At 36.3% G+C, this 72,089-nt stretch overlaps 1 protein-coding gene across 1 annotated transcript; it reads left to right on the top strand.

Annotated features, from left to right (window-relative positions):
- Positions 1 to 20,462: 20,462 nt before the first annotated feature.
- On the top strand, positions 20,463 to 56,059 carry Dll (homeotic protein distal-less). Its single transcript, XM_028303922.1, has 3 exons — positions 20,463 to 21,051; positions 41,546 to 42,031; positions 55,863 to 56,059. The coding sequence occupies exons 2-3, from the start codon at positions 41,701 to 41,703 to the stop codon at positions 56,057 to 56,059; spliced, it is 528 nt and encodes a 175-aa protein (XP_028159723.1). The 5' UTR covers positions 20,463 to 21,051; positions 41,546 to 41,700.
- The last annotated feature ends 16,030 nt before the right edge of the window (positions 56,060 to 72,089 follow it).

Genomic DNA, 72,089 nt, shown 5'->3' with positions numbered 1-72,089 from the left:
CTAATAATTTCATGTAACTATACAGGGTGTTAGGTAAATGGGTACACAATTTGTATCAGATTTGTATGAAAATTAAAATAATTAAAATGATGATATCAATTTTCTGACTTCACCATACCAGTTATATGCATAATATGTTAACATGGGCTAAGTAGTGTCGGCTCATATACCCATTTACCTTACACCCTGTATACCACCCTAATTTATGTTTAGAATGTGTTCGTTTCAACTGAATTCAGTTTTAATTTTATTTAATAATTTCAAAGATTTCGGAGTTCATTTGAAACGATCTGTAATTTTTTTATGCGCAATATTTTGTAATATCTTCATCGATTTTAATAAATGAATGTCTACCACTCATGAATATTTAAAACTCTCACTGATTCTACTGTTAATAAGTTTAAGAAGGAACTAGACATAAATTCTTCATCAAAGTGAGCAGAGTTCAAAAGTATAAATAAAAACTAAATTAATAGAGAAGCGTTCATCTTTTGTTTTAAAACGAGAAAAAGCCGACAAAGATTATCCGCGTGAAGTTCACAGAAGCGATGAAATCTTGCGAGAATCTTGATTGATGCGTCACATCCTAATTCAATTAACTTTGGAAGCTACGATAGGAAGGTGTGATTCATTTGTTTTTATGAAAACTTTCCAGGTGAGATGCAATCCACTTCCAGGATGTTGTTAAAAAAAATAATGTTTGCATGAATTTCAATTTGTTACAAAAAGGCCGTCTTAGGTATTTGACACTTCTCAATGTAATAGTCAATATCTCTCGTGTCTATCGTATAAACAATACTTTGTTATGTAAGTAGTAGAGTTTCATCAAAATTCTTTTAGTAGTTAGATTTTGCATGAAAGTCACTCTTTTTTAAAGAAAATTATCTACTTACTTCCTTCTATGAATTTCACTCTTTTTTAAAGAAAATTAGTAATTTCAAAATAGGTATAATAATAACTACCTAAGTCCGTTTGTGTTCACCAAAATAGCCCAGCGGAGGATTTCAATAACTATTCTATTAGTTATGTATTGTAACAGATTGAATTTCTACTAACTTTTGGTTTGTTATTTTTCAGAGCCATTTTATATAATTTCAAGCGCCTTTTTTCCCTACATTACTTCAAAGGCAGTGGCGCCGCTGCTTTCAACGAACATCCCTCTCGCTCTGCCACGCCCCGTCTTGCTCTAACGAATGACACTGCGGCTTTCGCTTTTGGTAAACTTCTAAAAGAAAAGAGCCATAGACAAAAATGTCGGATGGGAAACTTCTGAACGAACCATAGACAAAATGTCGGAATCAAAATTTTCTTCATGGACTTGGACGCCCGTATTCACAAACATTACTATGAGGTCTCACAGTGCGCGTGGACGCACAGAGTGACACACGAACCAATCACAGTGCTCAATTCAACGCTGTGCGTTCGATTTGCTGCTCAAATTAAGCAAGCATCGTTTGTGAATACGGGTGTTAATGTTTCCATCTTTCTTTCAGAATGGCAAACACAGCGTGGGACGTCAAGTCCACAAGGTGGACAGATGACCTAATAAAAATTATTACAGGAAGGCACTGGATGCCGGCCGTTCTACTGTCCAATATGGAAAGCATTTAAGTGTCATCATCATCATCATCTCAGCCATAGGACGTCCACTGCTGAACATAGGCCTCCCCCAATGCTTTCCATGTTGCCCGGTTGGTAGCAGCCAGTGTAGCATAAAGCATTTAGGTTTACTCGTACATTAAACAAAACGTGACGCCTAAACGAACTAAAGTCGCTGACATAGCCCGACGGATTAGTAAGCTGAAGTGGCAGTGGGCAGCACATAGTACGCAGAACTGACGGCCGATGGGGCAGCAAGGTTCTGGAATGGAGGCCACGTACCGGAAAACGCAGCGTGAGACGTCCACCTACAAGATGGACCGACGACATCGTAAAGGTAGCAGGGAAGCGCTGGATGCAGGCCGCTACCAATCGATCAACGTGGAAAGCATTGGGGGAGGCCTATGTTCAGCAGTGGACGTCCTATGGCTGAAATGATGATGATGATGATGAAACAAAACACCTGCTTACTATTGTGCTATAAAAACAAAAATTATACAGTCATTAACCAAAGTCTCTCTGAAACCCAAGATACAAGCTATACTGCTTAGTTTGGGTCTCACTGGCAAATATTTAAATAGGTCAATAACTAGTGCATAGTTTAAGTACATTTCAGTCAAGAATATGTATATCTTTTTGGAAATAAAATATTATTATTATTATTTTTCGCAATTTTGTTTATCTCAGCACGGGGCTGGTGTGTTTTAAAACCATTTACGGGCATTGCCAAGTATATGGTCTCTTAAGTCATTATTATTATGTTTGTACGCTTTGGAGCTCACGGGTCAAGAGTGGCCCGGTCCTTTATAAGGCTTGCGTGGGGATACAGATCCAACACGTAGAGGCCGTTTTAAGCGCAAAATAATCGACAAAAGTGAAAGTGGTGCACATGCTGGATCTAGTCTCTGACTATATCATGGGATGTAGCCAGAGACCATCCCCAGCCTGTGCACAGGAGCTATTGCAGTTATTGGAGAATGGACTAGGGTTATGGATGAAGGATGGATGGACTGGTTACTGGGCTATGGATGGAGACTACGGGACACCTGCCTGGTTCATAGTCTCGGACTGAAAAAATGGCAGGCGGTGACTAGCCAGCGACTAAATGGGCCCCCCCTGGCGTCATGGGTCGTATAGACCGGACTGAGGGGCAACATTGGCGTCTGCCAGCTCAGGGGTGTAGAGAGGTGTGCTGCGCTTTCTCCGAAGTTACTCGCGGCGTTATGCCCTTTAACACTTCCACCCCTGGAGCATATAGCTCTAGCGACTCCACTCTGGCCGGCCAGTTAAGGCAAGCCAGAGGTGAAAGTCCTGCAGACCCTCTCGGATTCCACTTCGGCAAGCCGAAGACGAGGGTCTTGACCGACTCTCGGGAGCACTCGGATTAACAACTGGCCCCGTGATTATTATTATTATTTAAATTAATTAAACAATAGCCGTATATTTTATTGTTTTTGTTTCTAATTGGTGTGATAGTTATATAACTTTTGCATAGCAAATGGCCGATTTAAACTGTCTTGGTGGCCCTAAACGTATTTATTAATAAAATAAAGCAAATAATTGCATTACCTAATGAGTTACGGTCCTTTCCGCGTAAAGCCACAGTTTACGATAGTCCCCGGATCGGTTCCCGGAACGGACACACCTTGGTTTTAATTTGGATTGGAATTAAGTTTGAAATTTGACTAATTTCTTTGATTTTAACCGATAGTTTAGGCTGAGTTGCACCACCTGACTTTAGCAGTAACTTTAGGTCGATACTTTACCGGCGCTTTTTGTATGGAGTTTGACAGATTTTCGACGATTGTTAATGGTTAATTAAGATGGTGCAACCCAGCCTAAGAGAATATAATAAGTAAGTAAGTATTTAATGTAAATTTTTCAATAATATCCCTTTTATACGTACCTATGTCTCATAAGCCGTGTGGTGACGGCAGAGTAGAATACATTAATTTGTCACCAACCCCTACTTTTCCCGCGGGTGTCGTAAGAGGCGACTTAGGGACTACACATCAAACAAAGAACGGGCAGCAGCGCTCTCTGAAAACATCAATATTTTAAACTGCGATCTCCATCCCGCCTGCCAAGCGTGGGGATAATGGCAAAATCCTCCACTGTTAGTGGAGGAGGCTCATAGTCCAGCAGTGGATTGTAAAGGGCTGTTGATGATTGATGATGACGTAAATGTCTCATTGGTTAAACATAGACTACAGACTAAATATAGAGTCAAGAATATACTTACGACTGCTGAACATAGGCCTCCCCCAATGATTTCCATTTTGCCCGGTTGGTAGCGGCCTGCATCCAGCGCCTTCCTGCTACCTTTAGAAAGTCATTTTGGCTTTACGTAAATTGATTAAAATGATCATAAAAGTGTGTATAGAAGTATGTTTTATTCATGTTAGTAAAATATCATTCTGTAATAGAATGACTTCTATATCAGACGGAGCCGGCAACTAAATTACATTAGCAGTCCTAAGCGCCGGCGCCGTGCACTGCCGGACAAGGAAACTGGACAGGTTTGAAAATTAAAATTATTTATTCCAATATTGTGAACTAAGTAACGATTGTAGTGGTGTAATTACTTACATAAGGTGTTACCTGGAAAATAATGAAATAGAGTAGGTTTGTGTGTAGTACCTACGCTTTTGTGGAGGTTTTGTATTTAAAATAGAAATTACGCATTGTGTAATGTGTAATTTCTATTCCATGTGAAAATTCATTTTAAAGGATTTTCAGTTTTTACCGCCAGCGACTGAAAACGTTGGAAGATTGTAGGCTTACATCTGCTGTTCCCCTGAAGACCTGCAAAATCATCACTGGGTATGTTCTTCTGTGACACTACAGGATGTCTTCATGGACCACAACACGCTGGCCAGGTAATAAGGGCAATCATTCATCAAACTATACAAAACTCGCCAAGTTGTTTTACACAGTGTTTAGATTAACGATGTCTGTGCTTTCAGTTGCGTAACTAAGAAAGGGCATGGTTTAAGTGTTATAGCTAGATTAATAAGTAAAATACTTGCCTATTTGATTTGTATGATATTTGAGTTAAATATTCATACTGTGTAAAAAAAAGATTTCAGTTTGAGATAGAGCAGTTTGGGACACGAAAAAAATAAATATCTTCGTGTTCCAATGTCTTGCCACTCAGTGTACTTACTACACGCGCTGACTCAGCACTCGCGCGCAGCTTAAAACCTTTCTCGCTCCGCTCAACCAATATGAACTTATACTTATACAAAATAGGGTTCAATTTAGAAAACCTCTAAAATTTTTAATAGGTGCCTTTGTACAAAGTAATAATTAGTGATTTTATTCATCTCCATCGCAGGTAGCTGGATTTTGTTTATTTTTGTACAATATAACTATTGTTACTGCATTTTGAACTTTAGTCCTTTGAAATAAAAGCTAGTTTGGTTTTGAGTTGTGAATTTGAGTACTAATGGATAATATTAGTATTAAGAGTGACGACAGCCACCTTTAGTATAAATGACTCTTAACTTTTTGCAGTATTAGTTAATTGATGCATCATAAGTGATTCAGTTCACTCATATTAATATACTTACATAGCTGATCTGCCGAACTTCGAACCGTCTATGTCCATCAGAAAAAAATTGGATTCTAACTGTGAAAGGATTTTTCCAAATCGATCCTGTAGTTTCGGAGCTTATTCAATAAACAATCAAATCTTTCCTATTTATAATATTAGTGGAGGTTGATGGCTATGATATTCAGTATTTATTAAGAACAAATAAGTTACTTCATCATCATCAGGTCATTCAGTCTCCACTGCAGGAGCACGCAAGAGGCAAATGGAGGATTTGGCCTACACTCCCCACGCTGGCCAGAAGTATTGGAGAAACTTTCTTTTAATGTCAAATTCAAAATATTCTTTAGTAGTATACTAGCGGCCGCCCGCGACTTCGTACGCGTGAATCCCGTTTTTCCCGCTAATTCCCGTTCCCGTGGGAATTTCGGGAATTCCTTTCTTAGTGCACCTCTACGGTACCTAAGCTACGTCCCTTCCAAATTTCAAGTGCCTACGTTTAGCCGTTTAGGCTGTGCGTTGATCTGTCAGTCAGTCAGTTTCTCCTTTTATATATTTAGATAGGTTTTATCACTTCACGGGATTTATTGCAACAATATCTATTTTAACGGTAAATAATATTTACCCTCCCGACGTTTCGGCTCGGTTGCACGAGTCATGGTCGCGGGCAGACCATGACTCGTGCAACCGAGCCGAAACGTCGGGAGGGTAAATATTATTTACCGTTAAAATAGATATTGTTGCAATAAATCCCGTGAAGTGATAAAACCTATCTAAATATATAAAAGGAGAAACTGACTGACTGACAGATCAACGCACAGCCTAAACGGCTAAACGTAGGCACTTGAAATTTGNACGTATAAAAGTGTCCTGAAAAAACCTATATATAATATTTTAAACTATTATGTTGCATTTTTTACTATAAAATTATCACTTCACGGGATTTATTGCAACAATATCTATTTTAACGGTAAATAATATTTACCCTCCCGACGTTTCGGCTCGGTTGCACGAGTCATGGTCGCGGGCAGACCATGACTCGTGCAACCGAGCCGAAACGTCGGGAGGGTAAATATTATTTACCGTTAAAATAGATATTGTTGCAATAAATCCCGTGAAGTGATAATTTTATAGTAAAAAATGCAACATAATAGTTTAAAATATTATATATAGGTTTTTTCAGGACACTTTTATACGTCCTAAAATGTAGCTTGCCCAACTTCGGGACAAGTGCTGAGAAGAAGTACTTAGCGAAAGAAACTCATGCCCGTTTTCACCATTAATCCCTAATTTTTGTGACCCTTATGGTAACACATAACAGGAATTTTGTTTTCATAGGGGTCACTTAAAAATTAGGGATTGATGGTGGAAACCATCAGTCACCTTTTTCAGCCTATTTTCTTACAGTAAATTACTACCTACCATTTACAAGATTAGTAATAAGTGCAAGCTTAGGCAGGTAAAGTCCATGCACACTAAACTTGTCATTTAAATCACTTCATTTTACAATTTTTTTTTGGTTCACAAGTAATTTATTAATCTGTAATTTGAATTTATAGAAAATGCCACTTCTTTTTTCAGCACCGGCCAATATGTTGTCCCGAAGTGGTGGTAGGGGGCAAGCTATATTTGGGACGTGTGTAAGAGCCCTAAAAGTCCCTATTCTACTAAAGATTCAATTCGAATTACCCATGGTACAAGCTTTGCTTAGTTTAGGACTAGAGGCGCAGTGTAAAACGTCCAAGGATATTTATTTTCCGTCCGAAATTGGAACGGTAAGCAAGTTTGTTTTTATTCCTTTTATTTTATTACCACAAGTATATTTGTATAAAGATTACCTTACTCAAACCCAGTAGCGAAACGGTAAATTTTTTCGACTACCCACACAAGTCGAGTGTAAAATCACATTGTTACAATAATCCTATTACGAGCGGACCAAACCCTTCTAGTTGACTGGGTCAGAATACACAAAGGGAACAGAGGGTAGAATGGCTTTGTTGGACTAATGTTATGTTACAATATGTTTGTCATAATACTTTTATGTGAATTTAAATTAGGTGATGGTAATGGATCGATTATAAAAAGGGAAGTAACTAAATTAATCTATGAAAAAGTTGGTTTATCATCTTATTCTAAAGTTATGTAAATCAAGAATCTGATCTTGATACAAAATAGATTCTTAACTTCGAACTCCTCCTATGTTTTTCTGATTAATTTCGTTGCAGGTCCAATGACAGTTTAACTTTTCCCCGGGACAAACTTGGCTTTCATTGGTTGGGTTTTTGTGGCGGTCAAGCTGTAGATCCTGGCTACACAGGAGTTGCAGCGGCGGGAACGAGAGGTCATTTCGAGAAGAAACGAGAGTCGTTTTTTGGCCGGGTCTCGTGTTTTTGGTCCAGCGTGGGGGTAAAGGCCAAATCCTCCATTTGCCTCTGGTACATTAGAGAGACAATGCCTGCAGTGAAAATTATAAATGTCCAAATAATGATGGTTGAAAAAAAAAAACAATAAATAGTTGAATGATCAAACGAACTTACCAAGTGAAGTTCGATCTAAATTATCCTGTTTTCGCCGAAGAGATTTATTTTACCATGTAGTACCCCTGTACGACAACCCAATCCGCACACAATATTCAGCGTAGTAGTAGTAAAAAACAAAAGAGCGGGCAACCCCACCCCTACCACGCTGTGGGCTCGGTGTCCGAGCGGTCTCATTATATTTAGAGAAGAGATGACATTGACGTTTACCTCCAGGGAAGAAGATATAGAAATCTTCGGGTTGGGAGGGACCTTAAATCTCTTCGGCGAAAACAGGATAATTTAGATCGAACTTCACTTGGTAAGTTCGTTTGATCATTCAATTGTTGGGTCTAATTCTCGTCACTACACTGCACAACTTAAAATAATTACGTTTTTTGTCGGTAAAAACGTCCTGGTGACGTCACTTAAGCATTTTTCTTATACTGCGTGCGGTCGTTGCGCGTGCGCACAAAGGAATGAGACCGCTCGGACACCGAGCCCACAGCGTGGTAGGGGTGGGGTTGCCCGCTCTTTTGTTTTTTACTACTACTACGCTGAATATTGTGTGCGGATTGGGTTGTCGTACAGGGGTACTACATGGTAAAATAAATCTCGGAGGCGAAAGCAGGATAATTTTAAACAGTTAGGTAAGACCATTTCTACGCAATTTGATCCTCATTTGAATCTTCAAAGCCTTGCGAATTTTTTTCCTCTTTCGCTAGAGAAAGCATTTACCTGCGCGTGCGCCGACAAAGGCTGTCATTATGACGGATGACCGTTGGAGTTTGTCAAATTTGATTTAGGAATTTGGGGAGTAACGGTTTTGACGGTAAAATGGTAGATCGTAATAAGACTGCGTTTTATAAGGAATTTTTGCGCATGTGAATTTTAGGCTATGATAGAAAGACTAACGCCCGTATTCACAAACGATACTTGCTTAAGTGCGGCAGCAAATAGAACGCAGAGCTCTGTGATTGGTTCGTGTGTCACCCTGTGCATCCACGTATACTGTGAGATCTCATAGTAACATAGAGTACGGGCGTAAGGCGCGCAACAAACTTGACATACACTGGTTGGGTTTTATTGACGGTCAAGTTGTAGATCTTGGCACACACAGGAGTTGCAGCGTTGGGAACGAGAGGTGGGAATAGACCTGGTAGGGCGCGAGTGTCGTTTAAAAACCGGGCTAAAAACTATCCTGTTTTTTCCTTAGTTAAATATTCAGTGTTTTACGCATGAAAAGGACTAATTTCGCGCTTAATTAAGAATAAATACTTCCATAGGTGAAACCTGGAGCTAAGAAATACTTGAAGGAAGATAACGTCTAGGTGACGACTACTCGATGAAACGACGACCTTTTAAAGATACTTGGCTTGGCAGTGGCTGAAAAAGCTAGAGATTGTGCTTTTGGAACTAACGTCTAGCAGTGAACTGCTACTAAAATATGATAAAAGAAAAAGTACGTTGTGGTGCTCAATCATTAAAAGGAAGGACGAAAAGTGACTCTATTTATGTAACTGTTTTACTTCCATTTCTTTTCAATCTCAAGATTTACCTACAATGTGACTGTAAATACACTCATTGAAATAATATCATTTTAGGTCTCGTACCGAGTTACCGAAACAGTTACATAGAGTCAGTTTTCGTCTTCTCTTTTAGTTGTTTTGTCGCTTTATTTCGATTTGTCGTTTAGTTATTTTTCATGGACCAAAAACACTTTGGGACTTATTAAAAAAACATCAAATGTCATGTACCTAAGCGTTATGTTTTTCTCTATCGTCTAATATTTTCTCTATAACGTAACGTTACTTAAAAGTAAATACTTAGATAAATAAGGGTCTAATCATGCTAAGAATGGGAAATCTATTTAGATAATTAATTTTAATATTTATGTTGAATGAAACTTACACACCTAAACAAAACTAATGTCTGCTTTGGGTGGTCAGTTCCAAATTCAAACACCGGAAACGCATTGAAATATCAATAATAATTTAAAGAAGATCAAGCGGACGCTGCGACGGCGCTAACATGCCATTTTACAAATTATACAAACGAAAAAAGGCGGCAAAAGCTCCGCAACCAAAAGAAGCCGCCTGCCCGAAGAAAAAACGAAATTAACACAGACTTTTAGATAATTAAAACCCACCTTGTTAGGTTCGACTTCGACGTTTTTATGATTCGACAAGATTATACTCAGCGGTTGGCAGCAATGTTTTTTACTTTTAAAATTTTTAACGCAAGGGCATACAGTCGGAAATCCAACACTAAGGAGGTTGCGTGCAAGAAAAAAAAGTTTTGGCGGCAAACGCGAAATGTGCCGTTCGTAATTATATTTCGCATTTTATTGTTTATTTGATTGTAAAGCTCGATATATGGCGATAGTTAAGAAAATATCAGCTACCAGTATTTTTGTTTAAACGAGAAAACTCATAGAACAGTTATAGGATCGTTAAGTTTGAACATTAACGTTGAATTAGACAGGTTTATTTCCATCATTTAAGTGGAATAAAAATTGTTATTATGAAAAGAGTTTTTAATAACCTTGGCGGACTTCTTGGCGGGAACGTAAAGAGTCATGATCTTTGTGTTTAGGTGTAAAGTAATGTGAAATAATTATGGATTACATTACTAAGTACGAGTAGGTAAGTATTTTATGCTACCGAACTAAGTTTTACTTTTTGAATTAGAACATTTTAATCTAATTGACACTGGCCATTTGCAAACTTCACTACACCTCAATGAAAAAAAAAACTAAACAGATTTTATTATATTTGCATTCTAATTTTAAAATTCAAACCCATTCGAACTTGCCAATTTTGACATTGCACAGATTAAGTCAACAAAGACACCTTGGAGACCGTCAAAAGTAGCCAAGAAAACGCCACATCATTTTCGGTTAATGCATCACAGAATATCGTCGTGTCATCACTTAGCCGTAGACGATGTCAAAATAACGCTAGCGCTGATTTACAGTTCGAGGATGACTAAGTGGTTTTTTTGTCTCTGTCTTGAGGAGTTAGTTGATAGAGATAGCTAAATCTGCTACTGAGGTTTATTAGGGTAGTTATAGCCTGACCAGGAACATAAAAACCCTGGCATAGTGGCGCGTCAATTGCATTTGATAGTGCAACACTGAGTACAGTCGTACCTGTGTTAAATTAATAGGCTAACTTTATGTATCAGGATTCAGGCTTACGGGTTAATTTGATATTTTCATAAATTAACGAAAAACTGTTATTATAGGTAACCTGGTTTAAATAAATTAAATGAAACCATCAATCGAGCTAGACGGATTTACTTTATTATTCATCAATAATCAAATTCAGAACTTGAATATTCAACTGCAATGTCTGCTCATGAACGCTTCAAACTCGGTACTTCTTTCCCAATTCCATAAAATTCAACACTTTGAAAGTGACAAAAACTTTAAAATAGGTAGTTGAAACAAACTACAGCTAATTTTCTTAGTGGACTGTACTATACGATAAACATGTCAGTCAATTTGACAACCTTTGTTGGAAACATTATTCAATGAAAATATTGTCCGAACCCTTGGTATTTCTCTTCGACAAATACTTTAACACATTGTGAACCACTTTTCTTTCACGACTATAAAAATATTTTAGGAATTTCATTCACAAAATCAATTGCGCACATTTAAAATAAAGTTTGTTTACACTTTGACAGCAATAGACTGACGTGCAAGATGACATGTCAATGAAGTTTTCAGTTACTGTTGCCATTAAAAGAAATTAGTACCATTAGTTTTCCGCAACATGGCGAGGGTTTTTATGTTCCTGGTCAGGCTATAACACAATTTTACATTTCAATCCTTTGAAAACTTTCAGCTTACAACTTCATTGTTATAAAATAGACGGTTATTTGACAAATAACCGTCTTTTTTCATTATTAAAGTATCGTTTAAAATCGGAGGACTTCTCTTTCAAAATAGCTTTTTCGTGCCCAAATTAAGAATACTACTTACACAATTATTTTGGATTCTATTTATTCACAGTCGTCTCTCTTTTTATTTCAAACAATTATCTTCACCAAAGTTGACTGGAAGAGATAGTCTTAGCTAGATCGTCTAAATTTTTATCATCATCATCATTTCAGCTATAGGACGTCCACTGCTGAACATAGGCCTCCCCCAATGACTTCCACATCACCCGGTAGGTAGCGGCCTGCATCCAGCGCCTTCTTGCTACCTTTATGAGGTCGTAGGATCACCTTGTTGCCCCATCGGCCGTCAGTTTTGCGTATTATGTGCCCTGCCCATTGCCATTTCAGCCTGCTAATCCGTCGGGCTATGTCAGCGACGTTTACGGTTCTCCTCATTTCTGATTCGATCTCGTAAATAAATCTATTAATTAATGTAATTCTTGTGATTGTAAGTTTTGTGTTGTCTGTTATAAAAATGTGTGTCTATTTAACAATACATATTTCTGAAACAATGACTTCTGAACATATAGTAGGTAGGTACGTGATTTTTCATCTCAATAAAGATTTTTTCACGGAACTTGGCCTCTTTTTGGCAGTCACACAAACTTTTACTTAAAACGGTTGCAATTGCAACGATGCTCTTGTTGGACTGCTTCCCACAATTTGTATGATGTGTGTCATCAAATTGCATGATTGCTCACTATTTGTATGAATTTGTATGGGATGTAATCGCGCTATTAACTGTTTATGCGCATGCAAATATCTGTAACCTCGGCCTTGTGTGTTTTGTATGAACATGATTATTGTTGTTTTTGTAATAGAAAATTAATAGCAAAAAGAAATTCAACATTGTTATTATTGGTATAACAGTCAATGTGAAAGTATTGTTTATCGAAGTTAAAAATATTACATAATTTAAATGATTTATCAAAATGATGAGTAAAATATCGAAAAAAAAAATCTAATACTCAGTACGATGCTCGTTCTCTTCAATTCTAGTATTAAATTGATTTGAAATGATTTTATCGTCATAATATGGATGGTAAATTAAGATCAGCGGCTGGAGTACAATGGTTATATTGGAGTTTGTGGCGTTTTTCGGAGGAGGCTTATGAATTTAGGTCTAAATGACAATCTTGGGCTCAAATCGTCAAATGCTCTTAAGGAGCATTAATTTACTCATTATCTTCTTGCCCTGCCAGCGCTTCGAGACAAATATTTGGCAAGTGCTGAAAAGAAGCGCCGCAATAAATTCAATCACCAATGTCTGTCGGGAATAACTGGGATAGGTTAGAAAAGACAAAGTAGGTAAGTTTCATGATTTATTTAAAAAATAGGAATCTCTACATTATAATCGTGAAGTAATACAATAAAATCAAACCATTTACATAAATTAAACTTAATTGCAATCAACTCTACAATTATTTGCCATATTAACACGCCATAAAAACTATTTAAGCCATAAAATTTAACCATCACATCTTCAAACAAATCCGACATTTAATTAATAAAAAATGGGACAAAGGCAGACTCATAAACAATCATCAACCTTTTTGGTTTGTTCACGCCTCGTAAACACATAAACGGTCATACAAATCGGCAACAGATAATAAATGTCACTGGCACACAAAATAACAAATAGATGAGGTAAAAAAGATTTGAATTTGAAATACGAACGGTCAGAAGCTACTGGCTGAAGTTGAGGTCGTACTTTATGACAACATTAATTTTGATGGCAGATAAAAATAGTTTTTGTATTTGGAACTTTTTGTAAAGTTACATTAAGGTTGGGTAGCACCATCTTACTTTAACTTTAAGAAATGTCAAAAATCTTTTAAACTCTATACCTACAAAAAACACTGGATAGGGTTACAGTTACGGTTAAAGTAAGATGGTGCAATTCAGCCTAGTGACGATTATTAGGAAAAATCTCTCTTTGTTTTTGGCATGTAATATAAGCGTATTTCACAGTCATGTAAGTTAGTAGATAGTATTTGATGAAAAGTGATCGATACTACATTTTCAGTATTTTATTTGTCGACTCTATCTAATTATAGACAACTCTATAGATAGCTGCAATATAGTCCGCTCTTAAAATTAAATAATATAAAACGACGTACCTAACATAAACAAAGATTGTACTGTCCCAGTGATCTCAATAGTAAATGATCACTTTGCAATGAAAAACATATTTAAATTAGGTAATAGGGCTACTGAAATATCATAGTTCGTTCTTAGGTAATAGGTAGGTACACTGGCAATTAACTGAGGTAAAAATATTTTTACATTTCCAGTGAAAAAATGTTACCTTTCATACAAACTTTAAGATAAAATTTGCATTTTAGTAATTAAAATTACGTAATAAATAACGCACTGTAAGCGTAATGATTAAATTAGAAACTAAGGCACATTAAAAACTCTTTATTACAACTCAAAATAAATATATAATAATTTTCATACAAACTTAAAGGTAAAATTTGCATTTTAGTAATTAAAATTACGTAAAAAATAACGCACTGTAAGCGTAATGACTAAATTAGAAACTAAGGCACATTAAAAACTCTTTATTACAACTCAAAATAAATTAAAAAAGTCAACATAGAGTCGTATAGCAAAAAGAAAACATTTATTTAGCGCCATGCGCCATCCTCAAGGGCCTTATTAGTTTCGCAAAGCTCTATTCACGCGGCGCCTTTGCCTTCCCCATCTCAATTTGACAAATTAAAAACCACCCGTGACCAAATCGCGAACTAAACTTTCTCCTTACAAAATTCGCAAATCACGTAGACACTAGCGACACAGATGATAAGTTTGCAAAATGTTGTTTAGGCATTGTCCATCATTTTTTATTGCCAACATGACAGACGGAACGCGACCCTTTGCAATTTTTTTTTCGGCAATAATAGACTATTCAAGCATTGTCTATGCCTCTATGGTATTGTTACGGGGGGTCTTTCGCCATTTTTTTCTGAGTCAGGTGGATGGAATATTAACAAAGGGTTCACGGTCTATTTTGAAGCGATTATTGATATTTAGAGTTAGTTTAGACTGCTGCTTTGTAGTTTAAGTAATTATTACAAATTGTTCTCAATTTAAAATGTTTGTTAGTTTTGAATCTGAAATTCGAACGTCTTTCGTTAGTCTATGATTGATGGTGGCTTCGTTACTTAACAGATTTTAGAGTGAGATATTAGCAAACTTACAAATGAATTGAAATTTTACACCAATTATAACTTCCTAAGATGAAGTAGTAGTTTAGTATCCGATTTTGTAGGTAGAAATATAATATCATACAAAACACAGAAGAAACAATGGTCGTTTAGTCTTAAATACTAATTAAACTTAAAACTAAAATAAATATTATCTAGCGAGATACAAAATTTAAAAGAACGTAACAACAGATTAATAGTTACTTACAATTTTCAGTCCTTAAAAAACATAAAACTTAATTAACTAGTCTAAATATCTTTACACTTTCACATTAAAACCTTACATGAATTATGAAATAATAAAAATTAATTCCCCAAGACGCATTGTGTTAAAGCACAACTTAAATTATTCATATCAAATTTCTTGAATAATGAAATTAATTAATGTACACACCTAAGTTAAATTCAATTAAATATATCAACAATTAAAATGAGAAAATTGGACGCGTATAATACATAATCAGACATGCCCATAACTTAAAAAATGTAAAAATTCAGTTGTACGAATAAAACGCTGGCCAGAACATGTTTCAGACATTTTTATGAAAAGTGCAACCATGAATATGAAATAACATACTTTATTGTTTTCGTTAAGTGTTAATGCTCTTTTTTGAATGTAAATGCTGAGGGGATTCTTTCGAAAAGTAGTGTGATTTTGAATAAAATTTTGCGATGGTGGTTTGCGCAGTTGCGAGTTCAAATCTCGCTGAGATCAAGTTTAAGGTTCAAGGATAGATTGGGGTTTTGATTGATTGAATTCCAATATTTAACATAACAACAATGTTAACAGCATTGTGTTCCGGCAGTTCGAGGTAAGATAGCCAGTTCCTCTGTGGTTGAGGATTCCAGGTGAAGCTCGCTTCCACCTTCGGCCTGATCGGCACTTTCCATCAGGTGAGATGCAGATGATGTGTGCCGTGTGAAAAAAAATATTTAGACCAATCACAGGAGTTCTCAACGCGACATTTTTATATGAGTTAAGTACATAATATGTAGCACACGGCTTGACATTTCGGCTGCTATTTTACCCGTGTTTCTCTATTTTAGGTGGAATGGAACGTGAGTTTAAAATCTTATAAGTCATTTCAGAAATTACGAATTACGTTTTCTACATCCAAGTTACCTATAAGCAAACTTTACTTACTATTTGTTTTCAATTTAACTGAAATAAAGCTGCCCCGATTCAGATTAAGCCAAATTAACCAATGTTCTGGTTTCCTACTTAATTTAACAGCAAACATTAACTTTACAATCATTTGATGAAATCTCGAGCCAATGTTGCCAGTAGGAAAATAAATAAAAAACAATAAACAAATAAAATGCTCACTCCAACCCTATTAGCGCTTCTAGGAACAATTCCAATTTCAAATTTGAATTTTTGAAAAGAGAACCGCGCGCCTTTTTATAGCGCAATAAAAGCGGCATGAAGAGTTTAAATTACTGATTATTATGTTATGGCACAGGTTTTCTTTTTTTTGGAATGGAGTAAGAAGTTTTGTGTCTTGGAGGTTAATTGTGTATGAACGTAGGCGCCATGTTTCGACTTTGGTTCATTAGAAGAAGTTCAATGACCGAAAGCTAAGCCAAGCTTGGCTAAATAGCGCCTGTGATATCTAAGTAGAGGGATATGAAGTCACTAGTCAGTTGAGGTACTTTTAAAATGTCAAAACGGTGTTTCTCCATAGAGTCTGTATAGAAATAGCTACATTTTAATGTCACTGATACCAACTGATGGAAACACTACAGAATTTTTATTAGCCGATAGTTTGGTTGGATTTTAATTTGTATGAGGAATCGGTCAATACCAAATCTGTGTAATGTGCGTTACTTCCATACATGTTGATTATTGTGATAAATATTTTTAAAAATCACTTCGACGGGTTCATCCAGTGTCTAAGTAGCTCGGATGGGAGAGCAGTCGCCCGGCAAGCGAAAGGTCGTGGGTTGGATTCCCACCTTAGGCAGTTCGATTTTTCCAAGATTGTTTTAAAAATATTTAGATCGAGAGGAGACTCTTAACGCCAGTAAAATTTTAATAATAATGTGATAAAATAGTCACTCATCTACCGTCTGTCCACAGCGTGGGTTGCTTAGCTTCGATAATCAAGTAATCACTACTTACTGCCATTCATCATCATCATCATTTCAGCCACAGGACGTCCACTGCTGAACATAGGCCTCCCCCAATGACTTCCACATCGCCCGGTTGGTAGCGGCCTGCATCCAGCGCCTTCCTGCTACCTTTATCAGGTCGTCTTACTACTTACTGCCATTCAGTGTCGTAAAAATATCGCAAATCTTTTACATTACGCAACTGTTTAAACAAACTTACTAAGGCTGAATTGCACCACCTAACTATAACGATAACCGGTGTGTTTTGTATGGTGTTTGACAGATTTTTGACGTTTGTTACAGTCAAAGTAAGAAGGTGCAACCCACCCTAAGTATAGTCGTTGGCAGATGATCTATTAAGTTTTGATTAGCAGTAACTTGACTTTATTTATTACACTCGTCTGCTACAAAATTTAAGTCTGAGTTTAGATATTCCAAAAGAGTACAATAGGACGAATTCCCGTGGATTTCGTAGAGGCGACTAACTATGGGACAAATATGCCTCCCCAACCCGTCTGGCCAGTGTAGGCCAAATCCTCCATTTGCCTCTGGTAGAGGGTCGTCCTCCTGCACGTTCTGCAGTAGACTAAATGACCTGATGACGAGTTTAAATTAAAAGCATAACTTTTTCTATTATCAAGTAATTGCTGAGATTATAACTCTGGTGTTATTTATTTACTTTTTATTTATTTAGTTTATTTAGAAACTCAACAGCTATATTACATTTTTAGAATAGACTTTACGAATTATTATTAAGTATAAGTATTTTTGTATAAATACAATGCCTGATTCTGGTAAACACACAATTGTTTTTTCATTTTATAAATTAAGTAGTATTGATTGATCAAAGAAGGAAGCGTACTTTATATGGAAGTATGTTGACATTACTTGTTGATTTACTTAAGTCTGAAAATGGTTCATAGTGTAGTACGCGTGGGTAGAGTAAGCTTTACCCATATAAGGTGCTACATCCTATTGCAACAATCCTTATTTATTTATTAATGTGAAGATTATTTAGGAAATGACTCTACAAAGAATCAACCAGGAAGGAACCATTTTTAGGAAAAATAAATTATTAATTAACCCTTCAAGTACCAGCGAATCGAGACGCAATAGAAATCAATTGTTACCGCGGTATCATGCCACAACTTAATTTATTTACTAATAGTTCCGTTAACCCCTCGTGACACGCTAAATTAGGCTTGTAATGAAATGAAATGAAAGTAGTACCTCCGTAGTCCCAATATGCGTAGAGAGAGCCTATCTGGAATTGAACATTCTGGGTTCGAGTTTTACGTTTTTATAAGTTAGTTCAAGAATTTAATTGAGAAAATAGTTAACACTATCAGTCAATTGACATACTTTTTATTAATTATCTTAACTTGACTCTACCATACATTTTGAATCGCAAAGCTTTCTTTTTCGTTCGCTAAATCAATTGAACAACTTTTTACTGATTTGAAGGTTACTAAATATCAAAATTTTCAAAGCAGTTTGAAAACTAACGGGTTTTCGGAGCTTTAATGAAGTATTTTATAAGTGTTTTATAAATAATTGTTGTCTTGCAAACCAACTTGGCGGCGCACTGTGGCAGACGGGGCAAAGAAGATCGGGAAGACTTGGAGCGAGATCAAACGCGAAGCTCAAGACCGAACGCGATGGAGGACTGTTGTGGACGCCCTCTGCCCCATCTAGGGGACATAGGACCTTAAGTCAAGTAAGTCAAGTGTCAAATACCCAATAATTGGATCTACTTTCTCGTAGCACTTCAAGACCTGCGAAAAGAGGAACAATAAAAAGTTCAATCATATTATGTGACCGCTTGGGGATTGATGGAGTAGGTAAGTATTCTGTTTCAGTGTTAGTCAGTCAATTTTTTTCCGAATTGTATTGACATAGAAAACTATTCCGAGAAGTACAGTGAAATATTTTGAGGCTACAATAGCCAATGATGTTAGTAGTAGTACATAATAGATTTCGGGATGTCGATTTGGGGGTTGATAATTCGAATCCCGTTACCGCTGAACTTTGGTGAACCCACTCTAACACAAGTATTATTAGAGGGGGACAACTAAGAGAACAATCTATGCCTCGTTGTCTAGTGGTTGAGGTTGGACTATCTTGGAGGGTCTCGGGTTCTATTTGCAGATAAGACAAACCAATTGAGGAATCAACTATGTTGTTGTTCCCAGTTTATTTAGGCTTCAATGAATCTGATTATTCGATAATAACATCACGCAACTTTTAAGGGCTTCCAATGGTAAGTATATTTCGAAAAACCAAATAAACGAATTTTCATTTTTCTTTAAGTGCTTTAAGAAGAGAAAGCACACTAAGCCATCGGTCTTATAGAGCCGTGTCAGACATATGTGGATAAAGTTTGTTAGACTGTTGTTGCAACCTACGGATAGAAGAAGAAATATGTAAGACAAAATAGTTTATTAGTTTTTTCATAGGTTCAACTTTAGGTTTCAACATAGTATTAAAAACTTAAGGAGTTAAAACAGTGTAAGAGGTAAATTCTCTTGCCTCTCCTTATGTAGGTTTATGTGCAAAACTACTTCCTACTATACTAATTTAAATACCATTTAAGAGGTACTCAAACTATGTGTTTTAATTGTTTAAGAACCAAAGTAAGAAATTCAGTAGGTACTCCACTTAAAATACTACAGTTAACAAACTCTACTTCAAAAAATTAAAACTTTTTATCCTTCACTTAGCCCACATTACAAAATTAGTTTTAAACTTCAATTATTTTAATAAATATTAGACATTTTGATGATAAATATACTTACTAATACAATAACTTTTACGTTGAATCATACGTAGTTCCATCGGTAAACTTAACTCTTTCTATTTAATCTTTTTTCAAGTGAAATGTTTCGCGTTACTGTAAAATACTCTTACAGAGATTCAGCTAAGATTAAAACTGTGGCCGATACAAAGAACGTTAGCTATACATACCTATGACATACAATGACATAAAACATGGCATATACATAAAAGTCAACACAACTACATAGAGTCAATATCCAATTGTATGACCGACAATGCGTATGCGTCCGTCACCACACAAAATCAAAGAAAGACACCGTCACTGATTTTTTAAAAAACACACAAAAAATTAAGCCCACGGCAAGACCCGATTGATAGCTTCTCGTCTCCGCACGTACTAAGTCGGCTGGGCGTGGTTACTAAAACAGGTTAGCGAGGAAAGAGCACCGCCAAAAAATAGCTATAAAAAACATAATGGCTACGGTGGCGCCGACCGATCGATCGACGGCACCAACCCAGTCCCAACGCACGTACGAAACGAAAAAACTGCGGTCCCACTGTTAACCAATCGGCGATTGACTCCACCTTACGAGTTACCCTCCTCTGTCTAAGCCACGCCTGTGTAGCGATCACAGCGCCACTGACTCCATACAAGTGGCGGATTCCGGAACTAATTAGAGCGAGAGCGCGCTACATTGGGCCGTTCGTTTCTCGGACAATTTCATCCAACCGGTCATTAAGTGTTTAAATTCTACGAGAGCTGGTTGTGTCGGGTTTCGGTGCAGTGGGGAAACGTTATTAAAATATCCACAAACATTAAGATAATTGCCCTGAATTCTGTGCTTGTGTGCGTTAGTGTTTTTTTCACTCGGCCACTAGCAAGAACGGTTTTTTCCGAACTGATGACTGTTATCACTTGTGGTGTGTAGTGTACGTGCGCCGAACGATTTGACTCGAAAATGACATCAGTGACGTGAATCGGGAGGTGAAAATCGGGAAAATTCGAAAATCCAAAGGAAAATGCACCCCACGTGCTTCGTAATTGTTCATTCGCACTGCACGGGCTAATTGATCGGCAATTATATCCCTGTCCCGCTCTCGCTAATTACCAACAATAATAATTTTGATTGCGCCTCCTCTAGTTACGATATAATTGATCCATTTTCAAATCAAACGAATCGAATGTTTCAATTGATCGAATAATTCAATTGGTTGTATCAAACTGAAAGTTTTTGAGTGCAAAAGACAAGTGTGTAAAACTAAGTGTCGTGACAATTTGTGTGAATATAATTTGTTGTGGATAGTGATATGCTGTGGTCTCACATTTGATTTTCGTTGAACCGTAAGTACCTACAATTTTAATTTTACGTAGGCCTCAATGGGTAAAATTTCTTTGAGTGTTCATATTTAAAAAATAATTCTGTTCCAAATTTGAAAAAAAAAATGGGAATAGAGACAAAACACGATGTGCAACAAAAATATTTTATTTTATGTAGGCACTGTAGGCAGGCCTCTCGATGGGTTAAATTCCTTTGAGTGTTCATATTTCAAAAAAATAATTCCGTTCCAAATTTGAAAAAAATTGAGTATAGAGACCAAACACGGTGCTGTGGGTAATGTTTAAGAAATTGCAATAATTTAACAATCCACTGGCTATTTTAAACTCTCAATCATTTTTTATCGACATAATTATGTTACGATAATGATTTGGTATTAAATAATTATTAAATTAATGAAGAATTCAATGTGATCTCCACTATTTTAGGCCTAATAGGAAACTTATAAGATTCGTAAAATGTTTAAATCATTCCTTGATCAATCTTCAATGGTGACACTATCCCGCAGTAAAAGTAACCTCACTCTCAGAGGTCCTGGGTTCGATTCCCTAGAGATGCACGCTATTCTATAACAGTGCAGGTTTATATCAACCTGAGTGACAAGTGTCTTATAAGAAAATAATAAGAATTAATATAAAAACTGTCAAATATTGAAATGCTCAAAATGCAATTAGTAAAACACAATATTCTTTGTATTCCTGTAATTTAAGAAGAGGTAGGAAATAAATTAAAAGTTACCATAAAATTTAATGTTATAGACTAATTTTTAATATGTTGAAAAATATTAAAGTTATTATTGAACATGAATACGTTTAGTACGCTTCACTGAACTTTTTGATAAAAAAAAATTAAAAGTAGTAGGTACCTACATTTATTTATAATTATAATCACATGTAAATGTACTAAGTAATGCACTAAAACGGTTACTTTCAATGTAACTTTATCGGCAAATATTTTTATGACACTGGCCACGCATAAACGAATGCTACGGGTAAAAGAAAAAAGTTATTTAGTTTTCTTTTTCTTTGGCTTTATTATTTTGGCACAGTAAAGTATTTTAATTTTGCCCATTAAAAATGCCTATCTAATACTCTTGCCAAACCGTCATCTTTTAATATACGAGTACTTGAAATGCTTAGGACTTCTTGGCGGGAAAGTTAAGCGTCATGTTCAGCAATTTGTTTTATTTTCTTTTTTTAACTGTCTTTATAAATATCTTGAAAAAATCTAACTTCCTAAGGCGAGAGTCGAACGTACTTTATTATTTTGTCCAGAAAAATGACAGTTCCATCGAATATGATGATGATGATTCTATTATTTTGTAAGAACCTTTATCCTACGTTTTTTTAACCACATCACGTCAGGGAAACTTGACCCCTGCTTGGTTTCGACAGACTTGGTGTATTTTCTTTGTAAATACAACCTACATAGTTTTTAACTCGTGGAACCCGTGTTTGGATTTGCTGGTGCTTGAAATGTAGGTATATTCATTATAACTTAATATTATATTATACAGTCATCTTTGACTCATTCTTCGATACGCAGAACCACGGTCATTTATACATAAATAGCTTTCCGCCCGCGGCTTCGCCCGCGTGGAATTTTGTCTGTCACAGAAAAACTTTATCGCGCGCGTCCCTGTTTCAAAAACCGGGATAAAAACTATCCTATGTTCTTTCCCGGGACTCAAACTATCTCTATGCCAAATTTCATCAAAATCGGTTGCGAGGTTTAAGCGGGAAAGCGTAACAGACAGACAGACAGACAGACAGACAGAGTTACTTTCGCATTTATAATATTAGTTGGGATTACCTTTCAAATTGGTATCGTCCTGTATATTATACAGCAAAATAGTTTTTCTCTTATAATAATTATTATAGACAACCTGACCTGACCTCTTGACCATAAATAAGGTAGATAAATAATTCTAATTCTGTAGAGCTCAAAGTTTGACTGGGAGAGAATGCCAGACTTGAAGTTCGCCTTTTGTACCGATTATTATATTAAGACCCGTATTCACAAAAGATGCTTGCTTAAGTGAAGCAGCAAATCGAACGCACAGCGTTGAATAGAGCTCTGTGATTGGTTCGTGTGCCACCCTGTGCGTCCACGCGCATTGTGAGACCTCATAATGTTTGTTAATACGGGCGTTAGAACGTTATAAAAACTTATTTTCAAAGTCAATAAACCAATTTTTTCTTCAAATCAAGAAAATCTGAACTACAAATACAACGGCACGATAAGTTAAACACTACGATCTTATGCCAGTTGTAATAGAGTCTGATTTTGTACAAAAATGTATACCCTGATAAGCTGTAGATGGTACTAAAGACATATCCTATCCTAATCCTAACTAATATTATAAATGCGAAAGTAACTCTGTCTGTCTGTCTGTCTGTCTGTCTGTCTGTTACGCTTTCCCGCTTAAACCTCGCAACCGATTTTGATGAAATTTGGCATAGAGATAGTTTGAGTCCCGGGAAAGAACATAGGATAGTTTTTATCCCGGTTTTTGAAACAGGGACGCGCGCGATAAAGTTTTTCTGTGACAGACAAAATTCCACGCGGGCGAAGCCGCGGGCGGAAAGCTAGTAAAATATAAATTGATGCAATCCGAATATGAAATCGATATTATTATTTCGATTGATCGTAAACCAGTTTTATTACGGCAATTAATACAAACCGAGTTTCCACAAAAGTGTAAAGTTCGTATACAAATCGATGTTAATTAATCATTAATAGAGTTAGGGTACGACCACATTAACCCTTGATATCAAATAATAATTATAAGGGGCTCGTTCACCATCTCTGAGTAAAGTAGGCTACTCGTTGCTTAGGCTGGGTTACATCATCTTACTTTAACTTTGACAAACGTCAAAAATCTGTCAAACTCCATACAAAAAACACCGGTTATCGTTATAGTTACTGTCAAAGTTAGGTGGTGCAACCCAGCTTTAGAGTAGGCGCACACCGTTGATTTTTCGTCGGCCGATAGTTTAGTCGGGCAGTTGATCAGGATGGGCATGTATGGGAGTGCGCACACTACGCCGATTCGATTTGGCCGATTCTTCATACAATTTAAAATCGGGCACAACTATCGGCCAACTAAAAATCAACGGTGTGCGCCTACTCTTAAAGTCACGAGTAGCAACAAACTTTTCGGCCTCGCATGAAAGTGCGCACATTAGTACACTGATTTGGTATCGGCCGATTCATCATGGCCGACCAAACTATCGGCAGATAGTGAAGTTGTCTGCGGGGATTATAAAAGATGCACATAATATTCCTAATGATCATCATGAGGTCATTTAGTCTCCAGTGCAGGAGCACTACTCTCTAATTTACCAGAGGCAAATGGAGGATTTGGCCTACACTCCCCACGCTGCCCAGACGGGTTGGGGAGCCTATTCTGATGATTCTAGTTAGTACATTACTATAACTGAGACATCATCTTTTACTCACTTTAAATATCTTTTTCATAAAGGCTACTAAACCTTTGTTTGTCACTTGTCATCCGGTTTGCAACGGAGGGAAGTCGAACCTTAGCTTCGAACTCCTCCTATGTTCTTCTGATTAATTTCTTTGCGGGTCCAATGACAGTTTAACTTTCCCCCGGGACAAACTTGGCCTTAACTGGTTGGGTTGTTGACGGTCAAGCTGTAGATCCTGGCTACACAGGAGTTGCAGCGGTGGGAACGAGAAGTGGGAATAGTCCCATAACTTTTTTAAATTCGCTGTGTGGTTGCCCCCTTAATAGTTATGGTGGCTTTTAATATTTCATGTGGGAATGCCACATACATATACATAACTAACTGCATGTTTATATGTTTATAGTTTAACATGCGATGTGAGTGGCCATTTTTTCAGGCCATAAATTGATAGGTATGTGACAAAAGTACTCTTTAAAGGAGTTTGTAAATTACTTACCTAAGTTTAATTTAGTATAATATTGAGGTAGATACTAGCTTTTGCCCCTGGCTTGGCCTGTAAATTTCAGTCTGCCACAGTCTTTACCGCGTGTTTCCTCATTTCAAAAACCGGTACAAAAACTATCCTGTTTTTCCCTGGGTCTCACTACATATTTCTAGGTACCTATACCACATTTTATCTAAATCGTTTCAGTGGTTTAAGCGTGAAAAGGTAACATTGGTCAACAAAGGTTATGGATTCCCTATATCATTTTATTTTCCTCTAATATTGCTACTTACTTCTTCTTCGTCGCTACACTCTTGCCAGAGTGGTCGTGGTCGTCAGGGTCACACCCGGTCCGGTGGCAAGCCTCACAATCCGTCGCCATTCCTCCTGCACTGCAGCCTTTCTTGTGCACTCGTGGAGTGGACCATTGAGTGCGGTTTTGATATGATCACTTACGCTACTTACTACCGCACACACTGACAAAATTTAGCGTGGATTAGCGGTGAGGTGCGCTGAATTTTGTCAGTGTGTGCGTGCGCGCCGCATACGTATTGGCGCGCTCACATACAAACCGCGCTCGGTGCGTTTCTATGAAGATGACCTACTCATTTGTATTTACTCTGTTACTACTAACTTCCAATAAAGTTACACATAATAATATGGACTGTCCTACGTAGAGTACATAAGATTCGTATCAAACAAAGATGTCCACTGCTGGACAAAGGCTCCAAAGATTTCCACAAAGACCAGTCCTGCGCTGCCCGCATCCAGGTGCTTCCCGTGACTAGTAAATTCTTTAAATAAATCCTTTTTACAAAGGCCCTTTTCAAGGCACTTATACACGTCCCGAATATAGCTTGCCCTACCACCACTTCGGGACAACATATGGGCTGGTGCTGAGAAGAAGTGGCGGAAGAAACTCAGTCACTTTGGCTTTAAAAGATTATAAGAATTTGATGTATCTTTTCCCAACTTTTGTTTTGTCATCTGTCATCCGCTTTGCACTGAAGGGAAGTCGAACCTTAACTTCGAACTCCTTCTATGTTCTTCTGATTAATTTCGTTGCGGGTCCAATGACAGTTTATCTTTCCCCCGGGACAAACTTGACCTTAGTTGGGTTTTTATTGGCGGTCAAGCTGTAGATCCTGGCTACACAGGAGTTGCAGCGGTGGGAACGAGAGGTGGGAATAGTCTCGTATCTTTCTATAAGATATATAGAGGCAGGATACTCGGTCATAAAATACATTGTAGGTAAGCATCGTATTAATTCATCCATCAATAACTTGTATGGTTGTATATTGATGCGACGAAATTTGAATTTAAATTGAAATATCTGTCAATGTCAGTTTAAGACAGATACTTCAAGTGCCAATGTTTTTAAATTAATTATATTCTTCTTTATAGGGCAAAACCTATGTTTTTAAATTCGTTTTCTATTTCACTTTATGGGGCAAAATAGCAATGACACTGCAACAATTTTAATAATAATATTCAAAAAACTTCATGATATTTAGTGACAGCTTTATTTTATTCGATAAGGGCAGATTAAATAACTTTTATAATAATTAACTAAAGAATAAGTTTGGCCCATTGACAGCTCCAGTATGGGAAATACAACAAAATGACAAGTTTATCATTCAGTTAAAAGATATCCGACGGTTAAAAGCCCTTAGATTTAGTTAGTAGGGCGTTTAGAGTTAGAAGCTTGGCTCTACATGTGATCTGAAAACTTTTTGAAAGTGGGATGTAGTCTCGGTTGAAATAATTTAAGCAAAAATTATTAAATTTACCTACGAGTTCCAGTTAATCACCAAAACTTGCCTCTCCTGTACACAAACTCGCTACTTTTCTCGATGTTTTACAAACTAACTACAATGTTAGTAAAACTCACAAAACTAAGTTCATAACGGTTCCCTCTAGATTTCACTCCAATAAATAATTCCATACAAAAGGGGTAATCAGTTTATACATCATTAACCTGTGAATCCAGTCCTCGATTATTAATAAACCAATCCATAATGGCTGTTTTAGTCCGCCGTTGGCCGTGTCTGTGTTATTATATAGATTATTTAAGTTGTAATGCTGGTCTGTGATATTTAATTGGTAAAAGAGACAATGGATTCCAGATATTTGTTGTACGAAGTTCTGTGAAAGGGTTAGTTTTGGAATATCTGTAGTTTTTATTTTCTGGGATCAACACGGTAGATAATTTCCATGAAAAAAATGTACTTATTTATGTCTTTATCCAGTTAAATTAAGAATGTAGATATTTAAACTACTTCAACTGATAGGAAGTAAGGTTTTAAAGTCGTGTCTTGGGGCTTAGACCTCCAAAAACTACGTCTAAAACAAGACTCGGTATATCTTTAAGGCTGGGTTGCACTTGCACTATCTTACTTTAACTTTGACAAACGTCAAAAGTCTGGCATACTCCATACAATTAACACCGGTTATCGTTATAGTTATTATTAAAAGTTGGGTGGTACAACTCAACCTATGTAACATCAGAAAAGTAATAAACAATTAATACATTTTTCAAAGTGACAGTAGAGAAACGATCAAGCCACATAATTGTGACTAAGGTGGTATGTTTGTGAACAAACTACATAAGATGGCATCGTATGTCAAATAGTTCGTTACACCCAAAGTGACAGCCAATAAGTTCGCAACGCGTCTTTGTTACAATGAGGGCTATCGTTTTAGCGCTCACCAGTAGCGCCACTGTAGAGTAAGGTCCTGTCACTTGCTAGTAGCGAAGACAGTGGCGCCAACTTGTGAGCGCTAAAGTGGTAGGAGGACTATCGCATTTGCACTCATCAAGATGGCGCCACTGTAGAGTAAGGTCACGCATTTGAAGTCGGTTTTATTTTTTTTTAAAGTTAATTATTATGCTTGCTATGCAACATCTTTTCTTTAAACCTTTGTTTGTCACCTGTCATCCGCTTTGCAATGGAGGGAAGTCGAACCTTAATTTCGAACTCCTATGTTCTTCTGATTAATTTCGTTGCGGGTCCAATGACAGTTTAACTTTCCCCCGGGAGAAACCTTCATTGGTTGGGTTTTATGGCGGTCAAGCTGTAGATCCTGGCTACACAGGAGTTGCAGCGGTGGGAACGAGAGGTGGGAATAGTCCCGATATACATCAACATGTCTCAACGTACATTTTGAAATTCCGTCATGGACTATTGCATACAAATACATAGCCATTTGAATACGTGTTTGGCCATGTCAAATTCAGGCTTCGAATCTGCGCCTACGCACGCCTTTGCGAGGCTGATTTGTCATTATGTCTCGGATTTTGACATTTGTTTATGTAAATTAGGAAATTCTCGACTTTCTTTTAGATACTTAGACATATTTATATTCGTTGGAAACTTTGTTTAAAATAAATAGAGATTGAATGTAAAAATGATCATGTTTGTGATCTAAAGAGAACCGATAAGTCTTGCAAGGGCAAAACTCGACACGGCTGAAATAAAGAAGAAGTCTAAATCTTTTATGTTTTTGGAATTTGCTAAAGATATAGATGGAGATTTGTGACTTACCTTCAAGAGATTGTAGTAATAAAAATGAGCTATTAGTACCTCTCGTTCTCTATTGGATTTAGAATAAGGCCTTTTGACGATCTCCGAATGTGACAGCATATAAATCTGAAGTCTCGCTGACGTTTGACCGTCACAAAACACCCTCCCGTACCTCAGAAACTGACTGAATTAAGCGCTAGACGTATACGCCCTAAGACCACCAATAAAAGCCTATAAGTCACATATAAAGGTAATTCAAACTGTAAGTGTCTCTACACTGGCAATAAGACAAAATAGGCCCATTTCAGCAGCAAATACTCGGCTGTAGTATCACAATCGATACGTTTACTTAACGTCAAAAAAAGACGGGTGGCGTCTGATACACATCTTGACGTCCATTTTGAATGGCTGAAACATTGTCAGCCATGATATAGTTGTCCAACACTGAGCCGTCCAAGCTGTGACATTGACAGGAGGGCGCTACTATCAATGCTGGATTATTAGTTCAGATTTTTGCCGCTTGACGTTTTAGAATCGTTTGACTCTATTTGTGAATGATAAGGAATTATTGGGGGTTTAGATTGTGGTTTTGAATAAGTTTTTCTTTAATCACTTTTTTAATAAATAAGGTAGAAGCTTCAAAAAGCTTATTTTGAGTTTGTAGAGCTTTAAACATGTGTGTTCATAGATGCTTTTAAATTATAGTTATTTTTAAATAGAAAAAAAGATTATTAGTACATGAGAGATTATTTTGATAGTTAATAAGTTCTTATCGAGTTCTATAGAAGGGAAACCTAGAATCAATTTGACAAATATTTATAATAGTTATGCATGTCTGATCAAATCATTTAAAATGTGTTATTTTCCAAGTAAAATCTGAAGAAAAATACTGAAATAATATTGCTTACTGCCGTCAATGTCGATTCATTTAATTTATAGGCATAAATACAAAAGAAATAGACAGTTCGTGTATCATTAGTAGCATGAAGTAGATAAAGTACTCAAACTTTAGTACATTATTTATTGTAAGCAGTTTACTTTTCTCAGTCGGAGAGTCAGTCGTCAAATTACCATTATAACTTCTATTATTAGATTAACATAGACATCAATCGGCTGTATTACGATGCAACGAAGAACAATTATACCGCAAGCAATTACGCTACCACTTCCCTTATTCGGATAATACGACAAAATGGTAGCTGCCTATCGGCCCGTTTGACACATGATTAACGACGTACGACCCGCCAAATGTCATAACTCCCGCCATTTTCATATTTTTTTAACTGTCAACCTGTTTAGAGAAAAAGTTTTGTCGCTGGCAGGTTGCATTGAGAAATTCTTGGTCTGTGTTTTTTGTTTGCAATTTGTTTTTAAAACTGGTTGAAATAGGGGCACTGGTGCAACGTGAGATGTCATATCGATTTTTTTGCTGTCATTATTGAAAGTCATTTGTATGATGGACTCCATCCTGTGGGTAATATTAGTTTAAGCTTAATAATTAGTTTTATTTGATGACTCTACATCGCAGTACATAATAATATACTAAATAAATAACTTTCGTTAAAAATTGGTATTTTTATGAAACTTTCACAAAGAAGCTGAAAATCTTCAACTGCGCGTTCTGTCAAACCTAGAGGGCCAGTTAAAATTGTATTGTTTATTATGTAAAAATTGCAAAAATGCTTTGGACTCTAGTAAGATTCTTTCATCGTTATTAATTCATTTATTCATTTCTGCCTTTAAGTCTTAAAACTATTTTTGATGACTCTACAAAAAGCAGCATACTTATTAAATTTTTCCAGAAAAAGTGTATTGATTTTCACTAACAGAAAGAAGGTAGATTATTTTTATTCAAACCTTTTAAACACATTGTTTTTCAAAGAAAACTGTGTACGAGGCTACAGATAAGACATTGTTAGACAATACAAAGATAATGGTCACATAATGTGCTAGGTACAGTCATACAAATAACAATCACAACAAATGAGAAAAAGTTTTCTCTCCGTGAGCTAACAAAAAGGAAGATTTTTATAACAAACTAGCTTTTGCCGAATTTTGTCTGTCACAGAAAAACTTTAACGCGCGCGTCCCTGTTTCAAAAACCGGGACAAAAACTATGTTCCTGCCTTTCATCAAAATCGGTTCAGTGGTTTAGGCCTGAAAGAGAGACAGGCAGACAGACAGAGTAACTTTCGCATGTATAATATTATATAGTATAATATAGTATAGATAAATAATTGTTAACCGCTAGATTATAACGGAAATATAGGCATAAATGAGCAGCTCTCTGTATTATTTTTTTCTGATAAAGCGACATGATTTATTCACATTATGGGTCGAAAATGCTTTCACAGTCTCCCAATCATTTGACCATTTATACAATCAAAATATGACTACCTACTTTTTACAGCAAATGACTTGGTTTTAGGAACCACGATTTCGATAATGTTACTTGTGCAGATTTGACAAAATGAGAATTGGCACCAGCTTACATTATTAAAGGGTACTTAAATTAGGAAATTTGAAAACAGTGCATTGAGACGCCACTCAGCATATTCCGTGACTTCTTCTTCTTGTCGTGTCGACAACAAACCTAGATAGCGTCAGCCCAAAACTCCGCCACAAGAGTGGCGTTGTCAGTAATCCTCATTAAGGCTGAGTTGCACCACCTAACTTTGACCGTCACTATAACGATAACCGGTGATTTTTGTACGGAGTTTGACAGATTTTTGACGTTTGTCAAAGTTAAAGTAAGATGGTGTAGATAACCCAGCCTAAATCTTCCTGCGTGCAGTTGAACAACGTGACAACGGTGAAGAATACTGACTTTCAAATGATTGATTGATTACTGATTTTAAACAAAAATCCCAAGCCAACTATACTAGCGTGGATAGATTCGCGTGTTAGACACCCACAGACGGACACACACGTTTCTCCATAGTAATTATATTGCGTCATACTTTGACAATCTCGGGTTCGATGCCTGTAAGTAGCGAAGGCGTTGGTTGTCTGTGATTCCGAAAAATAATGTATTTTATTTTTAACTTACTAAGGCCCGTATTCACAAACATTACTATGAGGTCTCACAGTGCGCGTGGACGCACAGGGTCACAGAGCTCTATTCAACGCTGTGAGTTCGATTTGCTGCTTCACTTAAGCAAGCATCGTTTGTGAATACGAGCGTGAGGCTGAGTTGACTTTTGACGTTTGTTTGATGGTGCAACCCAACGTAAGAACTAAGCAACTTCATACGATTTTTACTGTGTGCTTAGATTAACAAAGCCTAGATAAAATTGTCAATTTTTGTACAAATGTCAGTTGTTTAGTAGTGATATGGATATTGATTTTTTACGATATAAAAATATTGATAAAGATTTAAAAATAAGAAACACTGAGGTGAATTTACTCATCCAAAATACTCAATCATTTAAGGATAAAAATTTTAGTGTCTGGAATTGGCTGTAGGTACCCAAATGTTTTGTCTTTGTGGAAATCCTTAGGAGAGGCCTTTGTCCAGCAGTGGACGTCTTTTGGCTGAAACGAACGAACGAATCCAAAAGTTGATAAGTACCTAGCAGACATAGCGAGAAACATGCCCAAATAAATGTCTACAGATCTGTCAACTCCTCACAATTAGAAAATAACGACATAAATGGAAAAAAAATGTGACAGTACTCCATACATTAAGCGCATGTTGTTACCACAAAACGTAAGAATAAAGTTAATTAAAGAATGCCATCGGACTAGATCTACTGACAATAAAAATTAAAATTCTAGACTAAAATGTCAATACAAATCGCGAGCCGCCTCTGTCGTATAAAAATACCATTTTGTCTCTGCTACAGCATTCAATTGACATGTACGGCGACCATAGACTAGGTAATATAGACTAATTTGTCTCTGATCCAAGTTTATGGATCGATTACCTGTGTATTCGTAATTAGTAGCGTATAGTAGCATTATTTCGTGTAGCACGCAAGGCAAGAATGCATTTAAATGAAAAAGAGTATTGAGACACTGCCTTTATCTCATTGTACTGTTCGAAGTCATTTACGCGCCATGTTTTTTTGAAAATACGACAAAGAAGATCGTTTTCACTGAAATGGAAAAATAAAAAAATGCAGTTACACAAATACTTAAAGAGCTATTAGAGAGCTTGTTCATAGATATTATTTTAATTTTGTCTCTGTAATTTGTAGTCTAAACATTCTTCTTTCTGTGCCTCAAAAGAATGGAGCGTCATTTTGTATTTAATCAATTTACTTTGGCCAAACTGCAGTGTGCTCTAGCAGTTTTATATTTTTTGGCACTTACAGAAAGTAGTTCGTACGTTGACTTAAGTTTTCTTTACGCGGGAAATTAGTCAGAATGATTTATGTCTTTGCCAAGAAAATATTAATAATCTGCTTAATTTTTTTTTCTGTTGGAACATGACGTTGCTGTGTTTCTTGACAGTGGGCAAGAGAAGACGCGGGAATTTAAAACATTCTATTCCAAATTTGAAAAACTATTTTCAGGCTAAGAAATCAAGATTATTGACTGCAGTGTCAAAAAGACGCGGGAGTTTTAAAAACATTCTATTCCAAATTTGAAAAGCGACTTTCAGGATGGTAAATCAAGGATTATTGACTGCAATTATAAACCTTATGTGCACTACTTTGTAAGGCACTGTCAACAAAGTTCGCGTGCACTGCCTTGTTTATTTGCCCCATTGACATCGCAGTGTAATGGCGCGTTATTCTATTAAACGCAAAATAGCGGGTTCGCTGCGAATGTCGGTTTGATAAACTGTTTGTGATTGGAATTTTCCATTTTCACTTGTATTTGCGACAGTTAGGTTTATTTGTGTACTTACAAAATTCAACTAGGTACAACGTTAATTTGTATTAGGAAAAAGAAGGCTTTTTAATCAGTCTTTTTAAAATGTCTCTGTGGTAAGACCACCTGCTTCAGATTTAGAGGTCCCAGGTTCGATTCTCAGTGGGGGCAGATTTTTCTGTTCAGTCTATAGATGTAAAATTCCTTCATTTTTTTGTCTATTTGTTAAGTTTTCAGTTTCCGCACTGAAAACGCTAAACCGATTTAGACGAATTTTAGTTAAGGAAAGATCGGTCATTGAAGAAGGATCTAAAGATCCTTCTGTCAGATATAATTATGTCAGATTGTCCTTAGTTCTTACCTAGACTGTCCTGACTAAGCTAGATGCCATCGTGTATCCTACTTGAGAATAGAACCCATGACTTCCAGAGTGAGAAAGTCCAACCACTAGACAATAGAGGCTTTCAATCCACGAATTACTTAGGACTTCTAGAAAAAATATTTTTACTATAAACTTCTACACCAAAGGCTACCTATTCGTATTTAATACAAGATTCCAAAGATATCTATCTAGAAATATAGCCAAGTATTTCTTTGTTTCTCGCATAGTTCTATCGCACAATCTATTGTACCATAGACAAGTACCTCTCGCCATGCAACGCGCATTGGGCTCAAGGCCACTCGTCACTGCGAAGTTTTTTACATTATTGTTCGATATTGGTTGTGGTTAATTTTTTAAGATAAAAACTTTTTGGTGAATGGCTAGGCTGGAAAAAAAAAGTGTCAAGCGACAATATTTTTTTCTGCAACCTGCCAGTGTTGGGTACGAAACTTTGAATTTGAAATTGGAATTTTAGAACATTAACAAGGCGCGGAGGGAAGGAGCATAGGTCCAGGGAGGTCTACTCCAAAGGCTGTTTACATAGATTCGGGTCTATCTGTTACCGTTGCTCATGCTCGCATCTCGCTTTGTGTGAGAGAGATGGCAACATTCGAAACTTTGGTTGGATGACGTTTTTCGGAGTAATCCCACAGGTTTACAATAACAAGTTAAACAAGTGACTTCAGTTCTGTGCAAAAATATTTGAAAACAGAACAATTACCTATGTCAACACTATTCGTCAATTATTTTTTAATAGTTTTCAAACCTGTTCTTGTCGTTTAAAGATTCTTATTTAGAATTCGAACTTTGAACTTAATAAAGGTCGAATTTCCGTGGAATTCCTTCGAAATTCAAAACGTTATTCCGTTATGAACCTTCGGATTCGTTTCGTTGCTATCATACCCACATAATGGTTCCGCGTTAGTGTTCCATAATCTAAGAAAATACAAAACTGGAAAAACAACTTGAATAAAATTATCAAGTGTGATCTAATCACTGGGAATTAAGTTCCGTAGGTTTTTAAATAATTTAATTGCGACGAAACCTAGGCTAATAATATCCGATTTAGATATTTATTGACAACTGTCATGATATTCACCTAGCCCAAAACTAAGCACAGCTTGTCATCCTAACTTTACGTATAGTTCTTGCAACTCACGAAGGCGAGTGAGCTTTACCTGTGTGTGTACGTGTACATGCACATAACGATAGTGTAATGTCTGTCAAAACTTTTGAAAAACGAACAGTAGCGAGCCACCACACATGTAAAGCTCACTCGCCTTCGTGAATTGCAACAACTATAGTGTGTAACAGCCTCCACTTGAAAAAGCTTAAAGGTCGAAAAGTTAGCTTGACATCTATTAAAATTAACACTCATATTGTGAAACGATACTTGAGACTCGATTCAATGTCAAGCATAGATTCAACATTGTGTGTACTTATTCATAATACAGGATTGAGACACCTAAGCCCATTTTCACCATCAATCCCTAATTTTAAGTGACCCTTATGGTAACACATAACAGAAATTTAGTTTTCATAGGGGTCACTTACAAATTAGGGATTGATGGTGAAAACGTGCGTTAAATTTTTGTTTCAGCACAGCTTAAGCAATTAATATTGCAAGTGTTCCAGTTGTTTTTTATTGTCAAGTCTATTTGCGGTTCTTTTTATGATATAAGCGGGTTTTTTGTATCTTTAATCGAATAAGCGATGAATTCATATTGGATTACAGATCAGCCAGATTATGAATCACGGAACTCTAAAAACCAGCTTCATATAGCGGTAACCATAAAAATTCGTGAAAGAAAACCGTGTCCAATCCTATATTTTCGATTATAAAAAACTCTAGCACGCGAGCGCGTTCGTTCTCAGTTTTATTATCTTTACTAATTGATCGTTTTTTTGTCGGCAAGTCTTGCAACTTTGTTCGTAACTTCTACACTGTTTGGAGAGGAAAATATTTATGTTCCGGGTTGATTTCATCATTAATATTAGCTTGAGAGCCAACTTGACATAAACACCACGTTACGTTTTAAATTACTTAAAAAATCGAATGGCCTAAGTTGGGAATCGAACCCACGATTGGGTTACGTTGTTGTTAGGCACTGACTAAAACTTAGAATTAACCAAAAAAAGACAGTACTCGGCTCTACCAACGCTCAAATTCAAATTAGAACTGGCCATCTACAATCTACGAATAGTTTTTTAATCATTTTTTTAATAACCCTGGCCTTCTACAATCTAAAGCTGCTAGGTCTTTGAAAAGTATATTTTTTCTTAATTTGATACTGGCCACACAGAATAAAGGAGAAATGTAAAATTTAAATTCATAAATTAGAACACAGCTTTACTTTCTATCTTGCTTGCGTTTAACTTTAGTTTCTTCTTATAAAAAAATAATCGTATTAAAACTAATTTTTTTCTTAGTTTTATAACGTTATTTTGTTGCAAAGAGATATTGTTGCATGTAAAACAATCTGTTCTCTTTTATTAAAACTGACTGGCAATAGATAAAGTCGCAAAAACAACGCGGTATCAATGAAATTTGCATTGAATCTCGAATGCGGCTTCACACACACTTGCGTGTCCATTTTTTGTTTATCGTGTATTGTTTTTTTTATTGTCACTGTCACGTGATTTATTCGTTTTATGATTTGCGAAATAACTTCATTTGGAATTACATAACGTTTTTAGTTGGGAAATAATTGAAGAACAAAACTAACGAATTAAAAACACAAGTATTAATTAAAAGTATTATTGTACTCATATTCATTGCAATTGCATGCAATGATTGATTATTTACAAACGTAGCTATTTATAAGTTGAGTAACTGTTTGAGACGTTTTTTTACCTATTTGTTATTTGGATAAGACGTGGAGAAATATGACTCTATCAACTCCTAAAAGCATTAGAATAACAATGTTTGAATAATCTAGTTTCTCTTGTAATCTTTTAGAGCTTGTTCCCACAGGGACATCCTGTTTCTTTCTGGATCTAGTTTAGTTTTAATGTTCGTTCGTACGTTCACACGAACGTCTCGCAAAAACTGATCCGTTATTTGTAATTCAAATTTTAAACACAGTATGTGGCTGCGGGACCCTGCATTACTGGATCCTGTAAAACTGGATTGCTGTACGAATGAGCCCTTATCTACAGATACAAAACAAACGAAGCCACTTTTAATAGCTAGTCATTAATAAATAAGACCTTTGTACTACGAATGCGAAATGCCATTTCATTCGAACAAAGAATACAATTACAAGACTGCCCTCCGATGAACTACATTTAATAAGCACCTACTATTCTACACTAGTTTGTATTCTAGTCGCAAACGAAATTATAGTGTAAGACCATTCTTTTTGAATTTCCGATGAAGAATACACGGTTTTTTCTTCGGAAAAAATCGTTGGGCTACCAGTAACTAGCTAATTGCATGAGCATTCAACATTTTAAAATAGGAATAAAATTTAAAATCTTGAATTTTAATCTAAATGTTGTTCGAAACTTAAATTCAAAGTGAAGTTCGAAATCTAAATTCAAATGCAGAATCAGTTTTTTTTATTAAAATTTAAAGGCTTTTTGCCAGTGTCGAGCAAAAGTTATTTTACATCTACGAGTAAGTAGGTTTCGAATTTGAAATAATTTGTTACTGGAAACTCAGGGCACAATTTTCTGTTAAATTACATGAAATTATTTTGACTCATAGAGATAAGGGAAAGTTCAAATTGTTTTAAATAATTTTCAGCTCATGTCAATCTTATTTCACAAATCTTAGTTGATCGAAGGAAATTTTTTATCCATACGCAACATGAGGTCATGGAACGACACTTCGAGAATTCATACCGCCATCTTGATTACTGTAATTATAACTTCAAGTCAGCCTAATTAAATTGACGGATCACCGAACCTGGCGAAACGGCTCGTGCCAAACTCAAAGTTAACCTGTGACTAATTTAATCAGCCGTTAAATCTCGGTGGTCTATCTCGCGTCTAACGCCCCGTTAAAAAATCGAAAGCTCAAAAAAACTAATTGGGACCACAGATTTAGATCATTTACGGTCCCATTTCTCACAGACCAAAATGTTTGGGCATTAAAACAAATGATCCGAAGAATTGGAAATAAAAAATACTCCTTTTCGGCAAGTTCCTTTGTGTTAATTACTACAGCGTTTTTGTCCTGCTCGCTCCTATTGATTGGATTCCCCGTCTCGCTCTCGCTGCGCAGGCGCCGAGGTCGGGTCAAAACGTTTTGTATCGTCTTTTATTTATTTGTTTCTTTGTTGATTACTCCGCTCGTAATAATAATGTTTAGAACGAACTAATTGGTGTAAATTTTTATTGAAAATTATTATCTGTTAATGTGATATGTAGTTTATGTTGACGACTCCATTATACCATTATAATACTTGTACGCACCTATGTTTTCTGTTGAAAAAATATATTAAATGAATTGAATATCAATAAAATTAAAATTAAGAATCGAAAAAAGTACAAACAAGTATATTTTTACATATTCAAAAGATGATTTCTTCAAGTGTGTGTAACTGATATCGAATACGAACATACCTACTTAGCATGTTAAATAGCTATGCATATGTGAATATTAAATATGAAGAAACATGTATTCTGTGATTTACTACGCGGACTGAGTGAAAATTTCGGAATTTGGCGCGGTTTTTGCATGAAAATCTTATCTGATTGCGATATGCATGGTTAAATTGAAATTTTAAGTATTTAACTTCAGTGATAAAGTATGACCTGAATTCTTAAATTTCAACTTAGCAACGCATTACCAATACCTACTTAATTTTATGACCGTAAGAAACCCTGTTCAAGATTTCATCATCATCATCATCTCAGCCATAGGATGTATACTGCTGAACATAGGCCTCCCTCAATGGTTCAAGATTTACTTAAAAGATAAAAGAAATCAGTAGCTAAATCAATTCAAACCAAAGAAGTTAATAAACCAATTTCTGAATTTAGAAAGTTATATTGTAGAAAGGTTGTTTCCTTTTTTTTTTCTATGTGGCCTATCCACATAGAAAAAAAAAGGAAACAAAATAACGTTTTGAGTTGTGTTCCTAAACCAAATTCAAAATTTAAACTTAGAACATCTCTTGAAAAAGTAGTGTTGGTACTTGGTACGCAATGGATATCGATAAAAAGAAAGTAAAGACAAAATGTCCCATAGTAATAATGTTGCATAGTTTTTGTGACATTATTACAAAATTAAAATTGTATCAATATTTTGTGACTATAGTTACTACTTCAAACTGCTTCTTTCCAATAAAGAAATCTACATCGTAGTACTTCTCGACTAACCGTGCCCACCGAAGCATGGTACCCTTCTAATGAATACTTATTAGTATTTTATGGGGTACCAATATTTATGGGACCCCTATGGTTCCCAGCGTCGCAGATCAGTGGGTATACGTGCCATGCTTTGATAACTTGATGCAAATGGGTTAAGACCAGTTTGTTGGTGGATGTGAGATTTTATTGATTCTTTGGAAGCATGTAGAGATTTGTACTGTTGACAGCACATTATACTTAAATTTTTATTGCAAAATAGCCTTTATTGCATCGAGATAAGACGCCACTGTGTTAAGCTTGATGTGCTACAAGTTGAAACATAGTAGTACATATTTTGAAATTTAAAACAACACAACAAAAATGAACTAGTTTCAAATGTCAGGTCAAGCAACCGTCTTTAAGCTTTCTTAATGCATGGTACATGTCGTATTCTTTTGTCCTCTAAATATGCAAGTAAGTATGCTGTATTTTCTTTTAGTTGCATAGGTTTTAGTCTTATTTAGATAGCTCTACATTTTTACGTCATTTTGAACTTTGGGGTGTCCTGATATCCCAAAGGTTATGGCAAATAGGTAGGACTTCATAGGACTCAATTGGACCTTCATTCAGAATTCAGTTCAGTCCCTGACAAAGTCTCAGATACCCAGTTATCTGACATGTAAAGCTATCTAATAAGAGGCTTACTGATTGCTGTCAGATCTGAATAAAACCTGCAAAGCCAAAAGTTATCTATCAGATAAGTTTATCAGCAGCTTAATCTGCAGGTGGTCTAACAGGCCCTAAATATAGTACATCTGAATTCTGGTTCTAGTTAATTTGACATTTCACTTTTTACGATATAAATAATTCCTACCTATACAAGTAGCTTATCACATATTTTTCTATAAGATCCATGTCGGAGATTAGCAATCGACAACGTTCATCTTGTCGATAGGTATCAGTAGACACAAGTTTCTCATTTTCCCAAGATGGCGGACACATCTTAAGATTCAGATGAAAAACACGACTCCTCGACATCGGCCAATCATCATAACTATGTTACGGACAGGTACAAGCCCCGAGACGAGTATTTGCATAATAATATTCATGACATTAGGCATTTTGCATATTATTAACTCCAATACGAGTTTCTGAAGCCGAACTCTGTGAAGGATTTTTTTGTGACGATTATAGATATAGACATTATTTTGCATCGGCCCAAGGTGAGTTTTCGAACGGTGCATTGTTTGAACGTCGAACAGTTTTTTAAATTTTAAACACCACAATTCGAACACTTTTGAATTTTCAAATTTTAATCACCATTCGAAAATTAAAAAGCTCGGTAATACCAACGTAAGTTTTCTAATTACGCAATAGAGTCGTAATAGAGCTGTAAATTTTATTGGGCATATCGACGCGTTGTCCAACCGTGCGTTTCGAAAAAAAATAAAAATTTCTGTGGACTCACGAGGTCATATGAGGGCAAACGGTGTGGGTTTTCTTTAAAACAATTTAGCCGACATGGTCAATTGAGCCAATGACTGTCAGCCGATGTAGAGATATATAGGGTAGTTGACATTGCTGTGACGTTGCTTGTTACTCATTCCCACTGTTCTTTTATTAAACAGACTTTGAAATTGAAGCTTACTCACGACAGATTTGCTAATACTTTTAAAAGAGGGTTATTGACGATTTTCCATAGAATCGATACGTCACGAAAAAATGCATGGTGGAAATTCGTTTTTAGTACTTTCAATAAGTACCTATAGATACGAAGTTTTGTAAAGTGTGACGAATGACTTTGTGGCGAATCGACAGTAAGTAGTAACCCTTAAAAAGCATTGTTTGCTTTGGTAAAAGCATACTAATAGCGTTCTAAAATAGATTTTTAAAACCACACGGCAATTTATTGATGCGTTCGTATAGTTTTTAATTATCTTGATTTGACGTTTCGAATTATTATAGCATCATATAAGACCATAAATATTATAGTTGATCAATGATTGTGTGCGATCTAATGATGTAATAAATAAAGATAAAGCTTATAAATTGCAATCAGAAATGATGTTTATGGCGTATTATAAATTGGAACGGAAACAGGGCATGGTGTTTGTGACAATGCATCGACGAATGCAATTGAAATGTCAATGGTACGCTCGTAAGATTGGTAAAAATATTGACATTAATCCACGCTGCGTGCGTTGTCTTTTGTTTTTGTATTTGTTTTATTTGCACTTACCAATTGGTAATGAGCAAAAAAGGCTGAATATAATGTCAATTCAAATTTAAATACCATCTATACCAGTTCATCCCACAACTATTATACTAACATTGTATGCAACATAGTAAAAGCTTTATTTAGTTTGGGACTAAATTCGCGCAGTAGATTGTTTAGGATTTTTACCAGTTGTGTGTTTTTAGACTGCGGGCTTTGTGAAAACCTTGGGGGAGGCCTTTGTCCATCAGTGGATGTCTTTCGGCTGAAACGAACGAACGAACGTGTGTTTTTTGACAATTTCAATTCTAGCCACGCATTAACTCTTTAATATTTATTTGTTGCAGGCTGACCAAGCGGCGAGATCCCGGAGTCGACGCAAGCCCTCAAAATTACCCGTATTCAATCCCCCAGTACCAAACCCTCCACGCTGAGTTTCACAGATCCCTTCGGGCCTCCCCAGTCCTCAGACGGGGGGGGCCCATCGACCCCTCAGCCCGCCATGACCTCCCAGGACATAGACCACCAGCACCACCACTTAGGGGGTTCGCAAACCCCCCACGATATATCCAACTCGGCAAATTCCACCCCAACGAACGTGTCATCCAAATCCGCCTTTATAGAACTACAGCAGCACGGTTACGGTCCTTTCAAGGGGGGGTATCAGCATCCCCACCATTTTGGCAGTCCTGGGGGGCAGCAGAACCCACACGAGGCGTCGGGGTTCCCAAGCCCGCGGTCGTTAGGGTACCCCTTCCCTCCCATGCACCAGAATACCTACGGGTACCATTTAGGTTCCTACGCCCCGCAGTGTGCCAGTCCGCCTAAAGATGGTGAGTTCTTTTTCACTATTTCACAGTTTTTTAAGAACCTTTTTAAGAAAAATTTGAATTAGTTCAGTAACTATCGATAGAAGTCCTCTAATATTAAGATTTAAAGCTATGGAGAACATCTTCAACGTTTATAGTCAGGCAATATTCACGGGTCAGTTATACAGGTTTGGGAACTCTTAAAATGATTTCAGATAGTTTTAAGTAGGCATTATTAAAAACAACCTAAAAAATGTTATTACTGCCTTTAAATGCTTTAACTGCCAAAAAATTATACTGAGATAGACAGTTCTTTTTAGATTTCTTCAGGTCTCAACCTATGATTATAAGTTTGTCAGGAATTTTAACTGGAACTTGTGAAACTGGTCCTACGTGTTATGTAAATAACTGGCTAGATAGAGTTATTAAGAAAACACACGAAAAATAAAATAAAGTAATGTCAGAACCTCCTTTGTCCAAAATTACTGTTCTCGTTCCATTTTTAAAACGGAAAAATAACGTATTCCATTCCAATCGTACGTAATAATTTGTGTCCAATTTGCTTACGATGACACAACTTTTCTTTTTCTTTTTTCTAACACCAAATTACGGTGAAGGTGTTATGATCGTACGTTATTACGGATTATGGAACTATCTCATTATCGAGGCGTGAAACTAGTTACAAACTCTTTGCCCCATAAAAATGAACGCTATTTTTTCATATTTAATTTAGTCTGTGGTAGTTTGGCGGGACTTTTTTGGCGTTTACATCGTGCCGTATTTTGTGTTTAATGTATGAAAATATGTTAAAATGCTTATTAATTTTTAATATGTACTTGAAGGTTTGCTTTTTATGAGATATTTATTCAGAGATAAATGCCGTGTTTCTTATCGTTTAGGCAATAAGTACGGCCATCTTAAAATTCAGTTCACTCAAAAAACTTCTTGAAGCAAGAAAGTAAATTCATTTTCTGCTGGCCAGTGTATTCGTACAAAAACTAACTAGAACGCTAGATTAGCAACTGAGCTGTAGCATTTCATAAAATTAGTCAAGCAAAAAATCTTTCCGGTCGTGATTATGTAAGGAATTGCCCAATATTTGCTTTGATTTTACTGTTACAACGTTTTGTGTCGACGAGGTGCTAATTATTTTCTTTATTACTACATCAGTTTGTTACTTATTAATAAAAAATAGATACAATAATTTAATTGTAGAGTTATAAGTAGAGTGCAATCGCTTCTGAACAAATTACATAGAAAATTTACTGGCACTTACTTCCTTTATAATGCAAAAGAAACACCAAGTAAACAAAGGAACTAAGACTAAATATCTGACAGTAATGTATTCACTCGTACGGTGTAAATGCACCTATAATGAACGTCAAAACAACGTCGCGACTATCGTTCGGCGTTTAAATATTTTATCGTTGTCTTTTCGTACAGTTCACAGTACTCAAGCTAAATACTGGGGCATCTTGTGTGGTTGTGATAAGGGCGATTTTGCAATAAAAATGTTTAGTGTTGTGGTCTGTACAATCTAGCCAGCCAGTGAATTTTTTAACGCGCCAACCACCGCTTGTGGCATTAAACTTTCATGGCGCTTCGAACGTTCGAAATTTGAATTCGGAAAATTCAATGGAAATGTTGAAGTTGAATGTGACAGTTTGAATTTGGAATGAATGCTTTGTTGTTTTCTGGGTTTTGCCAACAGTTAATTAAAGTGATGTTTAACGCCATAAGCCATATTTCTAGCTAGTCTAAGGCTGGGTTGCACCATCTTACTTTAACTTTGACAAACGTCAAAAATCTCTCAAACTCCATACAAAAAGCACCGGTTAACGTTAAAGTTATGGTCAAAGTTAGGTGGTGCAACTCAGCCTAATAGTCAAATTTTGTTAATGATGGTTAAATTTTAACAAAATTTAAACTATTTAAGTAACTATAAAGTCAAGTTAAACAATGTTTGAAAACGACTTTTGCTCAAATTTGACAATAATAATTGGTAGAGTTATGACGGATCAGAAACTGGGCCTAAGACTAGCATTATTTTGTGTCAATAATACTTAAAGTCTAAGCTGCTTTAAAATTTGACGGTGACATAATCAGGTTCCTGTAAGTATTACATAATAGCTCATGTACTTAGGTACCTACTTATCTGATTGGTTATGTCACCAAAGCTAGACTTCCTTAGTCCAAGAATCAAGATCTTAGACTATTATGATAATATTCAGTCATAAAATCGATCAAAAACGTTGATATTTATTATTGAGCAATCCGCCAAAATCTACCAATTTACTAGAAACAACCAAATTTCTGCACGCGAATTGAAAAAAACTAAACTTTTTTGCGCGCCAAAAACATCGTGCAAAGGAAACTGAACGCTAAATTTACGGCTTCCGACATCGGTTTTCCTCGACCAACGGTAAACTACAAGGTTGAGTTTCCAATGAGATTTTCCAAATGTCTTGATTTCTCGACTTTCCCGCCGGACGGAGGTCAACTCGTTATCAACCTTAAATGATAAGCGTTACAGTTCAATATTGTGATTGTTCTGTTTCCCGCCGTGAGGTCAGCCGATTAACACGCTTAGGGGATTAGTGTTAGGGTACAATTTTCGGGCTAGTATTATTTTCAGGCATTCTTTTGAAGTGTGATTCAAAAGATGCGTTTTTTGTATGCCTTTGCGTAATAATAATTAAAAAACAAAACGTCAGAATTTTAATTAATGAAATAATTGAGTCACAAACACATTTCAAAAGGTTTTATTATACAGTTCACAGCGTAATAAAATAGACTGAATGATTTAGAAAAAGACTAAGTCATGTTGCGATGACTATTTGAAATACTAAACGAATTGTCTCATTTCAAACTGACCCCACTTCATCATACGTACTCGTTATACAATTAGTTTTATTATTTACAAACGTTTGGTCAAAACCCTCGTTGGTCTACCATGATTTATCACTTAAACTACGTAACTGCCTGCGCGAAAAGCAACCTTAATGTAACGGCATAGCATCGGATTACGTCCAGCTTTAAATGATCGGCGAAATGCAGTAGTTGATAGGATGAGAGAGGTCAATTTAATTTGGGTAATATACATAGTATAATTGACCGGTTTAAGTTGATACTTACTTTGTTGTAGTTTGTAAAAAAGAAAGGGGTCAATTAAAACTGGTCGGGTCAGATGAAAATTTATAGACTTTGGCGCCAACGTTTGATCCAATTCAAAGATGTATAATTCTTAGTTTAAATTAATTATTACGTTAAATTAATTGTTTGAATTAGTAACGTACTGTGTAACTCAATTTAAAGTTGATGATTTTTTAATGTATTTGTGTGGTTGTAGACCATAACGTTTAATAGTTTGTGCAGCATTTCTTATAACTTATTTTTATTGCTTACCTACTATTTATCTTTATTATCAGTTTATTCACATACAGAGTGAAAAAAAAATCATTTCAATGGCCTAAAAGGTTTTTTCATTGAACTAAAAACTTATGAGCTTCAGTCAGTATTTAAATTTAAAATCAATAAAATTATAGGAATTTCTCCCTTATTTCGGTAGAGTGCTAGCGACTGATACAATGTTCACAACAGTATAAAAAATATTTTAAATAAATCTTATGCTATAAGGAAATAAAAAGTAACGAATTACAGTAACCATCCCAAATAAATATTTTGAGATACAACTCTATCGCCCGTATTCACAAACGATGCTTGCTTAAGTGAAACAGCAAATCGAACGCACAGCATTAAATAGAGCTCTGTGATGGGTTCGTGTGTCACCCTGTGCGTCCACGCGCACCGTGAGACCTCATAGTAATGTTTGTGAATACGGGCGTATATCATAATACCAACTATGAACCGACCTTTACACCTAAGGTCACACAAATCTCACATATTTGACCCTAAAGCCTTAACATTAAGGTTAAAATTCGAACGCCCAGCGAATTTCTCACCTTGGTAGGGCTAGCACGCGAGCCGTTTTTATATAGTGACCTACAAACTGTTGTGTGTCTGTTTGTGATTAAAACAACCCGTCAATTAATCTGACGACTTAATTTCATCATTTTTAACACGCTTGAATGGCGACGATTTTAAAACATCCACTTTTCTTTGCCTGTGATTGTGAAAAAACTGCTTCTTGTACAAAATTGTTAATATCTCAAAAAGTATTGAAGCTATTGTAAAATAATAAACTGTGTGTTCTTTTCTGATGTATAAGCTATAATATCATGTATAATTTATTGATATAGCTTTTGTAGTTTGCTTGTAAATAAGTGACAAACATACACATTTTATTAAAACAAATCGTTCTATAAACTAATCATACGACAATTTATGGCGAATAATGTCATAATTGAACAACTATAATAATAGTTGCTATTAAGTGATTTTTATCATTGTGTTGTGTAAACATATTATTTTATGAGTAGTTTAACCAATTTGTAATATACATAAAAAGTGGTTTCGCTAATAGTTAATTATATTTACTTTAGGGCATAAACAATATGAGTGTTTATTTACTTACTAGCTTTTCGCCCGCGGCTTCGCCCGCGTGAAATTTTGTCTGTCAAAGAAAAACTTTATCGCGCGCGTCCCTGTTTCAAAAACCGGGACTCAAACTATCTCTATGCCTAATTTCATCAAAATCGGTTCAGTAGTTTAGGCGTGAAAGCAAGACAGACAGACACACAGACACATATTATTATGCGAACATCAGCCAGCGTGGGGAGTGTAGACCAAATCCTCCATTTGCCTCTGGTAAATCAGAGAGGGTCGTACTCCTGCAGTGGATACTGAATAAATTCCCTCTATTATCACTGCTATATTAAACATAATTACCTTCAAAAAATACTGTATGACGATGATGAAAATCTCAGTAAAAAATAAAGAACTAAAAAAAATATTTTTTTACCAAAAAATCTTATCTGTTAAAAAATAATATTTTTTTATTAAAAAATCATTCTCATTATTAAAGAAATATGAGTCAGAGTATCTTCCAACGCGCACTGGGCGTGGACGGCCAAGGGTTAGACGTTTACCTCACAAAGTTTTACCTTTTTTTACCCTTTTCCTTTTACAAGGCTTACGGTAACGTCGGGTTTTGTACGCGTTTCGTTTATTGAATTAAAGCCGAGGGAATGCTTTCTAAAACTGGAGAAAAAATTGCACTAAAAGGATTTTTAATAAGTCTTATACCTTATACCGAAAATAAAAATTAACGCATAGTATACTTCTCTAAACTTACATTATTATTTCAAATGAAGAAGCACCATAAGAAACTCTGTCACTTTAAGTTAATAATCTAGTTAGTAATCTCTCCCTAAGTACCTACTTAAAAACTTCGAGAAACAATTTTGTAGCGAAAATAATAAAAACAAGGCAGTAAAATTTAGTAATTTGTATTGTACCGACCAACATACATTCTCACACAGCTTCAATTTCTTTCACGCCTTTTCCCTCAAAAAACCATTGCCAAAGTCAAAACTGTCATTTACTTTATCAAATGACTATCAAGTCGAAATTTGTTCTCTAATAAAAACGAGTACTTAAGCTTTCATTTATGGTGAGAGTCGAAAGTTTTTAATCAAACCCAAAAATATTTTTTTTTTACTTTCCAAACGTAGTTTTTCACGACACCGTCACGCGTGACGTCACCCGGGGCGAACGACGCTAATAATAGACTAGCTAGACTTTTAATTATAAGTTTCGGCCATTTTTAACGTTTTCCATGAAAACAGGGACCCTCGGGCGGACCACGTGTGGGGTACAGTCGCGGTGGACAGGTTAACTTTGTTTATGAAGGAATAAACTAAAGTGGTATTAGTTTTATAGCCGCTTTCTAAAGAAAAAAAACCTTTAATTTTTTTTTATGTAAGTACCTACTTATTTTCTTTCTACTTCCTTTCATAAATGTTAAAGTTTGTGTATTGTGTGGGTGGCTGGATATTTGTTACTCTTTCAGACTTGAAACACTCAACTATTTTAAATGAAATTTTGTAAATCTAGTTAAAGACTCAGAAAACCTATGTCAGTTGTAATTCAGATTTTCGATAAGGTAATCCTACAGCGCGAGAAAATCTTTCTAAAATACACGCGAACGAAGTTACCGGAAAATGCTAGTTCCAGATATCAAAAGGTCTTGGTTGACTTGACGAGAAAATACAACTAGTTTCTATTTTAAATTAAAACTGCATCTTTATTGTGATATAATCTAAAACTCCGATATACAGAGTATTATTTGACAAATTACAATTCTTTAAACCACTAAAGTCGCGTGTGGTCTGTCAACTTAACGTCAAATCTAATTTTAGTTTTGACAGCTGTCAAAGTTTTATTCCGCACGGTAGCGACATCTGTCCAAACAAAATGTTATCTTTCATCGATAAACTCGTTATTCTCGCAATTTTACACGTGTCTATTGGTAATTAAAAATGTAAGCTGTCATTTGTAACGGGCAGGTGTTTTGCAAAATGGCGGACCATTTTGATTTGAGAAGAAAAATAATAAGTCAAGAGGGAGTTTTAATGCCATTTGTAGGGGGTTCATTCCGACCGAAGATAATTTTTTTTGGTGCATTACAAAAAGAAAATTATTTTTAACTTTCCTATTGCATGATTATTAATGCTTAGGTAATAATAACTATTACTTAACAATGATCGCGTGAATTTCTAATTTGACTTATACTTACTAAAGATAATATTTATTAATTAGGTATCAATTTATTATTGAAATATTCCTTAGGGACTCTGATTAATCCCTGTTGTAAAGTTTTAATTTTGGGAATATTAGGGAACACTACACAAACTACATAAAACGAATTACAAAACACAGATCTCAAAATTGTTATCCATCTAAATCTTCATTATTTTTGGGTCACTTTTTAATTTATTAAATTCTATTACGAAAAAAGGTTTTTTCGCATCACCTCCAGATCCCTAACAAGCTTTAACCCACCTGTCTCTATACTCAGAAGTTAATAAGCTGGACAAATAACAGCAGAAATATTCACTAATTAGCCTATGTGTGGTTCATAACGGCTTTCTGTCGAAACGAGACTTTTTATACTCTGTTATAAAGACGTCAAAATGTCTTTGACACACCGCGGTTATTGGGAAATTGTTTTTTGCGCAAGACCGTACTGTTCACCTGTTTAATCTTTGCCAAATGAAGGCATGACTAGGTATGTCTAGTTCACATAGCAGCTGTTTATAATCTTTGCCAAATTAAGGCTAAGTTGATTATGTCTAGCTCACACATAGCTCATAGAACTGGTGGCTGTAGGGACAGAACAGCTTCCTAGGTCGACGGTCCACCATGTAAGTGGAAATCTCACGTTGCGTTTTCCGGTATATTTCTTGCAACTCACGAAGGCGAGGAAGCTTTAATTGTGTGTGTACGTGTAAATGCACATAACGATAGTGTAATGTCTGTCAAAACTTTTGAAAAACGAACAGTAGCGAGCCACCACACATGTAGAGCTCACTCGCCTTCGTGAATTGCAACAACATACGTGGCGTTCACTCCTGATTGCTACCCCATCGGCCGTCAGTTTTGCGTACTATGTCCCTATTGTCACTTCAGCTTGCTAATCCGTCGGGCTATGTCAGCGACTTACCTACAACCTGTTTTATTTGTTGTAAAATATTAATTTAAAAGCACTTCTATCCCCGACTGTCCTGGAGTAAGATCTGGCCAGATTAGCCAAAAGGATTCAACCACACCCCCTCACTCTACGAGTCATTTTTTACTCTATGCCCGCGCTTGGTGGTTTATTTGGAGCCAGGATGTTGGTTCGATTCCTGTTACAGATTCGACATCAGAAGATAACTCTTTCCTGGAAAAATGAGAGTTTAATGTTTTTGTCATACGGCAGGTCTTATTTAGTTAATAGGTGCAGTTTTAATGCAACAAAATTGTATTAATTATGTAACCTTTGTATCAGAGTACAAAGTGTTTAGTTTAATGCATAATAATAGGGTAGTTGATAAAACCAATCAATTGACATATTTTTATGAGCTGTCAAAAGGGGTCCTCCATAGGTCATGTACATTGATAGAAATCAATGACGTCACAATCACATTTTATAGGTAATTGCAAACTACATCTTAAAGAGTTTCAGAAATTATTCTGTGTGTTGAAACTACTAATAAGGGCTCGCTCCCTTAACAATCCAGTTTTGCAGGATCCTGCATTGCTGGATACTGTATTACTGACTGTTGTGTGAACAAACTTCTGTTGTGAGTTTCAAATTAGAGTTACAAACCGAACGGATCGGTTTTTTGCGGGACCCTACAAACGGTTCGTGTGAACTTTAATTTTAAAACGCGTATACTAATAAGCGGGATCCTGCAAAAAACGGGACGTCTTCGTGGGAACAAGTTCTAAATGGTGTCAACTTAACTAATTAACTATTTAAGTTTTAAAATCTCTAAAATTAATGTAAACTTAATAAGGTTTAAGAGAGAAAGCAATTAAACCCCATAATTTCATTCCCATGCGACTTTTGTGGGCTGTCGACATGATGATCATTTTTTTATTAAAATCAAACGGCTTTTATGCTTTAGTTCTTTAGGGGCGGTATAGTCCAACGTTTTGTACGCCCGTTATTCGAAAATATTACTATGACGACGTCTCAGGGCGTGCACGCACAGGGTCCCAAAAACCTATTCACAATACTTGAGTGGCGGAGTGACATATACGAACCAAACACAGAGCTCTATTCAACGCTGTGCATTCGACTTCGCATAGCGTTGCTGCTTCACTTAAGCAAGCATCGTTTGTGAATACGGGTGATAATGTCCGTGATAATAATGGAGAGAAAAAATGTTTTTTTTTTTAAATCTAAAACGAAGAAGCTCTGGGCTTGCATCTCACTTGATGGAAAGTATTGACCAGGCTGAAGGTGGAAGCGAGCTTCACCCGGAATCCTCAACCACGGAGGAACTGGCTTTCTTACTTCTAACTGCCGGAACACAACAATGTTGTTAATATTGTTGTTATGGCCACATACTTAGCTAAGATGGTGGTGGCTAGCCAGGAGGACTTAGAAGAAGCCCTACCACCAACAAAACCGACCTTACCTTCACTGGTTGAGTTTTATTGGCGCTCAAGCTGTAGATCCTGGCTACACAGGAATTGCAGCGGTGGGAACAAGAGGTGGGAATAGTCCCGTTTTTAAGTGTACAGTATTGCCAGTCCTCCATTTGCCTCTGGTAAATTAGAGAGGGTCGTGCTTCTGCAGTGGAGACTAAATGACCTGATGATGAAGTACCGAAACTTCTTGCCCCGTACAACCAAACTGCGGAATGGACTGTCGTCTGCGGTGTTTCCGGACGGATACGACCTGCAAGCTTTCAAGAGGAGAGCGTATCTTTACCTTAAAGGCCGGCAACGCACCTGTAACGCCCCTGGGTCTGCGGGTGTCTATGGGCGACGGTAATCACTTACCATCAGGTGATCCGTCTGCTCGTTTGCCTCCTATCACATAAAAAAAAAAAAAAAACCTATCATAATTATTATTGTTCTGTTTTTTGTCATCTGCCATTGTAACCGTATGGTATCTTATCATCTATTTCGACACAAAACGGTTTTGCTCCTGCATTGGAGACTATAGTAACCTCTTAAATCTTTATGCTCATAGAGACTTGTCAACTCGGAAAGGGATCAACACCGTATCGCCTTTCGCGAGCTGTCATCGTCTTTCGCGAGCTGTCATCGTATTTCGCGAGCTGTCATCGTCTTTCGCGAGCTGTCATCGTCTTTCGCGAGCTGTCATCGTCTTTCGCGCTGTCAATCGCGAGGTGAGGCGTTTATATTACGGTGCAGATAACGGGACTATTCCCACCTCTCGTTCCCACCGCTGCAACTCCTGTGTGGCCAGGATCTACAGCTTGACCGCCATAAAAACCCAACCAATGAAGGTCAAGTTTGTCCCGCGGGAAAGATTGTCATTGGACCTGCAACGAAATTAATCAGAAGAATATAGAAGGAGTTCGAAATTAGGGTTCGACTTCCCTCCGTGGCAAAGCGGATGACAGGTGACAAACAAAGGTTAAGTGTGCGTTGCAGTATGGAGTTTCATACAAAGAACACTGACCGCCTCGAGTTGATACTGCTCCGATCCCTTTCCGGGTTGATTTTTCGACGTCCTTTAGTCGTGTGTCGTCCAAAAATTAATAAATATTCCTTCCCAACGTTCAAGTAGTCGCTAGTCTGCACTGCCCCAGGGTAAGGCCATCGGTGAAGGTGAAAAACGTTATTGTTTTTTGGTTGGCAACGAGCTGGGTTTTCGGTAGGCGGCGCAGGGGCGGGCTCGGATGGATGGAGGCTCTACTTTGTAAAAAACATCGAAGTTAAACACTAAAATGTGTTTTTAGAAAGAGAAATTTAAAGTAAAATGAAAAAAAAAATTAAGAAACTGTGAAAAGAATACATTTTTTTTCCTCTTCCATAAAGGAAAATGTGCCGTAAGATATGTACCATCCTAGACTGCATCTCAAATCTCACTTAACATCAGGCACAATTTCGGTCAATTACCTGCCTTGTTCTGCTTAAAAAAAATCAGTAACAACTGTTACATCCATCCATAAAGTGGACTGAGCTCATAAAGGTAGCAGGAAGGCGCTGGATGCAGGCCGCTACCAACCGTGCGATGTGGAAGTCATTGGGGGAGGCCTATGTTCAGCAGTGGACGTCCTGTGGCTGAAATGATGATGATGATTATGAGGACCTTGTCAATGCACTTTTATACGTCCCAATTAACTTTTGCCTGTCACCATAATAAAAAAATACAAAGAAGTATAAAAACAATTCAAAGAAACAATAAAAATAATTTATTTGAATTATTACTCTGTTCTGTTGAAACAATCTACTGTTTTGCAATAATTATAATAAATATTACTTATTATTACAACGCTGACAACTTACGTTATGAAATTAAGTAGAAGTAATTGATATTGTTCAATAAAATTGTTATAATATTGAATATTTTTACAGCACTATTAACCAATTTGTAGTAGAATAAAATGAATATATTTGCGTACTTCGGATGACATTGTGCCGTGTCAGTCACATAAGGCATATCCTGAAGTGTGACACAAATGACCTGTTGTGACACCCTCAATGACAAGTAGAAGGCATCCCATACGATAAAAGACGAAAAATTATTAATTTTTAAATTAGAAACATTATTTACGAGTACCTACAACTACATAGATTCTTTAGACTTTTTGGACAGATATCAAAGCCTAATTCTCTCTCTCTCTCTCTCTTAAATTTATGCATCTTCATTCGTTTGTCATAACCAAAAATGTCCACTTTCAAGGATTTATCCAACGATCAGACCTAATGGTTTTATTTTCTGAGATAGACACCTTTCAAGACAACTTAGGAAAACTAAAACATCGATATACCAACTATGATATACCTCACATCACTACCCACTGTGGCACATCACTATCGTGGGTGTGTCTACCTCGAGGCCCTGGGCATTGTTTTGTGTGTCTGTCTGACGGGACGCCGACATCGCGTTAGCTTTTATATATATAAAATGTACGTCTCTACATTTGCATGGGAAGGTTTGACGAGACGTGGTTTTGGATGTGGAAACTACGTTTGGTAAAGTTAAACGCTAGATAGAGTTACAGACAGCTATCAAACAGCTATACATTAATGATATATTATCTTTCAAATAAAATATCAAATCTAACCAATAAATAAATAAAAGCTGATTTTCGGAGACTTTCTGGCTATCAGCCATTTGTTCGAGAAAATGTGACTCAAAAGGAATCGAAAACTAATAAAACTAGACCGAAGAGAATGTAAATCAACCAAGAATGCAAAAAATGTAGAGAAATCGAGTTTTTCAATCGCTTGCCCAATGGACAGACGATAAATGTTCCTAGCTGTTGCTGAAATAACCTATTTTATTAACTCTACCAACCAAGTGAAGCAGCAAATCGAACGCACAGCGTTGAATAGAGCTCTGTGATTGGTTCATGTGTGACCCTGTGCGTCCACGCGCACTGTGAGACCTCATAGTAATGTTTGTGAATACGTTTGTTGGATTCTGTTTGAGATCAAACAATTTAAAAGTAATTAGCAATCCTATGTAAAGTCAAAAAAGTTTCATGGAAAAAAACAGGTCGCCAAAATAAAAATAAAACGCTTCCTCAAATTAATCAAAGAGTTTCTAATCCTAATGAATGTTACGAACACATAAACAAAAAGTTTCACACCGTTTTTAATTGCCGGTTCGCCTAACCAAAACAAATACGCTCATTATTTCCTTACATAACTGCATTTTGATAAATGACGCTTACGTTTAGGTTTTGCATATCTAGATTTGTGGCGGAAAGGATGCATAGCATGCATTTGCATTTGGTAGTCTGTGGAATTAAGAAATAAAGTGTCAGAAGTGACAAATCGAAATGGCGGGAAAAAAGCGCGCCATTTTTGTACATAAAAATAAAAGTCCAAATTCGTTCTTTATTAAATTTGAATTTGTATACTAAATACAATGACCAATACTATAACTTAAATTAAAATCATTCGTGACATCTGTAAATGTTCTGTAAAAGTTTATATCTTCGTTATTTTGAGTAATTCTGTTTACCCAACATCAGATAATTGGTGATGTCCATTTAAAAAAGACAAGAAGACATCATTCTGTCACGACATGATCACCGCCGATCTTAACAAAAGGGTGATCGGAAAAAAGTTGTATCTGGCCATTTATAAAAAAAAGCACCGAGATAAAATTTCCAAGATTTCAGAACGCCATAAAAACAAACAAGACACGCGTTCGAAATTCAAAAACGTGCACGTTCGGATACCTCACCTCGCCGCCAAAAGCGGGTGTCGGCTCCGATCCGAAGTTGCGATATAAGACCCCTAATTACAAGTTACCACTGACTATTATCAAGTAGCAAGTCGCTTTCATATATTTTACAAAATGGATGGAGAGCCTTCACAAGCATCGTATGGCTTGAATATTTATATTGTGGATTTATTACTTACGTTTTGTGTTTGTTGATTTATCGCGGGGTGTGGTTTCCGAACGTGGTCGACTTTAAATTTTCGGGTTGGTACTGCTGTGGAACTTTTTGAATTTAAATTCGGAATTCGGTCATAGACAAGAATGTTTGCGATAGGAGTTTGACTTATCAACCGACTTCAAAAAAGGAGGAGGTTCTCAATTCGACCCGTATGTTTTTTTCAAGGTTGCATATAATTGGAATCACGATCCGTCGTGACTTCTTGCAACGAATTTATTACGTACCAGCAGATTATATCGCAACAAATGTGACATAAAGCATCAAATCTAACACTATAGCAAATCCTACCTAAGCTTTTGTGCGAAAATAGTGATGTGTGTTGAGTTCATTTTCAAATCCTTTATTCGTCAATAACTTATAACGGAAACGCCTCTGTTTAAACTATCAATACTTTGGACACTTGTATTTTGTAAACATTGTGGGTAACTTAAATAATAGTCAAGTTTTCAGGTAGAGATCTAATCTAATCATGATTAAACAACTTTTTACTATGAGATCAACATTAAAGTGACCGAAAAAGATTTACTATTTCAAAGATTCACAACAGTATTTCACTAGACCTATTTCTCTACCAGGCCAACTTTCACAATGAGATCAATAGTAGGTAGTGTGCCCAAAAAAAATAACTATTGCACTTTTGTATCGAAAACAGCATTTCACTAGACCTATTCCTCACCTAGGCTTATAATTATATCTTAAAGAAACGTATGACACAAGTTACAAACTCGTCAAACCTTCAAAACTTTTTATCACTCCCTCAAACCTTCACCTAACCTTCTGCCCTCTTCCAGAAAAATGCGGGCTCTCCGACGACCCCGGGCTCCGAGTGAACGGCAAGGGCAAGAAGATGCGGAAGCCCCGCACGATATACTCCAGCCTCCAGCTTCAACAGCTCAACAGGCGGTTCCAGAGGACACAGTACCTCGCCCTCCCAGAGAGGGCCGAGTTAGCGGCTAGCTTGGGGCTGACGCAGACTCAGGTAAGTTGAACTTTCATTATGATAATAGAGCAAAAAAAACTTGTAGAAAACTCGAAAAATATCTAAGAAATTAAGGCACGGTTTCTGAATTGAGGGTTTTAGCTCATGCGTGCTCATATACTCTACTTAAGTGTGATCTTTTCTTAATAAAAGAGCTAAAAACTTGTAACAACCTCAATAAAATATCTAAGAAATTAAGGCACGGTTTCTGAATTGAGGTTTTTTAGCTTCAGCTTTTCTTAAGTCTGTACTTTTTACAGATAATTTCTCTTTAATCATTCTATCTATTAACAAAACCGCATCAAAATCAGAAAAGTAGTTTTAAAGATCTAAGCATACATAGGGACAGACATTTAGTAGAGACTTTGTTTTATACTATGAAATGAAGAATTCTCAAGCAAAAATCTCATTAAGAAATCGAACTAGGTATGTAATTGGTTGAATTTTAATTCTATTATCTATTTTTGAGTGTAGATTTCTATCTAAGTGTCGCTTCATACAGGAGTACCTAGGTGGCGTTATTACGGATGTTTTTGTCTTAGTACAAAACTTTAAACGATACTCAACAATTAATTAGACAAGATTATGCTAAATGTGTCTTCCTCAAGGTTACAATGCATCAGACATTCCCCCAAGCTGCTAACCCCCACCCCACCTTACCGTTGCGTTTGCTTTACCCGCAAAAAAAGGAATTCGCCTTATCACTCATACGATACGTAGCATACCTCAACCGCAAAAATAATTGAAATATTTCATCATTATTCACGTCCGCCATTACGAAAACGACATTTCCCCCTCACTAAAAATCGATTCATCAAAACCATAGACTAAAATTTCAAGAAGCAGTAGTGACAACGGAAAAAAATAACTTTTTAATTATACGTTTGATAATCTGCGTCTGCTGTCGATTGTGGTGACGGAATTTGTGTTTTAAAAGCACAAGATAAAGTCTAATTTTAGACGGTAGAGATTGGAAAGATAAAAAATAAAGCCGGCACACATATGTGGTTTAATTGTTAGGTTTGTGACATAATTGCTATGTGCGGATAAGCGGTGTGGCTGTCTTTTTTTAAATATTTCGTAAGGAAAAAAGTGTTCTACTTTCGGTGGGTCGATAATGCTTTGTTGTTTTTTACTCAGTCCAGATTTAGACACGTCCATTATTAATATAGGTGTCTGTCTATGTCTAATTATTGAGTAAGAACTGACCAGGATGCCCTACTAATGAATAGACTGATACTAAAATGTCTTACTTATTTTTTTATCATATTGAGGTCTCTTTACTGAAAAGCGTTTTAGTAACAGGAAAAAGTAGTAGGTACTTGGTTGCTTTTTACTGTGTTTACCTCACTAAAGCGAGGATTAGACTAGCAATAAAACTTGCAGAAGTTGACTTCCGCAAGCTGTTTACCACTAGCTGTGACAAGAGAACTTCTGCTAGTTTTATTACTAGTCTAAACCTCGCTTAAAGATTTCAAAAGGTTATTTTTTCAAATTTTCAAATACAAAACACAAGCTTCCAAATTCGAATTACCATTAGCTCATAATGGGCATAGACAACAAAACTGTCATGGCGTCTCCCGCCAAGCACACACGTTCGGATACGTCCAATCGGACTCGCGTCCGATTGATTCGTCATGTGTCGCCGTGCAGAATGAATAATCGTTGTATGTACTGATCATGTTCGGAGTGGTTCCGTGGGAGGCGAGCGTTGAAGCTTTGGATGCGGTATTATGTTGGTAGCATTGGTTTGCTTTTTTTTAGGACAAAGGCGTTGACTTTTTGTGCCTTTGATTTTTGACATGCGTGTCGTTGATTTTTAGAATAAATCAAAAAATATCATGAGGTTCTTATACAAAAATAATCTCTACGTCTTCTCTACATTTTCTTCTAGGGCCACCTTTTTCAAAGATTAACTCAATGATTGATGAAAACACTTACCTTGGATGACACCATCTTTCTTTAGCTATTAACAAACGTCAAAAATCTGTCAAACTCCATACAAAAACACCGGTTAGATGATACAATACAACTCAGCTCTACTTTTTTTATAAGAATTTGAATTAATTCGTTTTTGTAGCAGATTGCACTCTCATTTATTTTCCCAAAACAAACCTCCAAAGTATAATTTCGTAAATAATTATTTATATTCCATTATCATTATTTGGTCAAACTCGAATTACGAATTACAAAATGATGTATTGCCGCATCCAACGTTGCGTTACTCGTGAATCGGTAACGGTATAAAAAGTAAGGTAGAGTTAATTTTATTATAATTTAATATTTCTCAGTTATTGTCTGTGAGCCGCACTTTGATGAGCCCGCATCGATATTTGCTAGTGCTGCTACTGTGTCGATAATTTTATCGATGTAACTTATTTTACATTATTAAGTAATTTATACTAATTGACGTTGTTTGAAAATTACTCTAGTTATTATAGTTTGTATTATAATTCGATCAGGCAGATTTAAGACATTTTCAAGCATGAGTCATTGCACTCAGAGGCTTGCAATGCTTATAGGTTAGCAGTAATTATCAAGTAACTGGTATTTTTTTTAATAATCCTGTTGCCTCTCTACATTTCGTAATACCCATAACATAATACCCACAACTGACAACACTGTATGAACTAACACCCATATTCACAAACGATGCTTGCTTAACTGAAGCAGCAAAATTGCACGCACGGCGTTGAATAGAACACTGTTCTTGGTTCGTGCTTCACCCTGAGCGTCCACGCACACTGTGAGGCATCACAGTAATGTTTGTGAATACGGGCGTAAGTTTCTTTTTCAAAGTATGATTCTGTCAGCAATAATTTGCTATAATGTTCAAAAAGGGTCCATTTAGCTCAACAATAATATTATTGATCCACCAATTAGTATCAGTAGCAAATCGAAGTTATTATCGTGAGTGTAGATAGCTAATAATCCCAATTAAGTACGCTAAATGGTATTAATTTTCATAATTATGTAAAACGAAACGCATGCAGATTGGACTTAATGATACAACTTTATTAGTCGAAAGAATAATGTTTACTACATTATGATTGTAATTTGAATACAGTTAATATGATTTATAATATTATACAGTTGTAATGTTATGCGCTGTATTAGTTTTTGCAGTGTGAAATTACATTTAATCACTTTTTTTAATAATTGACTAGTTGTAACATTTATTGAAATGGATATCTTTTTAATAAAATATTCTGTATTTGCATTAAGTGCAGAATACTGTAGAGACAGTTAAATACACTGCACACAAACCAAAAAAAAATCAACTAATTTTTTAAGTAAATAAAAAAAAATGCCGTAAATGACAAAAAAAATGTTACTTACGACATTTTTACATGACTTTTATCGATATTTTGCTACGACAAATTGAAATAAAACATCACTACGCCACCAACCGTGTCTCGATTCGATTCTACGTTCTATCGAAAAAAGCGGAATAGAACCCCATACGATTCCGGGCTGTTCCTAACAAAAACTCTACCAACATGCTACCTAGAACTCGATTAAGACTTTGTAACTACCCGCACCAATGCCAACTCTACTGTGTTGACTTTAAGTTGTTTTTGCATTGCGTTATACCTTTTTGCGACAGTTAATAAATCAAAGCATTTGTCTTAGGTGCTGTTTATGATCTATTGTTTTCTCTAGCGTTGCGCTCGATGTTTTTTTCTCGTTCTAACTCTTAAGGTCAGGTGGATTATGTTTTTTGTCTCGCTTCATGATTGATTGAGCCCAGCTTACGATTATGCGATTGGGATTTTGCATTACTTTGTTAGGTTGTTCTTGCTGACTACCCCTGAAATGTCAGCTTCATTCATACTACACATTCATTTCATATCTAATTAGAGTACCTACACAGTGTTAAAATAGCATTTTAACTTTTCTGCAAGATTTTATTTTATGTTATACGGAATAATTTTATACGTGTCTTTTTGCTTTTTACCTTTTCCCCAAGTACTTAACTTCAAAATGAATAAGTTATCAAAATAACGAGCTTTTGAATTAAAATTGAAAACGTTTTATATCTCCACATCTATAAAAACTGGCTGAATTCCTTTTTTGTAAAAAAAGATGGTTATTTAATCTGTCCACTGTGTCCAGCTCCCACCTTACGCACAGAACGACATAAAATAAATTGAGCGTCATAAGTCACAACTCCTTTGCGTGGAAAAAAAACGCATTTCGTCATCGCACTCCCATACCTAATACATTCGTCACAGGTTCTGATTCGAACCGGTAGCGCCATCCATCATGCTGTCGGCTGGTCATCAAATGAGGTTTTTTACCTCCTTGCGTGGGGCTTTAGTTTTGCTTTTCAAAATTAGAATCGGACTTGCTTGTCTATGATTTGTGCCAGTACAGATAATTACGAAGAAGTCATTCGAATTTCAAATTCGAAAATTGACGTTCGATTCATGGAACTCGTCGATTTCAAAAAGCTGGCGTAGATTAAAAATACACTAATTTTATAACGTTGCCAGTACCTACCTACTTTTTATGTCCTAAAGAGGTTTGTGAACTTCAAAACTTCAAAAAAATAAAAGGAAAAAAACTGTTTTAAAGCAATCCGACCACGGTAAATATAATTTCAAGCGTTGATTAGGTTTCTTTAATTATTACGAAACGAAAGAGGCGTGTCGGATCGTACGGAGAATTTTTGTGGGAAACTATGACACGGTCCGTGTGCCAGTTTTGGTACGCTATGGAATAAATGTGTTTATGGTCGGATATTAAAAATTAATGATTACGACATTTTAGGCAAAGGCATAAAAACTTGAATTTCCAATTTTTTTTTGTTGGCCAAGACAAAACAACACGAATAAAAATTTAGTTTTTGATCAGGAAAAATAGATTAAAATCACCAAACCATAAACTGATTAATCAGAGATGTTAAAAGCGTGGCAAATCTAAAGCTGTTGTTGTAGTTTTGTGGTTTTTCGATATTTCTTTAAATCTTGTAACGCATGGAATCTTAACAGGAAATAACTCAACATCTGAGTCATCTCTAGTTTTAGGGGCTTTCATAGGATCTTATCCAAATTCGTTGTAAATTTTGTAACTTTTGCGTCTTGAGCTATAACTAAATCTACTTTTTGGCAGTTAGTGATTGAAATAAGTTACACTAATCGTAAGTTAGTGTACTATGACAATTAAAATTAATACGCCGCAGTCTAATAGGCAGACTACTGTTTTTTTTCTTTCATAACTGCAGTTAGATACATAAAATAGAAGCCGAACCAATAGCGCTACCGCCAAAACGCTCAGTCACCTATTCAGACGTTAAGAAACGTGACTTTCCGATTTCAAACACCCGCCCGCGATTGGCTGTCAAACACCACTCCGCGGCCAATGGGCGCTCGTCAAATGCCATGACTTGCAATTTAAAAACAATTGTCCTAAAAAAGATTCGATATTTAAAAAAAGAACGGCTTCCGTTAAAGTGGCATGGCTTCTGCGTTCTTTTTTTGTGGTTCGCGCCTTTTCAGCCATTGACTGCTGTCGATTCGAACGTTCCAAATTCAATTGTTTGATTTTAAATTAATGCGGATAGTTCACACGACACGATGTTAAAGATAATAAAATTAAATGGCCAGTACTTTTTTATCAAAAAGTATTTTTAACGGTATTCTTTTGTTACAACTTCATACCAATAAAAAGAATTCGAAAAGTGTTTTAAATTGGGTCAAGTCGGAATTGTCAATTGTCGATAATTGCTGTCTCTGTCGTCTTTATCTAAAACAATTGAGATGGACGATGTATCTGAAACGTAGATTGATTGGGACAATTTTCCAATTGTGGTTTACCTAGTTTTTATTAGTGATTCAACCTACTCGATGTTTGGATATCTCAATGTATCCTTGGTTCGATTCTCGATTTGAGAAATTATTTAAAAGTAACCTACTTAAAACACTATGAACCCTAGTTACCTTAGGCTGAAGCTGCACCATCATACTTTAACCGTAACTATAACCATAACTGGTGTTTTTGTCATTTGACAAACGTATGACGTTTGTTATAATAGTTAAATGAAGATGGCGAAACCCAGCCTTGGTATTATGCAATATCCATTAAAAAAGTACTTAATCCGATACCAGAGGTTTAAAAGTAAAACCTGCAAGGACGGCGGACGACCTATTTGACCAGTTAGCGAGTGTGGCGCCACCTGTCCCTCGTTAACGTTTAACTACCCGACCGGGGCTGGTATCATCACATACAAAAGCTGTAAGATTTAAAAATAATTTACTAACTTCTATAAAATAGTAACAGCCACGACTGGAATTCACTGCCAGCTTTAGTCATATGAAAATTATGATCTGGCCGTATTCAATCGCGCTGCGCTCTATAGCCTGCTCTTTAATAAAGAAAAAGAGATTCTGAAATAACTATTTCTCCCTGGGTCGTCTGAAAGAGATCATGTAATTAAAAAGTCAGTAAAAAAAATACTAAGAAATCCCAATTTAACAGAATATCACTCAGCTTAAATATAGTTCATCCAGCCTGCAGCTAAAATTGATCATCAAAACTAAAAGATTTGATGTCATTATACCAAGCCACAAAGTCCTTTGATGAATCAATTACTCGAAGTAAAGGTACCTACTTAAATATCACAGACAGAAAATACTGATAAACCCTCGATAATTTCTATCAGTCGAAATATAAATAGGAATTAGTCTAATAAATAATATCTCCACTGTCAACGTGAATGCATTTGCATTACCTGAATCATAATACCGTTAAAAATAACGGCAACCGTTATCAGTTACGACTTTTATCTGCGCATGTACAGCTTCTTGTTTGCACAAACAGCTCCTAGTAGGCGTGACGGTATATTCAATAAGATATATTTCAAGCGATATGCTTCTGCAATCATAATAAAATCTATGCAAGTCAAGGATTTATACTTCCTTTGAATCTGGCAAAATAAGTCCGGTGTTTTTATTTGTATGGGTGGCCTGGAGCGTTGCATGTACTGAATATTGTGAAGAAGGTTGTAACTTGAGTATTTTAGTACCTAATGTTTAAAAATTTAGAAAAACTTATTGTGATATTTTGATAATAAGTAGACTGAAGATAGATGGCTCTGGCTATTTGTATTGTAAACCACATGATGCCATAAACAAAGTAACTAAAGAAAAAAACAAAACGAATTTTAGAACACATTTTAATTTTCAAATACAGAAACTAAGCCATCATTGCTATTTTTTAAATTTGATAATTTTCGGCCAGTATCCTAATATAATTGTATCAACTTTTTTATTGTGGAATTTAGTGAGGCAAAATTAATGACAAATTATGACATTGTTCTTTTTAATATTTATTATCCGCCAGGGTTAGGTTTTTTAAGGTTCTCGCGGATTGCGTTCAATCACAGTTTTAATACAAATAGAGCTATAGCAATAACTTTTTTGTGTCAATATTATGATCTCTTTCATAGACTCCCTTTTGCATTTCCTATTCCCCCTTTTAAAGAATTCGAACCCATTAATGATGCATTAATTAATGATTGAAGAACTCAAAAGCAATTAAAACGAAAGCATCGACATTTGTAACTTGGAAAAACTTCACATAACTTAGTTCTAAACTTAAACCCTTAATTAGCGGTTTAATTAATCCGATATCTAACTTTGATAATGAGTTTGCAACTAGTCGTTACCCCACAAACTTGCGACTTGCGACTAAATGTTACAGATGCGATTAAAAAAAAAATGTTACAGATGCGACTCTGTAACATTTTTTTTTTCAATACGTAAAATTTTACTGAAATCGAATCTAAACTAATTTACTGTAAATGGATTATAAAAAATTGCCACAAGACACAGCCCTAATGTTATCTCGGTAAAGAAATCGCAAGCCTGAGACAGTTTTAATCGCAAAACGTATCTTTGTGGCGTATCCTTTGCCTAGATAAATAAGTTCCTTCGTATATTAGACAGTAATTAACAGAAGACTCGATCTATATCATTTTAATAATAATTAAAATACTCGTTAATACCGCGGCGTTCTTTGAAGTCGAAAGTGCTATAAAGATATAAATAAATAACGGTTTTTACTTTAGTTGTGGTTGAACTAGAATTTTCTACGACTTTTTTAATAAAATCTAGTTTTTATACATTTGACATTTGGTTAAATTAGTTTTTTTACGATTAAGTAACAAAATGTGTTTTGGATAATTAAACTAAGTTTTAATTACTTATTGCTATTAAATAATAGAACTAAAACACATACTTTCATTAAACATCGTCTTCGTAAAGGTGATATACGCCCGTATTCACAAACATTACTATGAGGTCTCACAGTGCGCGTGGACGCACAGGAACCAATCACCACACAGGAACCAATCACATCTATTCAACGCTGTGCGTTCGATTTGCTGCTTCACTTAAGCAAGCATCGTTTGTGAACGGGCGTGATTTCTTCCGCCACTTCTTCTCAGCTCCAGCCCATATGTTGTCCCGAAATGGTGGTAGGGCAAGCTATATTTGGGACGTGTATAAGTGAAAAGGACCTAAAATACTAATATACAATTTTAATGAGGGTTTTCGCGATTGAAAAATCCGCCAGATGGCAATACGTAGACGCAAAGTCCAAATGCTGCATGATTGGTTATTTTTGACATGACATTGACAGATATGTCAAAATCCAACAATCATGCAGCATTTGGACCTCCCGTCTACGTATTGCCATCTGGCGGATTTTTCANAGGGTTTTCGCGATTGAAAAATCCGCCAGATGGCAATACGTAGACGCAAAGTCCAAATGCTGCATGATTGGTTATTTTTGACATGACATTGACAGATATGTCAAAATCCAACAATCATGCAGCATTTGGACCTCCCGTCTACGTATTGCCATCTGGCGGATTTTTCAATCGCGAAAACCCTCATTGAATGATGTACTTTCATAATAATAGCGATGTGACGTCACTGTTTATTATAAGGCAGGTCAAAAATTCAAAATACACAGTTATCGATTTCTATTGTATAACAAAAATTAAGGTCTTAATCCATTGGTTATGGATTCGATTCCCAGCAGGGAAGTGATGAATATAAAAAAAAACTTTTAAGGCTGGGTTTCACCATCTTAATTTAACTTTGACAAACGTCAAAAAACTGTCAAACTCCATACAAAAAACACCGGTTATTGTTATTGTTACCGTTAAAACTCAGCTTATGAGTATGATTCTTTCTATGAAGTATCAATAGATGTAGGAAACTGGTGTCAGAATTAATGACCTAATAATAATAATCGTAGTTATTGACTCACGGCAACCCAGTTTTACGAAATCCAGTAAAGCAGTGCAGTGTGCTTACCACGAGTTTACGTTAGATGTGCTCGCTAGCGACTGCGTAAAAAAATGACATTAATTGTATGACATATTGTGCAGCGCCCATAGCGGCTACTTTTAAGAAACAAAATCTTCATAGAGATTTTTGACGTACTCGCTAGCGAGTACACTTAACGTAAACTCATGGTAGGTACACTGATCCCGCAAAACTGTACTATCGTGTCATCGACGGTTTTTTGCGGAACACTGCAAACGGGATGTTTTTGTAAACGATTATATTATTATCAAAACATGTATACTACTAAACGGATTCTGCAATAAAACAGTTCTTCCAAAAAACGGGAGGTTTCCGGGAACCAGCCTTTAGTGAAACCAAAGAACCAAGTACAGTTCTTGCAACTCACGAAGGCGAGTGAGCTTTAATTGTGTGTGTACGTGTACATGCACATAACGATAGTGTAATGTCTGTCAAAACTTTTGAAAAACGAACAGTAGCGAGCCACCACACATGTAAAGCTCACTCGCCTTCGTGAATTGCTACAACTATAATAAATGAAACTAAAACTAGTATTCTAATTTTAAATCTACACTAATATTATAAGGAGGAAAGATTTGTACCTATTTTTGTATGTTTGTATGTTTGTAATGAATAGGCTCAAAAAGTACTGGGCCGATTTAAAAAAATCTTTCACCAATAGAATGCTACATTCTTCCAATTTGACATAGGCTACATTTCATTTTGAAAAAAATTAGGGATCCTTGGTAAAATTTATAATAAAATATAGTTAGCGGGAAAAAACATTTGTATGAAAAAATCTAAACCGCGTAAGATAGATGAAGGGGGTAAAACGGGATCTACGCGTACGAAGTCGCGGGCGGCCGCTAGTACATTTATATAGTTACTAGCTTTCCGCCCGCGGCTTCGCCCGCGTGGAATTTTGTCTGTCACAGAAAAACTTTATCGCGCGCGTCCCTGTTTCAAAAACCGGGATAAAAACTATCCTATGTTCTTTCCCGGGACTCAAACTATCTCTATGCCAAATTTCATCATAATCGGTTGCGAGGTTTAAGCGGGAAAGCGTAACAGACAGACAGACAGACAGACAGACAGAGTTACTTTCGCATTTATAATATTAGTTGGGATTAGAATTTATATAAACTCTAGACGAAACGGGTCGAACAGGATGTCGTGTTGAAAACGCTGTGTTCCTTCTGTGACTTGTGATTGGACCCATTTATTTAATAGCAAACTTGGAAATATCTTTTTTACTAGTTAACGTCGAAATGAGGCGTGTAAAATTTTAAATTATAGTCCAGCTGCAATGTTAGTGAGTGATTTCAACATAGTGTCGACTGTAGATGTATTGATTTTTGTTTTTGTGACTTCTATTTTATATTAGCAGCCACTCACGACTTCGTACGCGTGAATCCGTTTTACCCCCTTAGGAGTTGAATTTTGCAAAATCCCGTCTTATTGTGCACCTGCGTTCTAAAAGGAACCCCCATGCAAAATTTGAGACTCCTAGCACTTGTAGGTTCTGAGATTTCTTGATGAGTGAGTGAGTGAAGTCAGTGCCATTTCGCTTTTATAGAATAGTAGATAAAGTGCGGATGACAGTAATTTTATTTACTTTTTGCGAATTTTTATTATGAAAAATAGGCATAGGTTTATAATTATGAGCACAAACGTGGACCTCAAAGTATAAGTCATTGAACTGCAACGTATATAAAAATAAACTCTAACAGTGAAAAAGATAAATCAGTTCTATTTTAATTCAAATTACGAAAAGGAAGCATCCACGGGAGCAATAAAGAACTAATCGTTGATTCAAAAGATATCTAAGTAATATCCCGTTCGTAATACTGTCTATAACTTTGTCGGCGATCTGGAGGTGACGTGTCCTGATGCTGATCGATGGATCGATACATTGTAGATCGATGGAAAACAGGGTGTGGTAGTGAAAGTGGAAACTGAGGCAATTTGGGTGAACTTAGAGGCAATTTGGGTGAACTTAGAGGCAATTTCGAGTAAATTATAATGTTATCTTCAGTAGAACAAATATTAAAAGACAATAATTGTTGCAATTCACGAAGGCGAGTGAACTTTACACGTGTGGTGGCTCGCTACTGTTCGTTTTTCAAAAGTCTTGATAGACATTACACTATCGTTATGTGCATGTACACGTACACACACAAGTGAAGCTCACTCGCCTTCGTGAGTTGCAAGAACTATTAATAAACGCTGAAAGCTGCGTTCATTCGTTCGTTCGTTCTAGCCAAATGACGTCCACTGCTGGACAAAGGCCTCCCCCAAGGATTTCCTCAACGACCGGTCCTGCACTGCCCTCATCCAGGTGCTTCCCGCCCATCATTAGATTAATCTTTCCCAACTTTTCAACCAGATTTTAGCACTTTCCTATCTCAAAATGACCGGAAAGCCATAAATTTAGCAGACATAATTAGTCCCAGCGCAAATTAATTAAAAAACTGGTCCGATACGTGGAAATTGAATCGCGTATCTCATCCATTACATCCGCAGAAGTGCGAGACATTTTCATTTAGTGCTAAATTCGTACTTATTTCAAACATAATAAGACCTTGTGTTTAGCCTGGATTTTGTCATAACTGATCTGATCCAAGAAGCATATCAAACTTCACATTTTTGTTGCAAAAAAACACCTTATTACAAACAAATAAGACTCGATATCTGTACATCGTCATAACTGATCCGAGATAGCCAAGATTAATACGTTCCCATCCAATACAATTTCACTTTTCGTATCGAACATCTAACATTCTCAAAGTGGTAAACACAAAAGAGTATTTATACAGAATTAACACAAAATAGGAAGGCGAATGATAGATAGATAACGAGTCAAGGACGTGAGGCGGCCATTGTATGGTAATCTGGGATGAACGGTCACCATGAGTTTGGGCTGTGAAGAGATTGAACTGTAGCCGATAGTTTTGTAAGAATTATCTTATTTAGATTATTATTGTAGATGTTGCTTTGGCGGTCTATGTCACTTTGATCACCTGGATTTGATTACCTTAGGTGATCAAAGTAGACTCCAAGTGTCACTTTGGTGTCTTTTGATCACCCATGGATAAGAAGTCCACTGTCATCACCCAGGTTACCTTATCCACGTGTGAAAAGTCCACTGTGATCACCCAGGTGATCTTATCCACGGGTGAGAAGTCCACTTTAATCACCTGGGTGATCAAAGTAGAATAGACTGCTTTGGCTCCATCATGATCATTAGGTCATTAAGTCCTTACTGCATTGTTATAGCCTTGCTCAATAAATGGGCTATCCAACACCAAAATCATTTTTCAAATCGAAAGATTAGCGCGTTCTTTATAATATAAATGAAATTTAGGTCATAGGTGATTGTATTAAGTGCTATTTTTCACTAAAAAGAATAGTACGATGTTCTGGAGCTACATACATGTTTTTTGAAGTCTTGCACCATCAATTACCATACTGGCAGCTTGGTGCACACCATCAGACACTATCAGCCGCTTATCTCCGTACTCATTACCCAGCAACTCATGGTCACAACACCGTTTCGCTGTATGATTTAGTAGGCAGGAAAGTCCATAAAAACCGACCTCTTCAAGCTAAGGGAAAATTCAATCTACCCATCTTGTGCTGTTAGATACAAACGATCCATCTATTTTAAACTTTGCTGCTTTAGTAATACGGTTATTTGTGTGGATTTAGATGTTTTTAGTTGGTATTGCTATTGCCATACTTTATTTATGAGAATTCTCATTTTGCTTCGCGATTATGAGTCAATCATAGTTCGGTTTTGTACTGATTCATAGCGTCTATTGGATTAAGTGAAAGAAGTTTAGAATCATCTAGGTTTTGTTGGAGCGTTGTGTTATGCTAAATAAGTTAATATCTTTATAAGAACGAGACAGAAGCGTGTAAAATTGACAGGTTTGTGATATTCTAGACTCAAAGAGTGTAACGTAATAGTATTTTAGACCCATCTTTAAGAGTACCTACAGATAACCATATTTTTGCGAATTCACCCCTCAAACAACTAAAAAATCATCGTTTAGTGACGTCCTTTGACTGAAACGGACGAATCTATTGATAAATTATGTTCTAGGTTCATTGTACAAATTCAGTACAAACAGATTACTATTATCTACTTTGGTTGCTTGCTACTCAATCCTTTTTAGCAACTAATGCCTACTTCTTGCTTGCCACTGTTCAGTTCTTCAAAATTATTAATTATTTCACGATCTTACAATCGACTTTGATTCCAACTTAAGCAGTCTGTTTCCCATCAGTCTTCTTCTTTTTCTTCTGTCGTTATAAAATTATCTATTGACGTCACATCTCTAATGTCAAACTTCTATGACGTCATGATCATTATCAGCACAAAACGTCTACTCAGGTGTTAAAACCAATGGACGAGATATTAATTCATTGACTACCTGCTATTTTACTCAGAAAATACCTTATTTATTTCTATACATAAGTTTACATCTACGTTATTAGATATTTAATTATTCATTACCTAATGTAAAATTATTTATTCAGCGCCAGAACTAAAGTTACTGCGTAGGTTGCTAAATATCCTCTGGGTACGCATAGCAACATTAATCGGTGCTAAAGAAACCAACTTGTTTTGTAAAATTATACTAAAGTCAAGATATTTTATGTTAACTATTTAAGAGGTTGTCCTTAAGACTATGATTCACAGCCTTTTTACATACTAGCTTTTTCCCGCAGCTTCGCTCGCGTGAATTTAATTCTGAACACTAAAATCCGGGCCTTTTCAAGTCGAGAGTGAATAGGCACTTACAAGGCAGATACCTATATACCATCCTAGACTGCATCTCACTTAACACCAGGTGTGATTGCGGTCAAAAACCTGCCTTATCTTACATTAAAAAATTCAATGATACGAGGTGGACCGACGATATCATAAAGGTAGCAGGAAGGCGCTGGACGCAGGCCGCTACCAACCGTGCAACATGGAAAGCATTGCCCCCAATGCTGGGGAGGCCTATGTTCAGCAGTGGACGTCCTATGGCTGAGATGATGATGATGATGATACTTACAAATGATGCGGTTTTCTATAGGTAAAATAATTTTCAAAACCGGTTCAGTAGATCCAGAGATTACTCCTTACAACCTCACAAAATTTACCTCTATAAAATACATAATTATAATAAAGTTTTTGCCCGCTGCTTCGCTCGTGTTAAACTTTAGACCCCAATTTCATCCCTTTGGGGGTGAATGAAGTGTACCCCCTATGAAGATCGGTCAAAAGAGAGATGCAGGTTATGGCGTGAGAGAGCTGATCTCCCCTGCCCTTTTGTCCCTATGTTTGAGACTCCACCTGGACATGAGCTCCCCTGGCTTACCTGGAAGTCTTTATTAGACTTTGGACGCAGGTCGGCTGTAGTAAGGACAATCTGTTCAAGTGGGGATTCTTGGATGGCTCAAACTGGGAGTGCAAGTGTGGTTGAGGTTGTGTTCCCCAGTCAACGAAGCACATGATGTCGTGCCTTGCGTGCCCAAACAACTGCACGCAGGAAGATTTAATGAAGGCTACTGACAACGCCACTCTTGTAGCGGAGTTTTGTGCTGACGCTGTATAGGTTTGTTGTCGACACGACAAGAAGAAGGGGGTGAATTACTTAATTCATCATCATCAGCATCAACAGCCCTTTACATTCCACTGCTGGACTATGAGCCTCCTCCACTATAGTGGAGGGTTTTGCCACAATCTCCACGCTTGGCAGGCGGTTTGGAGATCGCAGTTTAAAAGATTGATGTTTTTCAGAGAGCGCTGCTGCCGCCGCTACACTCCCGCCGTGGGAAGAGTAGGGGTTGGTGACAAATTAATGTATTCTACTCTGCCGTCACTTACTTAATTACAAAGTGGAAAACACCAAATTTTTGCCCAAATGACTGTTTTCTGTCTCAGTGAAATCACTCGGTATATCTTGAAAACTTTATAAAAGCGAGTACTCCGAACTGACAAGTCATACGTATTAATAACGCGTAAAAAATGTGCCCATTTACATTTTTATTGGTAAATCGTCGAGTAGTCAATGGAAACGCACCTTTTTGTTCCATTCGCGATAGCACGTCCAAACGTCCATCCAATCAACTGTGAACCCTATTTTCATAGACGAAAGGTCGAAAATCAATATCGTCGGTACACTTAAAGGGGATTTACATAAAACTCTTTCTCATTGTCGGCAAAGAAATGACGCTTTCGTTCAAATGAATTTGCACTTTGTGTCTATCATTTTTGAGTTGATTTTAGGTTTTTTGTAAAGTTCAGTAATGTTATGAAAATGGATACAATAATGACAATCACTAATAGCATTTCGCAGTTTAGATAAAATGCTATGCGTTTGCGCATATGTGTGAAATCGTTAACGTATCGCTTACTTAGTATGGAACAACGTGTTAATGCTGTAAAGAACTTAAGTATGGATTTGTAACTAACATTAAAGGTTTTTAAAAGACCTAATTACATAATCATAAACAACATAACTGTTTTATTTATTTATTTATAATGTTGACTTTTTCGTTGTACTTATTTTATTTTTATTTTAACACACAAAATATGTCATAGTACCAGATAGTACCTATACCTAGGCGTTACGCCAAAACTACTGAACAGATTTTGATGAAAATTGGCACAGTATCAGCACAAATTGGCATAGATCAAAACCGTTAGCAGACTATCTGTATACGTA

This window comes from Ostrinia furnacalis, unplaced genomic scaffold (assembly GCF_004193835.3).
Source record: "Ostrinia furnacalis isolate ACB-3 unplaced genomic scaffold, ASM419383v2 OfSCF1319, whole genome shotgun sequence".
NCBI lineage: Eukaryota > Metazoa > Arthropoda > Insecta > Lepidoptera > Crambidae > Ostrinia > Ostrinia furnacalis.
The sequence above is the reverse complement of the archived record's forward strand: the minus strand, read 5'-3'. Positions and strand labels throughout refer to the sequence as shown.

Bases quoted from the DNA above. Each gene is read 5' to 3' on its own strand.
- Dll (XM_028303922.1), top strand. From the start codon at position 41,701: ATGACCTCCCAGGACATAGACCACCAGCACCACCACTTAGGGGGTTCG. The intron at 42,032-55,862 runs GTGAGTTCTTTT...GCCCTCTTCCAG, and splicing joins TGCCAGTCCGCCTAAAGATG to AAAAATGCGGGCTCTCCGAC.